We start from the raw sequence: 69,035 nt of genomic DNA, 5'->3' as shown, positions 1-69,035 counted from the left end.
ATCTAAATTCACTATTAAAAGACACCAAAAGGCATATGTAGATTAGGAAACAGTTGATTGTAAATGGTGTGTTTCGGGCTACTTAGGTCAACTTTAGGTTTATGCTCACGCTCGTTTGGGTTCTATGCATCCATTAGAAAACTTGATGCCTGGTCTTTTGAGTTTTGTTTATTTTCATAAAATACAATCTATCTGGCTGCCCAATACGTTACTCATCCAACATATGATTAAAGGATTAAGAACAAGGAATCCTACAATCCTTCCTTTCCAATAATTCGAGACGAATCTCAAATCTTACCACAATCATTGTTACAAGTTTCTGATACAACTTGTTTCCAACAAATAAGACCCACTAAGAGAATAAAATACTACGAAAATCGTAAAGGGTCACATGAAAGGATCATTATTAAAACGGAATTAACTCAACCATATTTTACTAACAACAAAGAAGCGAATGAGAAATTTAGTATTTGAAAAGAAGTTAAAATCCAAGAAAAAAAAAAAAATCAACTACTGGAAGAAAATATTGGTGCAAAACTCGAAGCTTGTGTATCCATAAGAAACACTAAACTCGTTTTAGGGAGGTATACATAAAAACACAACCTGCCAGTTGATGCCGTAGCATAGTAAATCTTCCTTGGAGGATTGTTGTTAGCCATATAAATTACTTGATGATGTTATACCTACAAGTATTGGGCAGTTTGGCAAATAGTCTCTCAATACTAACGTTATACCTACAACTCTTTTACAATTTATTAACACGTGTCAACATTTGATTAGAACCACCAACTTTCAATTAAATGCTGACACATGTTAGCAAGTTGTAAAAGTGTTATGGGCCTAGCATTTTTCCATTTAGGTTATACCAGCCAAAAAATGCCCCAAGTGTAAGTTCACCATTGATAACACAAAGATATTGACAAATACCAGAACCGTTCATCATTCTCTCTCTCTCTCTCTCTCTCTGTGAAATCAAGAGTTCAAATTTGTTCAAATTCAATGACTTAAATGGTGTTGATGTTGCCAATCAACCCTCTTCAACAAACAAACAAATATAATATTTCGGATGAATACCTCAGTTAAGCACATGGACTGCCCAATAGCAGTAGCATAAGCATAGCAAATAAGTTATTACAAGGACAACAAAAAATTGTAAAGGTAAACTACATTCACCATGAAATTGCTAAATATCAATGCGAAGGTGCTGAATACATTTGCAATTCTCAGCAACCTTCATTTTTTTATTATTATTTTTGTCATCTATCAAAATTCAATTGATTTTGCTAAGTTCTTTTCATATCAATAGAAATAAATTGATCTCTCGGTAAGATACCACGTGAATCAACCAATTGGTAGAACTTGGCTCATTTAAAAACCAGATTGTGGCAACTCTTGTCACAAGGGTAAGGACAGTCGACGACTTTAACGCTTGCTCGGTCAAAATACCAGTCTCCCACAGCAAGTGCAATCGCCTACATGTTGGCAATTATATAATTTCAGGCGCTTTTAAACTCTTGTTTATACAAAACCCATATAGAAGAGCAGAGGAATCAGTTTCGAAATGCAAGTATTCAGCATAGGTAAAAGAGGTAAAAGACCTCACTACCAGCAAAATAGTCAAATCAGCAGTGCCTATAAAAGACAATAAAGAATCCTCATCTGAGAGCTAAAAGGAAAACAGTTTAAGTCTTGTCTGATTTTTCTTTTGAATTTCTTTTGCCGAGGGAAGATATTTGTTACAGAAGAAGTAGCAGCATTTAAAAGGTCGTGAAAAGCACATGAGATGTCATCTGCTAGGTAGTTCTGCAGGTGATTTTGAGATAATACATATATATGTGTAATGTGTTGATACAGGAAATTTCAAACATATTCAGCCAACATTTGGTTTCTAAGTTGTGAGCAATCCTTCCCTGCCACGAATGTCAGATTTAAAAAAACTTGCACCTTTATTATTGAACCAGTCACTAAAAGTTATGATGCATCGTTTCCCTTTGCCTCCAGTTTTGATCAAGGGGAGTTTCCTAGCATATACATCGAGACATCTATGGAGTAAAGATGAGGTAAATGCAATATGGAGCCTAATTATTCATCAAACCCCGAGCAGTACAATGCTAGAAAAGTCTCATGGGATAAGATTCATCATGGAAATTTTGAAGTCAAGGTATTATCATATTATCTTTTGTAACTAAGAAACTCACAATCATGTATGTGTGTACCAATACATATGTACATACAAATTTAACTGTCACGACAAATATAATAACTCTGGTGCTTTATGGCTATGATGTGTCAAAGCAAAATATAATTAGTTGAGTCAGCCATACCTTCTTTCCTATAACTGGAGAATCATCAGCAAACCATGTATCCTGCCTCTCTGTTTGGCAGTGAGCAAAACAAGAATTTATAAACATCCCATTTTGTCTAGACAATGAGAAGTGTCTCAGTGCCTTCAGCATTTCATTCCTGAACCCTGTTCCATCAAACAAAGAAGTGCCTTATATAAGTAGATTAAATTTAGTCATTATGTTTTGAAGCCAATATGAAATCAGAAGCTCAAGCTAGTGATTTCACATTTATGAAATCACCTTGCAGAAATTGGATCTGTGCTGGAGTACATTTTTCATGATTTAATCTACAATAATGCCAATAGCCTGAGGGATCCGCTGATGGTGGAGCTAAACTGGATTGTACCTGATTTCAAGGAGAAAATTTATGACTTAATTCATCTAACTTGTTGCTTGAGGCCCTCCATTGCTACTCACAATGCAAGATAATCCATCCATTATAGACATTAAGATGAATCAAAAGTCCAATCTATGTAACAGAATAATTACCTGCCATGAATCATAGGCTGTATTGAGAATAAAAAGTGGTGTTTTAATGTCGCCAATTGAGTTTTGAGGGAAGAAGCACTGAGAAGGAAAAAAGGATAAAAAGTCAACAGAGCACAGAATGTTGTGTTTCATCTGATCCATTCAAGATGAGGTATATGCCTGAGAAAATCATAAGAGATTACCGAAGTTGGATCTAGGCGGTTAGTACAGAAATGTGGCAGATTATTCCGCACTGCCTGCAATAATTATACAAATCAAGCATCCATTACAATCATGACAAATGGTCCAAGCTTGTATAAGAAAGATCAAGGGAGTCAGAACTCCAAAAAATATCATTTTAGCAAGCTAGGTACAATGGCTCTGTTGACACATTCTCTCAGACACAGACAGTAATGCCATTAGAGCACTGACTTGGCATGTATGACATGAATTTAAGTCTAGGGCATAAGATCAGGTTTATGTGCTCATAGACAATTATCATGTTTGATACAAAACCTTGGCTACACCATAGTACATGGTGACTCCAGAAAGAGAAAATAAAAAGGATGGACAGTGAAAAGAAGCTCATTATCAAAAAATAAAAAAAGAAAGAAAGAAAGAAAGAAAATTTCCGCTTAAGAATTACTAGTCAATCTTATATTGTTGACTAAAGAAATTTCATGGCAGCCATCTTGATGGACCACAAGATGGACGTATGCCATTTGCATGGATTTTATAAATCATTTCTGAAAAACTCTCTCTAAAATATTTTTACCAGACAATGCAGGCCACCAATCTATCAATTTTTATTGAGATAATCAATAATGAGTGGTCACAACAGAGAAAATTAAAAATAAGATAGCATCTCCACCAAAAAAATAGTTAACAAAGATTCACCTCATTGTAATTGCTAGATTGGCAAGAAGTACAACAGTTTCATTCTTCTTAGATTATTGAGCGAGTATGATACATGCATGAATTCGATCTTGTTATATCACCAATTTTCCCAAAAGCCTAAGCTAATAAGAATAGTATCAGTTGATTGGTATTCTAACACTCTCCCTTATATATGGACCAGACTCTTATTCAATAAGTGTTGCTCAACACGTAAAATATTTAACTTGAATAAGAGAATTTGAATTTGAATTCAAAATATTTACTTTAATACCATATTAAATCACTAGTTGCCTAAAAAACTAAAGCTAATAAGAAAATATAAATTTAATTATTTAATTAATATTCTAATATATCTCATATTGATACAATCAACATCCAATGATAAAATCTATATCTAATAGTAGGCCCTCAAAAACTAGAGCTGATAAGAAAAATGTAAATTTAATTATTTAATTAATATTCTAATATATCTCATATTGTTACAATCAACATCCAACGATAAAATCTATATCTAATAGTAGGCTAATTTTGAATACAACAATAAGACATTTGTCATTTTGATTTCAAACTTCATTAACAAAGTACTTACAGTACCCACAGGTCAATTCAAAACAAAGTCCACAACCATGGAAATATGCAAAACATTCCAAGTTACAAAGTTTAAAATCAACATAGTACCTGCAAGCCTACTACACCACCAAACATGCTCCTGAGTGTACGCCCACCTGATACATCGGCCCTATAATTCCAAGGCAAGACAATTTTAATTATAACTATTAATAAATGAGAAAAGGAACAATTCTACATAGAAATATTGTGAAGTATAAGAGCATGAAGAGGTCGTATTTACGCATCAAGGAACATTCCAGCATCACTTAGGCACTTCACTTTAGTAGTTCTTGGTAATAAACCTCGGAACTCATCACAGTGTAAAATAGATGCCAGACCCCCAGCAGAGCACCCAGAAAGAAGAGCCTGAAGCAGGTATTCATACGTGAAAAAAGATCATAAAGTAAAAAGGGATGAAAAGAGAACAGATTAACGATGAATATTGAACCTGGTGAGCAAAGTGCATTCCCTTTGACAGTAAATCTTCCATTGCAGCCAACCATATACGCTGTCCCCTAAATTGCAGCCGTGCAGCCTAAGAAACAGAGTCTTATATGTTATTGAATGGCGAACACAAACAAATAAGAAAAATTGGGAATCAACAATGCACTTTTAGATGCCAATTAGATTTTCCAATCAAGTTATTAGATAGTCAATTGACTTGACCACTTTGATTGATGGATAAAGATAAGAATGAAGACCATTCTCTTTCTCCTGCTCTCTCTTATGAAAACATAACTTGTGTCATTGTGCAGCTATCACTAATATATGTTTTTAAGGCACAACATATAAACCATGGAAAAAAAGGTTAGGAAGGTTGATGGAGCTTGTTCATACAAATTGAGCACCAAGATACCAAAGCATTTTTTCCAGAAATATAATATTCATGACGGAGAATTAAAATCAATATTTCATGGAAACAGTAAATGGTAAAATATTCCTACAAACCTTATCTTCACCATCCCCAGTAAAGGAGGCACCATCACAGTAACGAAGTTTTACTCTATTCCAGTTGAAAAAATCTGCAACCCCGTATAGAGAATATAGTGGTCAAGAAAGTTCTGGCAATAAAAAAGCAGAAGCAGCAAAAGGCAGAATCAGTTCATTATATTGCCAAGTTCAAGAGTAAACCAGGATTTTGTTCAGCTTTATTGCTCAGTATTCCTGTAAATGCTATCTCCTTTTCCATGTATGTTGAGGATCCACGTCGAGTTTTTTTGCGGTAAACACAAGTTCTAATGTTATTACACCATCCGCCTCCCTGCCACAATATATTTGAATAACTTGAGTCCTCAAGTAAGTACACCACTACAGTATTAAGAGGGTAAGTTGAGACTTGTGTAGCCAGTGTACTAACCAAAAAGTGTCATAATCAACTAGTGATAATGATGATTCTGATGATAACAACAATAAGAATGATAACAGGAGCAACAACAGTAAGAATAATGTTAAAAAGAAAGTGCATCTTAGAGAGTCATAGAGCTGTAATCTCAAAAACTTCGATACAACATAACTCTGATACTGTGAAAAGCCTTGAACCATATTGGAGATATACCAAGCAAAAACACAGCTGAAACATTTACTATGTTGCATTTGACATTAAAGATCATATAACTGTTTTTCAATGAAGCAGTAATCTGTCTTGTGAGAATATCATATTTTCCTGAAACGACCGGATAGCCAGGAGTACACACAATAGCTGTTGAAGCACAAAATTATCAACAAGAAACCTTGAAACACCAATAGAACTTGCTACAATACCAGACAAATTCAGCTTGATGGTTGTACTTACATAAGCCAAATGCTTGCATTAGACAGATTTTAATTTATTCCAAATAGTAAAGATTCCACAGGAGAAACATATGCAAACATATAGTATATTAGGGAAGTATATATGCAAGTAATATAATGCAAGAACTATGCATTTTAAAGGATGCCATTTCAAGTCTATCTCACAAACCTCCAATTGAATGAGCCAACTATTTGCTCCTGACCCATATCCACGATGCCAATGATATCCGGGTAGCGTTCCATCCAAGCAGACTGCAACGGTGAAAACAGAATGTGGTTTATTAGATCAAAATGAGACAAATTTCATAATATAAAACACCAGATATTAGAAGTCATTATTTACAAAATGAATTTGAATTTAAGAGAATGACAATTACGAGAAGGATAGCCTCATAGGTAATTGAAAATGATCTGTCAATAGACGAGAGAGTGATGGAGCATTGGAGCGGTTGAATAAAATCACCAAATAGTCCAATTGAACAAGATAGATAAACTTAATTAACTTATCAAAACCAACACAAGCAACAATCGTAACCACATTATTGTAAATTATATTCAGCCAACAGAACAAATAAAGAGCAGTGAAATAACATCGAAAAAAATAATTGGATGAAAGAGAATAATAACGAAAACAGAAGGCTAAGTGCACATGGGACAGTATATTAATATAAATCTGCTACCCTGTTATTTGCATTAAACCCATATCTAACGCAGTAATGCCCATATCTAATTCGAGCGAACTACCGAAGTATTAATGTAAATAAAGAAAAATAGCAGGAAATCACAAAAGCAAAAAATTAAAAATAAAAGGAAGAAAGGAAGAAAGAAAGAAAGAAAATTTGCAATGATAATAGAAAAAGAATGTACCTGCTCCTTTTGCGCCAGCGCCTTGAATGAGGGTAAGTCCTACCATCAAAGCGTCAGGAACCATTGCAGGTTTGGAGACTCCATAAGCCTCCGCTTCGAAGAAATACATTGCTGTTTCATTGAGATGAAGCTCCTCAAACCCATCAACCCAGTTGCTAAAAACAAGTAGGATTATAATCCCCACCCACAGACGCTTCATCATGGCTACCTCCCTAGAGTTCAATCACTCTGCCACTCAAACCCTGTCAAAGAAATCGAAGAACACAAACAAGGCAAGCCAGAGATGGTTGCCTAAGGTTTGTATATATTTACCATTTATCTAACGGCCCGGCCAGAAGCTGAATTAGTATACTCTCTATACACAACAAGGAGAAAAGATTTATAACAATATCTTTTATTACGAAATATAGGAGCTAAATATAGGAGACAATCTCAAATCTTGTGTTTGGACAGTGTTTTTTTTTTTTTTTTTCTGTTGCAGTGAAGATTGTTTGCCGGGCTTTTTAAGGTTTTATGACCCTGGGAGCACGTTTGGAATCTTATTTATGCTTAAGTAAGAAGAGGAAAGCTAAAACGACGGTAATTAAATGCTCTATCTCACAAACGATTTAGGACCGCTGATAAGAATGATCAGACCAATATCTAAACGAGGACGCATCAACTGGGATCCGTGTGTGCAATGGTTGAAGCTCTAGACTAGAGACAGAAAACAGCGGTGAATGTGAATCTTGTCATGCGAAAATGAAATTGTGGTCGGGCTCAGTTAATGATGTTTTTAGCTTTTGCCTTTATTTACGACGACTATTCTGTGCGGTTGGCTTTTATGGGTCTCGGTGGAACCCGTGCGCTGAGTGGCTTACAGCTATCTTTACTTTTTCGTGAGCATGCACGTAATAAATAATCAGTAACCATTTTTATCCTAAATTTAACTAAATACTACTTTTTTCCGTAATTTACTGGCCGAATTCTTAATAAATAGAAAAGATTTAGGGCTCATTTGCCTAAATAGAGGCAGGATTGCTCGAAATCTGTTGATAATTAAGTAAACCTAATAAAAACTCTTTTCTTACCAAAACTAAAATAAAAAAATAAACTCTTCTATATTTATTGTCTTAATTAGATTACTCGAAATTGTTGATAAAAACTCTCTTAATTATATTTAGTGGTTGGATTGCTCGAAATCTATTGATATAAGTAAACTTAATAAAAGTTGTCTTATATTTTATGGCCGATTGAATTGTTAAGATGTTTATCCAATTTAACTTTCACCGATACAAGTATACAAAATAGAGCAGAGTAATTAACGCCATGGTCTCTTTTTATATGCCATCATTTTTGTCTTTTGTGTTTTGATCTTCTCATTGATTTCAAGGGAGAGGAGTTTATCCTCTTCAGGTGAAAAAGGTTTTTTTTTTTTTTTACTCTCAACCTAAAGAAAACCGACTCCGCTCCCATTAAAATCAAGTGGAAAGGATATGTTTGGTGGTCATATAGGTTAATTGGACATATTTCTCTTAAATGATAGAAAAGGAAAAATGGCTTTTAATGATTTGGTTGACTCTTTGCAAATTGTAAGTTTAAGGAAATTTGTTGTCTCCTTGAATACACTTTTGAATATCGACCATCAATAAAAAGATTTCTTTCCTTCCTTTTTTTAAAAAAAGTTTTTTCTGTTTTTTTTTAAAAAAAAATTATGGATAAAATTGTTTTTATAAGTTTTACAGAGACATTCCTATTGTTAGCCACTTGAGCTAAGAAACAAGAAAAACTTTAACCATAAAAGAAACTGGAAAGGTCAAATTGATTGAAGTATACGTACATAACATGATCCAGCCCAAGTAGTCATTATTGATTAGTTTGACAGGTTATTTGACCCCACAGCCACAAGTGATCCGGTGAGTCACGTTTCTTCATTTGTTTTTCACAGCATTAAAATAATAAAACCCAAATTTGATGGTGACTGTTAAAAGTCATCAATCTAGTTCGAGTTGGCCTTCTTCTTTTTGTGAGAACATGTAAAAAGAAAAAAAAAAAAATTTAAATTTTTGTAATATATGAAAATTTATGTTCACAATTAGCGCGGTAGATTTTATCCAACGTTTTAACAATATTATATAACATGACGCACTTATGAGTTATGATTAGATTTTTGCATCGGTGGTTGAAAAATAATTCTATTTACCACCGATGGCTTTATAAATAGAAAAACAAATAGATCTACTATCCCGCCGTCTATGTATATCTAATATTTATAACTTCCTAACAATATTGCAAATAAGCTTAATTAATCGAATTTTGCTTCTCTTTTTTTTTTTTTTTTTTCTTTTTTAAAAGAAACAATGTAAAATCTGAATTTTAAAATAATTATTAAAAAAAACTTTGTTGCAACCGAATTAGAAGTAAAAGAAGCAGGGACCGGAACGGGTATTTGGGTCGAACCATATATAGCCTGCCGACAAAATTAAAGAAAGCTTCAATGGAAGGGTGTAGAAGGAGTATCTTTCTCTCTTTTTTTTAATCACTTTCGGAATTCTGGAGCAATTGGGGTTCGGCTGTTCGAAACGAACAAAAACTTTCCCTTCCGTTACGCGTTATAGGTGGGGACTTGGGTCCATTTCAATGTCTCCCGACAACAACTAAAACAGTGAAGGTTATCCTTCTACTTAATTTGATCCCTCGACTACAAGTCGTCTACAACTACTCCACGGCGGCTCCGTTGCGTCTGCGTTCACGTTCGCGTTCACGCATGCAGTTTTCTTGTACGTTGTGCTGGATGATAAACACAAATTACATGCAAAACATAGATTCATATTTCATACGATAGATATTCATGGTCAATTCTTGGATGTTTTCTCCTATATATGCAAATAAGCAATATAGCATGTGTATGGGAGTGAGGAAATAATATTGAATACATATTAATTAATGAGAAGCTAATATATCACGCATTTCACAAGTGTGTCATAAATCATAATCATGCACGTGGGAGTACTGGAACACTAGTCACAAAAACAAGTGGTGAACCCCAGTGCATAAGTCATACTCAAAATAATAGATAAAAAAAAGAGGAGTGCATGTGCATGTGAGAGTGCTTAATTGGTCCCATAATCACATGCACCTCCAGGGCTTGTTGCTTGTTGCTTGTTGCTTCCCACTGCCCACCAACACCGACTGCATATGCTGTCGTCCACAAGCAACTCTGAGCGGCGAATCTGGGTCTGTACTATCTCCTGGTTTATGCATTATAAAGTCAAATTTCTTATTAATTAGCTTGGCTACCATGCATTCACAACTTGCATTATTGCCAAACGACATCATCCAATACAAACAATCAAAATATCATTTCAAATCAAACCCCAGTACCATACCTGACCGCTATTTTTCTTTTTTCTTTTTCTTTTTTGGACAATGTGCAGCTACCCAGCTTGTCGGACGTGTCACACTCCAGGCTTTTATTTCTTTCTTTAATTTGTCCAACTTAAAATATAAAGACAAAGAGGAGATCGAGGATGCGATCCTATATATTAAACGTAATCACATTGAACAAAGTTAATTTGATTTCTTGAATTTAATTTGGAGAATAAGCTGTATGTACGTGCATCTTCAAATTTGTAAACGCTATATATATATATATATTAACAAGTTATCTACTACCTAGATGAAAAAAAGAAAAAAAAGACAAAAAAGAAGCCTGTCCCAATAAGTTGTACCTCTCTTTCATGCAACAAGCTTAATTCAATGGCCTCTTTTTTTTTTCTTTTTCTTTTTCTTTTCTTTCCTTCCCTGAGCACAAGTTTCAATGGCTTGAGTCCGTCTGGAATTGGAATAACCAAGCCGAATTCAATATAAAAAAGTCGGGGCAAAAACTAAAAAGTAAAGCACAAACGGTGAGGGATTCTCAATGCACCGTCACCAGGTACCATGAGGATGATATCTCCAAGGGCCAAGGCCCAAGGGGCCAAGTCCCATTTCCCAACCAATAAAACACAGCTGAATTGAGAAAACGGAGCTATAGGGAACATGATGGTATCACTTACCAAATAAAAGGGAATACTTTTCATACATATCATTTTTGGACCTCCTTATGGCCGTACGTGGATAGACTATATATAGATTTATTTTGATTTTATGCTTTTTTTGTGATTTTTTCAGAGATAATTGATATTTCAGAAGCATTTTGTTAGAATAATTTTCACAGCATATACGGACAAAATGATTTCTTATATATATATATATTCAACTATATGAATCGATTTGATAAATAAAAAACAGAAGAATGATCTTTAATTTTGATAATGAATGAAATCTCATAAGTGGCGATTTTGATAGTTTTCTTTTCAAATCATTTTTTCCCTTCTCTTTTCACGAGCATATTATATATATATATATTATTCAAATGCAATTTATATATATTATTCATCCTTCGTACGGTATTCTTTTGTATGCATGTACCGAAAGACGGACTAGATTAAAGATGAGTTAGATTAAAGATGAGTTACAACTTCATTAAATTGGCTTGCTTAGAGTTAGGTCTTAAATAAGGTATGCTGTCTCACACACACACACACACACACACAAAAAAAAAAAAAAAAAAAAAATGCTTTTAATGTGCAAAAGCTAAGCATCATATATATATACTCTGAAATTAAGCCTGTTCCAAAGCCCATATGGATATAATACAAAACACACCTTAATTAACGGGATAATAGAAAATCAATCTCATTGTCTAGTCCCACCCAGCAGCCTCCCCTGGCCCGCAGGCAGCAGTGAGTTGTTTACGAGTACGTAGATGGGCTTCAGCAACATGCTTCCTTTTCTTTAGCATCCTCTGTTTTGTCAGAGGAGGATGCTAATTCATGATTGTTGGAGTGAGGAAGTTGTGATTTGTACTTGTACCAATAGGCCCAGAAGAGGTAGTTTAAGAAATTGAGGCAGCTAAGGATTGATAAGAAGCAGTAAAAGAGATTCAAATGGTTCTTGTTTAAGTCAAGCCCATATATCCATCCTTGTTCGCCGTTTCTTTTGGTGACGGCATTTATGACATCAACCAAGACAGTGCTCAAGAAGTAGCCCAAAGACAGCGATAACCATGTTAACGAAGTGGAAAGTGATCTCATTCCTGCAGGTGCTTCCTTGTAGAAAAATTCCAACAGTCCTACAAGAGTAAACATGTCAGCAATTCCAAAAATGCCATATTGGAAGGAGAGCCAAAAGAGACTTATGGGCTTGGTTGGGTCTCTGATGGCTTGTTTCTTTCTCTTAACTTCTACAAACCCAGCTACAGCCATTGAAATGGCAGAGAGAACCAAGCCAACTCCAACACGCTGAAGCTGCGTGATACCCGATGGATGGTGGGTGATCTTTCGTATCAAAGGAACAAAAACGAACTCATATATGGAGAGGAGAATGGACATGAAAACTAGCGGGATTACAGGAATTGACGGCGCAGGAATCTCTATAGAGCCAAGATGGCGGTTCGTGATAGAGCCTTGGATTACTGAGAATGTTTGGAGTTGTGCCAAACAGGTATTCATTATGATGGTGCTGCCTACAATGGGCAACATTCTTACTAGGATCTTCACTTCTTCGACTTGTGTCACCGTGCAAACACTCCATGCTGCAGTTCGCTTTGAGGCTTCACAAAGAATAGCCGCCTTGTCTAGCCACCTGCTCGCCCGCCGCCTCGATCAATAAGTTGATGATATTGAATAGATAATTTATTTATATGACATATATAATTAATCATCGAATTTTGTGTACCTGAATTGATTGGTATGTGCAATTTTTTCGTCAGTGGAAATTAATGTTTCTTTGTCATTGATCTCATACAACTCATCAGCGCTCCCTGGCAATGCCAATTTCCGGTTTTTGATTGCCACAACAATAACCTGCAGTAAAAACTCAAATTAATTAATTAAGATGTCCTCTCTCTCTCTCTCTCTCTCTCTATATATATATATATATATATATTAGTAGGCGGGCGGGCGCGCGTGTGAGAGAGAGAGATCTAGAGTCTAGAGAGAGAGAGAGACCTGAGCAATCCTTATGATTGGGCTGTCTCCAGGGGCTCTGAGACGGTAGAAAGGCTTTCCACTGGCAAGAAAAAGAAAGGCAACAAAGGCGGCCACAGTTGAGATGAAAAAACCCCAGTACCAATGTACATTCATGCTAACCCACACAATGAGTGTGACACCTACGGTTGCACCAAGCGTTGAACTGAGCATAAGCCAATTGAAAAAGCTTGCCAGAGCCTTTGCTTCCTTGGGATCCTTTTGATCGAACTGGTCACCACCGAGTGCAGTAAGAGATCCCTTAACTCCACCTGTACCCAATGCTAACATACACAATGATATGTAGAACATAAATGCTGTACCACCTTTCAGACAATTTGACTTCCCACAAGGATTTGGCTGCAAATGGTGTGAAGAAGCTTGAACTGTCACCAGAACCAAAGCCTACAATTAAGTGCAAATTCATTAATCCTGAGCTAGCTATATATTGTTAAATCAATACTTTTAACAATATTTATTTATCATGTTACATACGTTATTCGATCGAGTGCATATATGCCATGCATATATATATATATATGATTAAAATTGTACGTGTTTAGATGAAACTAATTAATTAATGATCTCGATCGATCTAGCTAGCTAATTAATTATAATAATTACCAGTACTTCAATTGTTCCGAAAAGCAAACATGTTGTAAGTCTGCTCAAGTATGTGTCCGATATAAAGCCGCCGACAAGAGAGAGCAAGAAAGTTGAACCCATCAAGTTTGTAAGAGTGTTGGCGGAGGTGGACAGATCAAAAAGCATCACTTGGCCAAAGTATATCACCATGCTCACCATGTTCGCCACGAAACCAATGTTCTCTAGTGATGTGAAGGCTGTATGTACCAAGGGAGGAAAGTGAAGCAACGACTCAGTTGGCTGGCCGGGATATATATATATATATATATAGCAACACCAACAGTAGAGGGTAGAGGAAACATTATTGTTAATGTATGCTTACCAAAAATGAACGCGGACGCAGTGAATCCACCTTTTCTTTTGCTGATCATCACTGGGCTGAGAGAATTGTAGCCTGTTTTGGCATCCTCCTCTCCCTGCATATGCATATGCATGCACAATATGTCAACAATAAATGAAAACTGCAGGAAGGATGCATGAGACGACGGCCACACTTACCATGTTGGAGACTTTGAAAGGTTCCAAGTAAAGGCTAGTTTAGTGAGAAATGGTGGCGTAGAGGGTGCCGTGAAAATATAGGCCTAGGGTCATATATACGCATATTATTATAGCGCACAAGAGGGTGGCCTTGTATACATATAGCGCAAAGAGGTCTAGCATATAACGTCCATGGCATTAGATTGATCGCCGTCTTGTTGTCCACTGTGCTAATTTTTTGTTGTCTCTCTCTCTCTATCTTAGCATCTTAATTAATTAATTTGTTCAATATGAGTAACCGCCTTCGGCTAAAGCCTTTCTTGGGCTAATTCTCAAGCCACTAAATGTTTGAAAACAACCAAATTTCTAATGAGTAGTAATTTGCTGGACACCCGCGTGCATGAACAGTGTGCACGTTGGTGTTATAATATTATTATTATTTTTTTATTGTTTAAATATTATTTTAATAATATTTTATAATATTATAACACCGGTGTGCACACTATTCATGCACGCCGGTGTCTAGTAAATCACTACTCATTTTTAATACTTAGGTTACGTTTCACACTATTCTATTAAAAATTATAATAGCTTTTATTAAAAATGAAAGAAAGTGGAATGGAATGGCCTGGCCTTAGAATAGTCATTTTCTTATGGGTCATGAGAATATATGTGTACTTTAATGCTTAGGCAATTTTATTCCACATTCTTCTATTCATAATAAAGACGTATTATTCATATATATATTATTCAATCCAAGCCACGTTACAAAGCTTATTTGTCTCGATTATCTTTGAACCGTGAACATATATGGTACATGGACCATTTGATTTAGCTAGCCCTAATTAACTCTTTTGTAATTAAATGCCATCACATCCGGCCTATATTTGACAAGCCTTGTACTGATATAAATTGCATGTTGATCTGAGATTATAATATACCATTAGGATCAATATTGCAATGATCGATGCAAATGAATTTCACTAAAGCACGTAGTACTGGTATAACTCATATATATAATTAAATTCTATATATTTGGTTATAAAAAAAAAAAAAAGAAAAAAGAAAAAAAAGAAAAGGGTTTCGTGAGTTTTAATTTCTGCAGCCATCTCAGGCAACATTATAAAACCGGGCATATCATGATTGCCTTATCTGCTGGTAGGCAAATGGCGCTGTGGTGTAACATGTTTTGGTCACCTTTACAGTTCTGCAAGATGGAGATGTCAACAATGTCAAGACAATCAAGTAAAGGAATTGCTAGCTAGGGTCAGTTCAGAAGGGTCCCCATGTATGGAGAATGAATAGGCGTTGTTTGATTTACAATATCCCAATAAAGGAAAAACACATCAACCCCTATTTGATTGTCCCAATTACTTTTCTTTCAGGCCTAGCTAGATAGCTAGCTAGTAATCTCATTGCAGTACTTTGCTTTTCTTAATTAAATTGCGAAACATGTGTGATTTCCCCATTCAAATGATCAGTAATATTATTCAAGGAGCATACTTTCAACTTAATTTGAAGACTAATTAGGATCGATCTTAGTGAGAAGAATGAAGTCGCTATGGCCGCCCTACAGAGTTAATTGGACCCATCAATTTGGGCATGCATGCATCGATGCATGTATCCTGAAGCCTTTTGGCAAAGCTCTAAATATTGGTTCTGTAACAAAGAACCAAAGACTTTCTTAAAGATTGTCAATGCTATTCCCTACCACAAACCCACCATGTATGGTCTATCAATATTAATATTCCCCCTCCCCCCCTTTTTTTAATCATAATGCATGACTTCCTCACTTTTCATTGTATTATTATTGTCCTTTTCTTTTTCTTTAAAGATTTATGATCTCATCTATTTTTCCCTCGTAAAAACTTAAAAGTTGTTGCTTGCTGCTTATACTTTTCCGACTCTCCCTTCTTGTATACAATTCTTTCACTCCCTTTACGATCGTTTAGGATCACTACTTTCAGCTGTAGCCATATATCCGTCCGCACTATTAATAGTGGTTCTTAATTTCTTCTATCAAGGGCGTGTAAGAGTGGAAAAGATCTTTCCTTACCACATTTTTTTTCCGCATTTAATTGAAAAAAAGGGCGTACTTTCAGAATTATTGTTAGAGCCATAACTAGAATAATTTAAAATCCAAATAGAATATTGTTCAAAACATCTAATGTAACTTTAGAGAGAGTTTTACAAGTTGTCTGAATTGCCGCATGCCAACCTCTTCATTCATGAGAGAGGGTTTTAATAAAGCTCACTTGTTTTTATATAAATGGACAATTTGAGATTTGCTTAGACACATCACAAATGATGAGTCCCGTTGAAACCCTTTCAATTAATTGTCCCATTTGATTGCAATTCTATCTAAAAAAATTGATTATTATAATTCAAACAGCCACTACCAAGTACTAAGGCACCTTTACCCTCGGCCCAGTCGAGTCCAGTAATACACGAGCCTACTTCTGCTAAGCCCTTTTTTCTTTTTTTTTTTGTTATTTAGGCCGAATACATTGTAGCGGGCCTTATCCTGATTGAATCTGGGCTTACATTTCGTATTTTTCCTATGTTTTATTTTACTTTTGAATAAAAATAAGAAGTGATAGATGATTAGATGTGATATAAAAATGATTTAAGAATTAAATTTTTTTTAAGAGAAAAGTAAAAAAAGTTATTTGGTAATAATTTTAAAAAGATGTATTTTTATTGTTATTTTTTATTTAGTGAAAGGAGGGAAAAGGGGAGGGGGATTTGCCAAACGTAAAGAGTGGGCGGGAAGATAAACCCTTTCCATTTTCTTCTCCTGCCGCTTTTGTGCTCTCTTTGATTCACCGATACGGCGACACAGAAACAAAGTAATGGGTATAAAGGTAATAGATTTTTGAAACCCATTCTTCATTCTTTGATTTCTACAGTTTTGGGTTTTTGTTTGGGAGTTATTTATTTATTTGTTTGATGTAAATTGATGATGGGTCTGCTAGGGTTTAACAAAGCTCTTAGCGGACAATGCCCCAAAGGCCATGAAGGAGCAGAAATTCGAGAGCTATTTTGGCCGCAAAATCGCTATCGACGCCAGCATGAGCATTTACCAGTTCCTCGTCCGTACTATTTCCATCTATCTCTCTCTATTGGTTGTTTTGTTTTTTTGTTTTTTTTTGTTTTTGTTTTTTTTTATTTATTTATTTATATTATGGATGAGTTAATCTGTAAACTAGACATGAACGGAGCCCTATATCAATGAGTATTTGTTAGGGCTTAGGATGTGGGTGTGCTTGAATGCTTGGTGCAGATTGTTGTGGGCAGGAGTGGGACTGAGATGCTGACCAATGAGGCTGGTGAAGTTACTAGGTACCCGTTGCAGAGTTCTCTTTTTTCAAGTGGGTTTCATTTCAACTCTTTTATTTTGTGGGAATTGATGTTGGGTTTTTCTTGGGTCCATTTGTAGTCATCTGCAAGGCATGTTTACGCGGACCATTAGGCTTCTGGAAGCTGGAATGAAGCCGGTGTAATTAGATTCTCTACCTTTTTCTTTTTTCTTTTTCGTACTTTGTTGAAGTTTAGCCATAGTCATCTGCATGTTATACTTGGTATTTGGTGAAGTATGTGCTTTTGCTAAAGAAGTCGAAGTTCTATTCAGCTATGTTTTTGATGGGAAGCCTCCAGATCTGAAAAAACAAGAGCTGGCAAAACGGTATTTTTGCTATCATAGTCTAGCTTCTTTACATGGCATGGTTATCATTTTACAAGCACAGGACTAATAATGGGTTTTATGTTAAACTCATGTTGCAGTTACTCGAAGAGGGCAGATGCTAGTGAGGATTTGGCAGAAGCTGTGGAGGCATGTGTGCATTTCTTTCTTTGTTAACTTCCCTCTTTTTCTTCCTTCATTTGGTTTCTATTTTCTTACTTCGGAACATCTGAAACGTAGTTGCCTTTTGTTGTCATTTCAGACTGGCAATAAGGAAGACATTGAGAAATTCAGTAAACGGACTGTGAAGGTGGGTTCTCTTCTCTCATCTCTTTATTCTCTGTTCTCATTCGTGGGTTGTGATTATTGTGGAATGTTAGCACTTAGAACCATATTCTTGAATGTGTGTTTTTTTTTAATGCAGTTTGTCAAGCAAGAAGTTGAAAAGTTTTAGGTATAGGGAAAGTGTGAATTTGTCAGAGCTTTTGATGCCAAGTACTCCTTACTTTTGCAGGTGACAAAGCAGCACAATGAGGATTGCAAAAGACTTCTGAGACTAATGGGAGTGCCTGTAATTGAGGTGACATAATGTTATTTGAAGTAATTTGCTGCCGGTGTGAGTTCAAGTGCTACACATTTATTCTTCTTGTAATGCACTGGCATGACTTGGGTTTCCACAGGCTCCTTCAGAAGCAGAGGCTCAATGTGCTGCACTTTGCAAATCAGGAAATGCAAGTATCTGTCTGCTTTTTGATATGTTGGTTATTTTGTATTTAGGACAGAAATTTTCTCCAAACCAGTCTGGAAGAAATTTCTTCTAACCCATTTAAAATAGTGCCAAGTGTCTATAAACATTTAAAACACACATTAAATTCTTAAGGTCGTTGATTGCAATTTCCTAACTTAGACTAACCTTTTAAATGTTTATAAACAATTGACACTATTTTAAATGGATCGGAGGATATTTCCTTTAGACTGGTTTGGAGGAAATTTCTGTTTTTGCATTTATGGGTACATGCGGTGGAAAATAGATGATCACCTTTTTTTTTTGTGGCATTTGAAACAAGTTTGCTTTGTTTTTCACTACATTTTTAAAGCGGTTTAATTTATTATTTATACATTGAATTGCTGATCCTATTTTCCATTATGGCTTGTTCTAAGGTTAATTGCAGGCCTTTCAATCTGCTGGAAATATTTGGAATATTTTATTTTCTGTCAGTTGTCCAAACATGTTCATTGTAAATGACGTGTTTAGAGTCTAATAAACTTTTATTGATGTCAGGCTTATGCTGTGGCTTCTGAAGACATGGATTCCCTAACATTTGGAGCTCCTAGGTTTCTTCGGCATTTGATGGATCCTAGCTCAAGAAAAGTCCCAGTTATGGAATTTGAAGTTGCAAAGGTACTACTATTAACTCTGATATGATTGCATCCTTTAATCATTCCTTGTCTTGATAATGATGTTGTTTCAGATTTTGGAGGAGCTAAATCTTACTATGGATCAATTCATTGATTTATGCATTCTTTCTGGATGTGATTACTGTGACAGCATTCGAGGTATTTTGGATTTTCATTTGCAGTATTCACCCTGCAATAAATATTATATTGATATTTTTTTTGATAAGTATAAATATTATATTGATGCGTGTATACTTGAATTTAGGGGTGTAAAAAAAAGGGTATAACCGGTTACCGGGAAACCAATTTTAAAACTAGTAACTGGGTACCTTGGTCCGGTTATTGGTTTTGGGAATTTTATATACCTGGTTATAACCGGGTATCCGGGTAACCGTGTATATATATATATATATATAATAATATTTATTTTTAATTTTTTTAGGGCATTTTTAAACATTGGATTTTATGGGCATTTTGAAACAATAAAATTTTAGGGCATTTTGAAACATTGAATTTTAACTTTTCAGGCCCAAAAAAGGCAAAAGTAGTGATTTTTCAGGAGTTTTTGGGCTTTTTAAGATTTTTTTTTTTTTTTGAACAATCACAACAAAGCCAAGCTTATTGGAACAAAAAGGCTAATTGTTTTTTTAAAAATGGGTCAAAAATAGTTAAATTAAGCCCAAAAATTAGGCCCAATAGCTAAAATAAGCCCAAAATGGCAAAATTTAAAAAAACCGGTTACCGGTTTTGGCCAATAACCGGGACCGGATTTTCACCCCTATTTGAATTGGATTTTTCTCCATCATCATTTTGTAAAATCTGTGTAATGATTGTAGGGATATATATATTAGGTATGGATGTACATCTTTTCAATAAAAAAATTTACAAAATAATTGGATTTTGAAGTAACCAAAGGATATTTTTATTTTGCCTTATGAATTTGAAACTTGCTAGAAGTGGATCCTTTCTATTCCTATATCGAAAATATACTTACAAAGGTTTTAGAAAATCCCAGTGTTTTGTGAAATTCTTTCATTGAGAAGATATACATGGGTTTTTTTTATGTAATCAAAGGTGATCTTTGTCTTTTAGTATCCTGTATGGATGGCTTGAATCTTAATTATGTACTTAGTATTTGGTGCATTATAAATTTATGCTACAGGAATTGGGGGGCAGACTGCTTTGAAGCTCATCCGTCAACATGGCTCTATAGAGAATATACTTGAGAACATAAACAAAGAGAGGTGTTTCTTGTTTTTCAGCTCGAAAGTTATCATACTATATGGTTTTCTTCTGTTTCATGTAACTAACATGTTGAAATGATTCATTCCTCCAAAGAAATAATAGCACTCCTGCCAGGGATGGGGGTCGGGGGGAGGACATTGTGAAATAATTGAAATGAACTGATTTGTTGGATTTAAAAAGATTAACAACTCTTGGTAGCCTGACAGATGGTGGAATTACTTTTTTAATTTGATTCTTTTACCTTATAAGTTTGAGTGAAATCATTTTTAAGTAGTAGTCCTTATATCATTGTTGTATTGATGCTTGTATCAGCGTTTATATTTCTGGACTGGTTTCTTATGGTCTCTCGCATGCTTGGTGACTTTATCTGATATGATTTTCTATAAAATTCTTCCCTTGTTGCCTTTGTTGGTATAAAGTGTCTATCATGTGACCATAGCAATCTCTAGTGTTCTTGGTAACCAGTATTTCATCAGCTCTGTAAATGTAATTCATTGGATCACTTGGGGGTTCTATCCTTGGTCACTTGGATGTTCGATCTGTAAAATATTAGTGCCATCCTTTGCTATGACCATCACATCATTACTCTCTACAGCCCCATGTTATTACCATGTGAAAGTTAATTTCATGTAATTATGCCATGGAGATTTTTTTGTACTTTTGATGATGGGCATGCTTCTCAACTCCTTTTTCTAATCGTACATTCTCTATAATCAGGTACCATATACCAGATGACTGGCCATATCAAGAGGCTCGGCAGCTTTTTAAAGAACCAGTAGTCCATACTGATGAAGAGCAACTTGAGATTAAGTGGACTGCTCCAGATGAAGAAGTAATTAATTTTTAGTTGAAAACTGAGTATATTATACTTTTTTAAAAAAAAATCTTGTGGCGTGTTTGAGAGATTGCATTCCCTTGTCATTTGTACAGGGGCTGATTACCTTTCTGGTCAATGAAAATGGGTTCAACAGTGACAGAGTGACAAAGGTGTGTGTGTTTTTTTTTAATTTTTTTATTATCTCTATAAAGTTCTTACATTGGCTTTCCATAAGTCTATTTTGTTATTTCTGAGTAATAAGGAAAGATATATACTGAATATATTGGTTTATTTATTTAGGCAGTAGAAAAAATTAAAGCTGCCAAGAACAAGTCATCACAGGGCCGGTAGGTGATGCATATAGGAGTGAGAATGAGTTCCTGAATTACTTTTTCCTTGGGCCAATGATGCTTACTATTATTACTATTTTTTTTCTTTTACAGATTAGAGTCTTTCTTTAAGCCAGTTGCCAATCCATCTGGGCCCATTAAACGGAAGGTATGTTTACACTTTGTGTTAATAAGACTCGGTCAGTTTTTCTCTCTGGATATTACCTTTGGGGTTCCCTGGAAGATAAAATTTTTCTATATCTTAGTCTGCATATTCTGCTGTAATCTTTTTACTTGGATTGCTCACACAACAGGAAACCTTTAATCATTATCAAGAAAGACTCCTGATTTAAGATTCTTCTCTACCTATGTTCCTTATCATATCTGAGGCTGCATTTTGTTGGTTGTTATAATTCACATGCATTAAAATTTACATCTTGATGTGTTTTCTTGGCCCTGTCAAAATTTTCTCCTGCAAATCATTACTATGAACTTGGAAGTAAGCTCTCATTTCCTAAACAAATTGCATCAGCTAAAACGTGGAAATGATACAGTCTAGAGTATGAGGTTTTCATACTATGTACTGAAGATATTGATTCCATTTGCTCATTTCATTCTCATATCTCAGATTTTAAAGTTTAATGTATAAAAGGTTTGGTGCTTGTGCTAGCCCTTACATGGCTATACCATGGAGTCTTTGCTCTCTCTCTCTCTCTCTCTCTCTCTACGTAAATAAATTTGCTAAAAACTAATTATTTTTCTTTGAACTGCAAGTTATTGTTTGCCCTGTTTTAAAAGTTTCCTGACAGCTTGTCTTGCCTGCTGCTAACTGATTTGAAGCTTTTAATATTCTTAGTTTTGTTCAAAATTTTTAAATATACAAAAAGTAAAGCACCGGGGGAAAGCCATCTTCCAACTGTGTTTATTTATTAGGAGGCAGTCTAGACCTGTTTGGCTACCTTAATTTCTCCCTAAACTGAATGACAGGAAAGCAAATGCATTCTTAGATCACCCAGATCAGCAATTGGGCATAAGATGTTTTCTCTTCAAGCTTGTAGGCCCACGCCCAAGGTCCTTGGCAGCCTGAGCTTGCCAATCCCAGATCTAGGTGTCAAGCACTCCACGTCATTGTGCATTGGTGTCTGCTTTGGCGCATGAAGCTCAAAACCCTGGTGAACCATCAGTGCCAATCTACACGTATTTCTATTCTGATTAAATCAGAGTCTCATCTACTGACTTTCCTTGGGAGAAACTTTCCCCAAAAAAGACTTGCGGGAAGGAAAGAATTGTTGCTGTTTCTTCTTCACCTTGCTATTAAACTAGTTGTCGGGTTTTCTCTTGGATATGATCGTAGAAAGGGGGAGTAGTGTATGAAACCTTAGTTTGTAGTTGAGATCCCAGATCTCTTATGTCTTGGAGCTCAAGGCATCAGACTTGGCGTAAGTGTTTGTCCGTAGAATCCTTCTACGTTAAAGTTTATCCCTGATTTGCCTTGGATGGTTTACCATAACAGGTGCACTTAATGCACCCCCTACAATAACTTTGGAAAGCTAAGGTGATGTAGGGGTTAAGGAAAAATAAGTTGAATCCTAGCGAGCTAGATTATCATTCAAATAACTCTCCTAAAATCCCTTTTTTTAAAATCTCCCGCACTATTCACTTCTAAACTCTGAAATTGGATGCTTGCTGATTGCATCACTCCCTATCATCAACAAGGTTCAATGTTTGCTCACCTTTGTGACAGGAAACACCAGGGAATGCTGCTAAAGATTCTACTGACAAAAAGTCAAAGGCTGGTGGTGGTAAGAAGAGAAAGTAGTTGAAATAGCATTTCAATCTCAAAATATACTGATGGAGCCAACTAAACTCTGATTAGGTTAGAAACTTGAAATGAATGATGTATCTTCTAGTTCAATTGTGTGCTTGTTTATTTGTTATTTTCTCCAATGCCATTATCCTTACAACTGATGTACATAGATTCCCGTGAATTTGGTATTTGAAATATTTTGATAATGTTGTCATGTTCTTTCTTTTCAACAAAATCTAGGCAAAGTGGTTGACATGATTGCATTGTCATGGTATGCGTAGTAGTATTCAATAATCTTTTACGTTTGATCCCTTATAAATTTCATAGGAATGGTCAATTGAAAATTTGATGTTTGATAAGTAGATTTTCAGAAATAGGTATGCATGGTTCCATTGTAGGGGTTCTGATTAGTTTAGTGGTGGTGTTTTCTTCTATCATGCCAGAAACAAATTAAAGAATAAAAAAATGCTGAGATCGTGATTGGTTTTAATTCTTGGAAATTGTTAGTTACCTACCTGTTGTGAGCACCATTTATGCAGTTTGGAGAACTAACATTATCCATAGAAGCAAGTAATCTTTTGGCGATGGAAAGTGATGGATGAACTTGGAGACGTAGCAACCAATTGGACTTGATTATATATATATATATTTGATGATGGAATAAACCTAATTTAAACAAAGAGAAGAAAACGATAAACTACAATACGAGAGGAGTTGGTTGGAGGATAAAGTACGTTTCTGCTTGTCTTCACTTGGCAAACATTCTACCAACAAACGGTTCCATGGAAGGCTTCTGTCACTTTTTTTTTTTTTTTTTCTTACACAGAAGAATAGAAGACATGTTAAAAGTTGAAATATAGGCATGGATTTGAAGCTACGGCAGTAATAATGTCAGGCTCAAGGTGGTTTCCTCTTCCAACCCAAAAGAATAATGAAACAAGTTGTTGAGGCTTAGGACAAACTGTGTGATGATGCATGCAATCAAACAATATACGGCTTATAACAAAAATGTTATAATAACCTTCTCTCAATTGCCCCTTGTCGTTTCCTGCATGATTTATTTTATTTTATTATTATTTTATTTTATTTTATTTGTGTGTGTGTTGTGTCCTTCATCCCACATTTTTCCACACTGAAGCATGCCCTATGCATGCTTGAGGTACAGGGCATGTGGATTGGTTGTAGACATAAATAGCCCGTATGCCACGAAAATAGTCAGGTGTTGTGGAATTGGTGTCAGAGATGATCCCGTGCTTCAACTACTGAGTGAACTCGAGTTAAATGGGCTTAGTAGTTCAATTATGTGGGCTTGCTGGCCTATAAACCAATTGCGTAATGGTTGACTGTCGAATTGTTTACTTCTAAAAGGACAAAAAAATCTTAAAAAGTCTCAGGATTGTCCTAGTGGGGTTTCGATGAGTTCTCGGCATAGCGGCATATGCTTGTGTGGTCTTTGCGGAGTCCTGACGGAGGCTCGTTTATGTCCTTGCAGGTTCTCTGTAGAGTCTTAGCGGGGTTGATAGGCTCCCGACAGAAGCTCGAAGGTGTTCTGGCATTGGTCCAGTTATTTGAGAATAAAAAGCTCAAACTCGAAAAATGATTTACAATTTTAAAAACTATTTTACAAAAATTAAGAAAGCTTTTTTCTGTCAAAAGAAAAATATTTTCCGTTGATTGTTATTTTCTATTGCACCAAACATTATATATATATATATATATATATATATATATATATCATTTTTTTTTAAAAAAAATCATTTTAAGTTGAAACAAACAGAGCCTAAGCGGCCATATTGAGTTTACTATCGTTGGAGATTGCAAAAAGACATCTAAACAATCCCTAAGAGGTAGCTCAATTAGCTGGGACCACGCTTAAATGAAGCGGAGGTCACTAGTTCGAATTACCTTCCTTCTCTTATATGGACATGTCACAAAAAGAAAAAAAGAAAAAAACATTTAAACAGATCCGTTAATTTCTTATAAGAAGGAAAGGCCACATTATTGTATCAGAAATTTAACTATTTCAATGCGTTGACACACTTCTTAATTTCGATAATAAAATGCGAATCATCTATTAAGTATAGCTAAATTTAAAAGATGGCATATAAAATAGATGTATAATTTTCGAATCCTATAAAGTATAAACCATAGTTAAGTGAAATCTCCGCAACTTGATCACATCGATTTTGCTGCCCTTCGAAGGATGCAAAAACTTATTTTATGGGGTTATCAGCTTCTTTGAAATAGTAAATTAAATATTTAATTAATATTCTAGTATGATTGACGAAAACCCAAAAGATTACAATTTTTATAAACATCCCAATGTTCGTAAATGAGATGATTCATCATAGTAATTAGTAATTAGTAAATACAATATGAATCTGCCTACGAATATATGTAAAAATTCCAGCTAAAGAAACGGGAAACAAATTTGACTCCAGGATGTTATTATTGGTCATTTGAAAGGGTGACATATTCTAATTTCTAAAGGAACCAAAAAGAAAATTCTAGCCATTTTAGGGGCAATGAATATCCAATAGTTCAATCAAATTGGATCGAGCTTCTATGCAGTAATGAAACGGCACAGTTTTGCATAATAGTCCATGCTAAAGTGTGCCGTTCTACAAAGAGTTCAAGTGCCTTATTTAATAAATAATAAAAAAATTCTTATTACTCACGCCGTTATACTTGCAAGATGGAAACTAAACAGCAAGTTTCAGAGGAAGAAGAAACCTGCAAAAAAAAAAAAAAAAAAAATGATTATGAAGATTCCTAAAAAAAAAAATAACAGCAGTAGAAATTCAGCAACTTTTTGCACACAGATGAAATTAAAAATCCCCAAAAAAGTTGAAGTTAAACGGCCTCTGGAATTGTGTGCGCTCTCCGTCATTACCCATGAGGCTTTACACACTGGTCTCGACTCTCAGCGACTATCACTGTCGTTCTCGGTGACTATCACCGTCGTCGTTTTGCCGGTGGACATCAACTTCTTCTCCGTCGTCGTTTACGGTTGCGGAATTGAAGTTTAATAACGCCGCCATATTCACTAGCGATTACTCTCTCCCTTTCACTGGCTCCATGGCCATAAGAAACGGCTGGGTTCTCCTTGTTTGCAACCATTCCTTCTTTCAGGTTCTTCATCATCACCATCATTCTCTTATACCCATTTTGCAAGTGTGCACTTTCAGTGGTGTTAATACTGTTTGGTTTACTTCACACCAACATAAAAGAAAAGAAAAAGAAGAAGTTCTGAAACTTTTTCGGGGATTTTTAATTTTATCTATATGCAAAAATTTGCTGAATTTCTACAGCTGTTATTTTTTTTTTTTAGGAATCTTTATAGTCGATTTTTTTTTTTTTTTGCAGGTTTCTTTCTCCTCTGAAACTTTCCTCTATGCTCCTCTGGAACTTGCTGTTTGGCCATCTTGCAAGTCTAACTGTGTGAATAATAAGAATTTTTTATTATTTATTAAATAAGGTAAAGAGTCTTATTTTTGAACGGCAAAATTTTACTACAGCATAGAAGCCGGATCTTATGAAATTGCTTCAACTACTCTTTCTTTTAGAAATGACATCTGTGGGAGCAACTTGAGTTGCCAGCTAATGAACCAAGGCTAGCTAGTAGCTACCAATTTTTTTTTTTTTTTTTTTCTTCTTCTTCTTTATGTTGTAGTACACGAAACAGCATAAAGAAAACAAAAACAAAACACCAAAGAAAGAAAAGAAAGAGAACCTTATCTAATTACTAATAGGGACCACAACGACAGGGGGCTGTCGGGCTGAGAATATTTGGAAATATTTTCACTTTGATCAGTAAAGATGGCCCATTAATTTGACAAGATTGTGCACACATTAATTAATTAGTAGTATGATGAACATTACAAAAGACCCAATTTGAGATGAAACTCAGATGCTTGCGAGCTTCAAATATGAACAGTTGTAATTGCCATTTAATCATATGGTGGTCCATATTATGGAAAGCCGAGACACTATTACTTGCGAGACAGTCTAGAAAATGATAAAACTAAGAGCTTCCACCAACATCTACAACCTAGCTATTTGATAGCAAGTAAAGTTGTACGTCATGACTTGATCACCTTTTGAAGGATTCTAGTGGAAATTAATTACCTCACTTGATTGTTCAACTAATTGTAAATTTGTTACAGTCCTATGATGATTACCTCTCGAATCAAGTATTTTAATTATAGTAAGAGTTGTATGTTTCTTTCAATAAATGTAGAGTATGTGTTGGGTTGTTTGAGTCAATACGAGGGAGGAGCATAGGGGTGTTTTGAGTTTTATTTTGCGGTAGGAGTAAACTGTTATAGTTGTAAGTCTGCTAGACAAAAATTGATTCCTAAATATATGTTTTTGTTTGAAGGAGGTCTGAAAACCCACCCTAATAAAGTATTACATGAAGGAGTTGATATTCAGGTTCACATGATCACAGCACAATTCTAATATTGTTTTTTTTTTTAATAAAAAAAAAATGTAGGCTTGTGGGTGAGATGTGGGCGACGAGCGAAGGACGCAACATATATAGGGTCAACTATAGACTGGCCCAAAAATAAAATAGAGGCAAACTCTGGGCCATTTCCCTTGGTGAGATGAGTGATGACTTTACTTTGGGTCTACGAAGGCATGTTTCGTGCTTTGCATTCACAGACAGCATTTCTTTTTTTTTTTTTTTTTTTTCGAAACACAGACAGCATTAACGTGTCTATGAGACTATGACGAACCTCTCCCCACTCCCTCCTCCTGGGCCCTCGCTATAAATACACCACCTACTGTTATCTCTTGTACATTATTCTTCTGTCAAACTTCTCCTTCTCCAGCACCCCTTTGATTGCTTATCTAATTACTTTTCCATACCACAAAAATCTCGGCCCAATGGCGGCACTTGTCCCTCTGTTTGTTACGACTTTTGCTTTACTCTTGGCGGCTGCTGCTGCAGATCCTGACTTGCTTCAAGATGTTTGTGTAGCCGATCTCAATTCCGGTTCGTACTACTCCTGTCCTTTAACATCTTCTCCCTTTTAATAGCTACTCTACTTTCATCTTCCAAGAAGAGTAGCTCAAAAGCAGCCCTGGTTTTCTTATTCTCCTTAATCATAGGAGTTTGATTCCTCTTTTTCTTTTTCTTTTTTGAGAATTTACTACATACAATATTTTGTATTTGTGAACCCACTTGATCTTTAATTGATGATTTTAAGGAGATGAGATCAATATTCTTATTTTTGGTTTTATTTTGCCTTTTCTTACTAACTTCAGTGCTAATTATAATTAAAAATTGAAAATTTTAGCAACTTTGATGTGAATCTTTTAAGTAATTATTGGAAGCCAAAAGGGAATATGCCAATCATGTAGGCCTACTACTGTATTCTTGGTTGATATGATTACATTTTTCTTGTATCTTTGCTGTCCATGCCTCTACAGGATACTTTTTATTTTTTTTATTTTTTTGGGTTTCTTATTAAGTCTTCTTAATCATGACTTGTGATTGAAAATGAAGTAGACAGGAGAAACTAAAAAAAATAATATTGGGGTGATTAAGACAAATTAAGCCACTGATATCTAAGGAAAAAATTATTACTGTGAAGTGAAGGTGAGAATTTATGACAACTTGGGTTACTTTTGAAACGTAGAAAATTGCTGGCAATTTGAATTCATGAGCTGTGATGAACAGGTATCAAAGTCAATGGGTTCACGTGTAAGAGCGTGGCAAACATATCTGCAGAAGACTTCTCCTTTGACGGCTTGGCCAAACCAGGCCTCACCAACAACACTTTTGGTTCTCTGGTCACTGCAGCCAATGTTCAAAAAATACCAGGCCTTAACACCCTGGGTGTCTCTCTCTCCCGCATTGACTATGCCCCCGGTGGTCTTAACCCGCCCCACACGCACCCACGCGCCACTGAGATAGCGTTTGTGCTCGAGGGTGAATTGGACGTAGGCTTCATAACCACAGCAAATGTGCTCATATCCAAATCTATCAAGAAGGGTGAGATATTTGTGTTTCCAAGGGGGCTGGTGCATTTTCAGAAGAACAATGGAAAGGTGCCTGCCGCTGCGATTGTAGCGTTTAACAGCCAGTTGCCAGGCACACAGACTATTGCTACCACACTGTTTGCAGCTACACCACCGGTGCCTGACAATGTTTTGACCAAGGCATTCCAGGTGGGTACGAAGGAGGTGGAGAAAATCAAGTCTCGGTTTGCTCCCAAGAAGTAGGCTTCTCAACTCTCATGTATGTAATGGGGCTTGCTTCTTAATTGTTATTACTTCATTAAGACATTGTTGGAATTTGTTCTTGTGATTCATAATGCATTGTGGGTGGGCTTTTGCGTTTTGATTATAAGAAAAAAAACACGTTTCAGTGTTCCTTTTTGTTCTTAAACACTCATCAAACACCTAAGAAACTATTAGATAATGCCTTGGTTTGGAGCTTTTCCATGTTCCAACAAAGTTCTTAAATAGAGTTTTGCGTTTTGGATTTTGAGTTTTTAAAAAGCGAAAATTAAGAATTGTTTTTTGTAGATGTAATATTTGAAAAAATTACTGTTTGTAGGGTCTATAAATAAAAATTGAGAGCCCCTACACTCCGGATGCGCTGCAAAACAGGCTGTTTACAGCATCCAATAGGGGTGCGCCACATCAGCAAAATGCAAAACATAAAATAGATAGGAAAACACCATAAAACAACCCAATCTTTTAATATTAAAAAACAAAATCCCCAACTCACCCTCATCTCTTGCGCTCTTGCCCACAGCAACAAGCCTACAACGCACCCATTCTTCCATTGACGATTCAGTTGAAGTTGAAGATCGTGTCCGTCAATATCTCCGTTTTCGTAGAGCCACGCCACTACTCTCTGCAAGAATGGTTTCCGATTTAGTCAAGAATGGTCAATTTTTTCGTGTTCGTTGATGTACAGCTTTCTACAATTTCCGATTTTGCAAAAGAATCATCAACTTTGTGCAATTTTTTCGTGTTCGTTGATTCGTGTTCGTGTTCACGTGATGGCTGGAATTGGCGATGAATTTTCATATGGGTTGTTATTGTTGTGATTAATTATAGAAAACCCATAAATATTTGTTTGTAAAACTTTTTGGATGGATTTGATTTGTTGCTCAGATTCTATTATTTGTGATGTTAGAATTTTGAAGTTTTATTTGGATTTCATTTTCGGTTGAAGGAGAAAGTTGGGATTTTGTATATCTTGTAATGTTTGCTTGAGGGGAATGTTTGCCTGAGGGGTTGCTTCAGGCAGCTGTTGTTGGATTGAACCAACCCAGGAAACCCACCCCCACTGGAACCCAACCAAATTCCTGCATTCGTCGCCCTTTGCTTCCTCCCCATCATCGCTGGCCTCTACCTCTCCCGCATCCACCGGCACGGGCATCGACACTTCAGAATCCACACCCTCCACATCTCCTCTGTCTGATTCCATCTCCAAAACCCAATCAGCCATTCAATGCCGCCTTCAATGCAACAACCAATACAATATCCTAATTTTAATGCCCCTATACCCACTGGAGCTTCAAACTTACCTGAAGTTACATCTCCTATGGCTCCTGCCAGATCAAGAGAATGAAGGAAGAGAGAGAGAGAGAGAGCTGGGAGAGGGACGGAGAGAGAGAGAGAGAGAGAGAGAGGCGCGTAGAAGCAGAAAAGAAAATGACCCACGTATGGCCACGGCGGCGCCCTCCGGCTAGTTCACGCCGGACCCAAGCTGGGTCACTGGGTCTGGCCAGTCTCTTTCCTCTTTGTGCAATTTTTCGGGTGTATTTGTTTTAGGGAAACCTCGTTAAGTACCCCCAAACTTCCTCTCGTTTTGAAATGCTCTATTTGAACTTCAAAATCTCTTAATTTAGTCCTATAAATTTTCAATTGCTCTCAATTTAAACCCTTCCGTTAATTTTAGCAGTTAAATTTTTTTTTTAAAAAAGACCAAAATGTCTTTGATTTTTTTTTTTTTTTTTTTTTTAAATAAAAAAAATTTTAGAAGTTAGAATTTTATACAAAAGTCAGAGGTATAAACTTCATGTGACGTTTAAAATCTGACGGAGGGGTCTAAATTGAAAGCAATTGAAAGTTTATGGGACTAAATTGAGAGATTTTGAAATTTTAGGGAGGTATTTCAAAACGGGTGGAAGTTTAAGGGTCCTTAGTGAAGTTTCCCCTTTGTTTTATAGTGTTTTGTGCAATTGTTTTGCTTTATTTGAGGTGACAGCATATCATTGGATGCTGTAAAATAGTCTTTTTGCGCCTCATTCGGACCAAAGTTAAACTTATAAACATTCAAGACCGTTGAACTTACTATATTGAGTGAAAGCCCCTACTATACAATTAGTGCATAAAAAGGGTGTTTTGCAGCATCCACTCATATGATGACACATCAACAATTACATTTTAACAAAATAAGATCCAAAACACTAGATAATAGCCAACCCAAAAAACCAGACCCGGCGCTAGCAAAACCAACAATCAAACCACCGGCGTGACCCACAGCTGGGTCACGGCAGACCCAGCCAGACCCATAGCTAGGTCACCATAGCCGTGGGTCACCATCTCCGGCCAATCTCCGGCAGAAAACACCCATCTCTGGCCCATTTTTCTGCGAAACTCAGCCTCAAAATCAGATTTTAATGCCTCAAAACTCGATTATAATGCCTAAAAACTTACTTTTGGATTCAAAACTAAATCTTTGAGGGGAAGGTTAACTCTTTAAGGATTTTATCATCCTAAAGGAACTCACTGAAGATGGAAGCTGCCTACTGTGACCTAGACATGGGTCACGGTGGTGTTTTAGCAGACCCAGCCACCCAGCCAGCCGTGACCCACGGCTGGGTCATGGTTGCATTTCTATGGCTGAGTCTTTCTTTCTCTCTCTCTCACAGCATCTCTCTTTTCTCTATCTTTCTCTGTTAAATGAAGAAGAAATGGAGGATAAGGAAGAAAAAAGGGGACTTGTCGGCAGATGAGTAAGGAAAAGGAAGAAGATGAAACCCTTAAAAAAATCTAGTGTTTTAGGTTGTAGGTTAGTTTTGTGAATTTTTTGTGCTTTTGGTGAGGTGTCAACCTCCTATTGGGGGCTGCAAAAGTGGTGTTTTGCAGCCCATCTGCATAGGAGGTTTATTGACGTTTAATTCTTAGAATTGATGACTTAATCTAATACAAACTTAGCATCGGATAATTACATACCAAGGTATAATTATATTAATTACTAGTTTTCCTAATAAAGCTGTCTGATGTTTTTTTTTTTTTTTTTTTTTTTTTTAAAAAAAATATATCTGCAACAAAGATTAGTAGAGAGCGAGCAATTAAATATTAGTTCAAGTTACCTAATAGATTCTTTCTCATCTCGTCAGGCATGGGCCTATAGATATTTTTTAGTAGTTATTATCGTTATATTATGATTGCGATTAAAAGAAAATCCCTAATGCTATAATTTCTTATTAATTCTCTCCATAATTCGCGTGGGTGAAACATTTAAACCACAAGAGCTTTTCTCCCAATTCTTAATGGAATGCTGAAAGTGACACGTCCATTCGTAGTCCCCAAGTCAAAATGATAAACACAATGATAACTATTAACTAACAAAACAAACACGAATTGAGACACCTTGGAGTCCTTAATAGTTATCGTGATTGCAGCATTGGTTGGTATATTGTTTCTTATCTTCCTATATGCTCACCCATGAATGTAATTCTCTAGCTACCTAGTAAGAACAATATTTGTAGAAATCCAAATCCATGAGGGCAAGGCACCCATTTGCCCCTGGAAAGTCCCACGAAAGGGTCCCATATGCCCAGGGGCCAGAACATGTTCATCCCACAGCCTCCCTCTCTCTCTCTCTCTCTCTCTCTCTCTCTACCAGATTGCCCGAGTTGCAAGCCATCAAGATATTCTAAGTACATGGGATCCTAGTTCAACTAAATAGGTACTTTTCCATGAACATAAAAGAACCAAGTACGGGTAGAGACTAGAAACAACAATTATTTCAGTGGAGTAGGAACATCTAAAAAGCATAAAAAGACTCAAAATAATCCAAAATTAACCTGATCTATTGGCTTCATGACATGCAAGTCTTTAAAAAAAAATGCCGGAAAGTGATTTCTTTACTGTTAGAAGGGCCTAAGTGGACAAACACATCCATGCGCCTTCCAATAGCCACTTGATTGACAGCTTCTAGGTTAAGATAAACGACTGCCGCAAGTTCAGAATTGGGTTTCATGAGATGCAGAAGCACCAAATTGGATCAGACAACACTGACACTTCCAAAAACATCATTGTCTAAGCTTTCAGGGTTGCCTTAGAACACTTTCACCTTTTACTATTACCCTTTTATCTAATGAATTTTTTGGTCACCTAATCGAAACAAATTATAGCTGTCAAAACTTGTAAAGACAGGGATATGCAAACAACGCAGTATTACTACAAAATCTTTACTCTTTGGGAAACGTCATCAGCGGCAAGAGATTGAAGAAAGATAGACATTTAAGTTCAACAAAAATAGCAAAAAGAAGATACAGAGACATAAATCTTGTAAAGACAGGATGGGATATGCAAACAATGCAGAACCACTACAAAATCTTTACTCTTGAGAAACGTCATCAGCGCCAAGAGATTCAAGAAAGACATTTAAGTTCTACAAAAAGGGGATACAGAGACAGAAATACTGCACCAGAGAGAGAGAGAGAGAGAGCAGTACAAAGTTAATTCCTGAACTCTTTGGAGCACCGCTCAATCTCCTAGACCCACATTGAACAGGCTGTATAAAGGAATAATCAGAAGCAATTCCAAGCAGCACCAGCAGCCTCAGACCCACCTAGGGAGAAGAAACCTTATATCGACTATGGCAGAACTAGTAATCTTGCTTATTTGGGCAGTCCGATGCCCTGTGCCCAGACCGTCCACAATTAAAACAGGAACCTCCAAAGGAACCTCCAAAGCTTCTGTAATGCACATACATATAGTAGTGAGTTTTATTCGAACAACCACTATCTTGTATGACCTTCAACTTAAAACAGACAAACTTGATAATAAAAACACAACCGAAAAATAAACTCTTTAGAGGTCTTACTGGGTCTTAGCGGGGAAATAAAATAATCAATGGCCAACTCCACCCTTGTAGACAATGTCACCTCATAGTCAATGGAGCTTTGATTTATGAAGCAAAATACTAATTTGAATTCTCTTCTTGCTAATTAAATAACCAGCCACTTTAAAATATTTGAAGGTGATTGAGTTCTTAACAAATGAATTAAAAGAAAGGCAAGGAGAATTTTGAGAAAGGGTTCCATCATAGAAAACGAAATTCAAACTGGCAAACAGTAGACAAAATTGCAGGGACTAGTGCTGCTGGCTTGGTAACATAGAGAAGGTGAGCATGCAAGAGCATCTTTGCATACTCAATCTCTAAAGAAGAACATGAGATCTTCTGCCTCCTTTTCCCTCTTTAAACTATAGAGTTGTTAAGCTAAATATGTTACAATCTCAAATGTCCCATATGAAGCAAGTGCAATCTTAACCATGTATGTATATAAACTTTTGGGCACCTTTCCTTTACAAACTGGTGTTCAAGCATAAGTTCTACCTAAGGTTTGCATCATTTGCTATTGGACACAGCTTGACGACTGTAGGATTGAATGGGTTGTAGCTTTGTGGTCAAATCAGACAAGGGGAAACCTATAGGCTGGATTAAAATGCATTGGTACTATGTATGGGCATAGTTTTAAATTATTGAATACTGATAAGTGAGTGGAGCTGCCAAAAGAGAAAGAGCTATTATTGGGTCAGTGTCGATAGAGTGGCGTGGACGTTGGCTGCAAAGTATGGTGGTATGTTACGACACCAAGTGTTTTACATAAGTTAAGTGCAATCTTAACCATGTGAATATAAGCTCTTGGGCACCCTCCCTTTACAAGTCGGTTTTGAGTTCTACCTAAAGTTTGTCACGTTTTTGTGATTTTGCACCCTTTTCTTTGTTAGTTGTTCCTGCCCAGTATCACTTAAGCGAGTTGCTAATAAGTTCCTTTATATCACTTTCAAAGCTAGTTAACTTATGAGTTTCAAAAAGAGAGAAATTTTTAAGAGATATATACCTGTCCCGTGTTCTTGACTGTCTACCTCCAATTAGCCAATCATCCCCACTGCTTTTTGAAAACCGCGACCTGTTGTTGTCAGCTCTATAACTCCGACCACCACTCCTAAATAGACCATCATCACTAGCAGAATCTCGACCACCATCCCAACCTCGTGAGCTTCTAAAACCTTTCCGATCCCCAGATCCTCGTCTGTTATTCCGATCCCTGCCAGAAAATTTGCCATAGTAATCACTCGGAGGCCCATCATCTTGCAAAGCAGGCAACTGTCATTAAAAAAGAAAGGAGAAAGATTTATGTCTGTGTTAGTAGTTAATCCAGGGACAACCTAGAGAGAGAGAGGGTAAAGTACAAAAATACATGGGAAAACTTCAAATGGATCAAATCATAGCCAGTACAAACAACATATGGCATCATGCAGAAACAAGTTAAACTATAATGAGAAAGGGACCAAATCTATAATCAACCTTGGTGATCTTGGAAATAGTATTTCCAGGTGGCAGTTGCCTATTCAGCAATTCTTTTGCAGCCTCCTCTGGAAGATCGAAAACTGCTCCTTGAACCTGATATAAGCAAAGTCAACTACGTATACTAGAAAAAAAACAATGCATCAACAAAGAGATACTAGAGCAGAATAATCAACGCATATTGTAGATACAGACCTGTTCATCGGCAATTAAATGTATTTTTCCAACTTCATCAGCAGCTGCAGGATAAATATCTGAAAGAAAACCAGTGACAGATCTAGCAGACAGGTATCTACTAGAAGAAGCTGGATCTCGAGTCAACTGCAGTGTAACCCATCCCTGCAATACAAGTATCCAGTACAATGAATTATCAGACCCCAGTAGAAGGCACTAAATAACACTATTAAATTTGAAGGTTAATAAAAAAAAATTAATAATACACCTGACTGAAAAATCCTTTCAGAACAAATATTTTTTTTATAAGTCCTTTTAGCACAATACATATCTTTGCCTATAAAATTTCAAGGGGAACTTTACTTAACCCTTCCCAACTTTCATCATTTTTGCAATTTTCCTCATAAAGTTCAAAAACGCTCAATTTAGTATTTTTGAACTTTTAAAAATTAGTTATTTCACCCCTCCCATTAGGGTTTGTGGTTAAATTAGACAGTCAAAGAGTAAGATGACCATTACACCCTTGTAAACTTTATCAAATTACAAAATTACCCTTAAATTACAATTAATTTTTTTAAAAAAAATACAGAGGTATTTTGGAAAATTTTCGGGGGGGAAGGGGGAGATTTGTAAAAGCGATGAAGTTCAGAGGGATTAAATGAAGTTTTTCATAAAATTTATATATTGACAAATTCACCATAGCTGAATTATGAAACTTCTAATATTGCAGGCAATGGCCCAAGGTCTTGGCACTCGAGGATTCAGCTGATTCCACTACTCAAGTAGGCACAAATTCTTTCACAAACATTTGGTTAAATTAATCATTATTTGAAGACAAAAATGAACCAACTACATTTCAACACTCAAGTACTATCTATTTCCCGGAGGACAAAATGCTGACAAAAAATTTTGAGGACTTGTAAGCTTTGAACTGAAAACATAACGCTCATCATTTAACTGCTATTATTGATGAGAGATCATTGATAACTTGTTAACTTCAAACCGAAAATAGAAGGCTTATCATTTACCTGCTCATGATTGATGAGAGACCGGGAGGAAGGAGGTCGGGAGAATCCACTCAATTGTGCTAGTGCAGCAGCAAGAGCACTTATTCCCTGTTCTTCAATCAATTTTTGAGCAGTTGGGGTGAAAAACGATACAGACTCCGCATGAACTCCACTAAGAGTAGCAACCACATGCTCAGCAGATGATTCCAAAACCTCTTCAATAGCTGGTGGGCTAACAAACTCGAACTTGCATCCCACATCACGCTCAAGGGATCTCACTGTTCTCCTCTGGCTACTTGTAAACATAAGAATGGCATTACCTTCTTTTCCTGCACGTCCAGTTCGACCAGAGCGGTGCACAAAAGTCTCCGGATCATTGGGAAGCTCATAGTGAATAATCTGGAGAAAGGGATAAATAGTGAAAAAGAGACTTTCAATACGCCAAAAGAATTACCTGGACTGTAATATTAAAGAGAAGTGTAACGGGTTGCAAAGAACTTTCACTAGAAGCAAAATCTTAAAACTTGTAGGTGCAACAATGAATTATAAGGAGGGAAGATTTCCTATATGAAGCATGGCTCATGAATCAATAGAGTGAAATCTTTTGTTTTTTTTATAGGTAAATCAATGGACTGAAATCTCATGTTAGATTAATCTGAATTGTAATTTCAACCTCAGATGCAACTGAAGGAATGTAATTTGCAATTAATTTCCAATGGAAAATATCATTACTACATGAATTTAATTGTGGATCATAAAGCAATTCCACAAACTTACTAGATCAACATTGGGAATATCAAGCCCACGAGATGCAACATCAGTGGCTACAAGCACTGTGAATTTCCCTTGTCGAAAACCATTTAATGTTCTCTCCCTTTGATGCTGAGATATATCTCCATGCAATGCCTCAGAAGCAATGCTATTTGTTAATGCCATTGAGACTTCATCAGCATCACGTTTTGTCTGTGTGAAAACAATGGTCTTCCCACCCTTTGCATAAACCTGAAATTTATCAAAGTACAGAGCCGATTTTATAAGTTGAGAAGTTTACACAAGGGTAACATGAGTATTCTAAGTATCAGTACACCAAATACGAATAAAAGAAATATAGATACAACTTCACAGTTCACACACAAGTATGAGTGTATAGCCATGTCTCTTTAAGCATTCCTTAACATTACTGAACACATGCTAAAATAAGACTAGTATATGGCCCCCAACTCTTACCGTTATAAGGTCACTAAGAATGGTCCGCTTTGAAGTTGCAGTGGCTGATATAGCATAGAGCTTGATCCCTTCTGCGAGCTTTTCTTCTTGGTCGCCAACCTATGAAGCAGAAGAGAAAGGAATAAAAACAAGATTTGGAACTTATTCTATTCTAGCTTTAACATTGACATTAAACATGGATTGCGCCTTTGTACTTTTTGAATTCACGATTACTTATAAAGAAAAATGGATAGTCTTTTTTTAGTTCTTTTTTTTTTTTAATATCGCAAAGAATCATCAGAAGTATGTCATACTAAACTACTTAATACCAGATGAAGAACCTTTGTGCTAGACATAAAGCCCAACAGGAAAAGGTCTCACATGCCATAAGTGAAATCTTTCACCTGGCTGCTAACTTTAACCGTAAAAAGAATCTTTTAGTGGAAGTTGAAAAAAGTGACAATGCAACTTGAAGCTTGCATCAAGCAGCCATGGCACAAGCTTAATGGACCTGACCCAAAAGTTCAGTCCAAATCAAGCTGAGTAGCATATCTCATACCTTCAACCAAACTGTGAAGCAGTGGGTAGGGTTTGAAACGTTTACCCCAAAAGAAAGAGTTAAGCTAATTCCGTAAAAAGAGAGAGGGAGAGAAAGAGAATAATGGCACACATGAACCAAATCATATTCCATATGCATGAGAGTGGTCATGTGAACTTTTATTTATTTATTTTTTTATCACTAAACATCTGGAATATGATTTTTTTTTTTTTTTTTAGTTGACAAATATTTTGATAAGAGACCATACTGATTTTTTTTTTTTTTTTCTTATCAAAATATTTGTCAAGGCTCTCATCCATTACGGTATTTGAAAAAGAATGGCATGAACTACAAAATAGGTAAACCTCACACATATGTAAACAACATTGATTGAACACCCCTCAAAGGGTGCATTATAAGGAGATACTTATACGCCTAATCCCATGCGATTCTCTAATCAGGCAACTTGTGGAAACATGAAGGTTATGAAATTTATTCGGGAAATAAAAAAGAAAAGAGAAAAAGCCCAAGGAAATCAGTTTTACCAAATCAATGGTCAGTGGATTATTCAAATATTTTCGTGCCAGTTTCTTCACCCAACCAGGCATAGTTGCAGAGAAAAGCATACTCTGGCGCGCAGATGGAAGCTTCTGTAAAATTACTTCCACGTCGTCCTCAAAGCCAACAGCAAGCATCTGATCAGCTTCATCAAGGACCAAATATTGAACTTCCCCCAGTTTGAGGCTGTTACCATTTATCAGGTCAATTATTCGACCAGGAGTTCCAACAACCACATCCACTCCACGGGAAAGGGCACTCTGCTGCGTAACATAAGAAACCCCTCCGTAAACACAAACAGTATTTAAATAAGGTGCAGACTCTTTAATCTCTTTCTCCACTTGCTTTGCTAGCTCTCGTGTAGGTGCAAGAACCAAAAATCTAGGAAGACGACCAGGCCGCCTGCAAACATGACATACACCAAATGAACAAACAAATTTCAAAATGGTAGCTTGTAAAATATGTGATATAGCAAATACCTCTGAGAACCCCTTTGTTCGTCATCTTCGGTAAGGCGTTTGATAATTGGAATCCCAAAGGCTAATGTCTTCCCAGTCCCAGTCTTTGCACGAGCAATGAGATCTCGACCTTCTAGGGCGGGGACTAAAACAGCTCTCTGAATAATTTAAGGAGAAAATGAGTAAATCATAGGCACAACACACACACAGATAGAATTATTATGGAAAATTTAGAATCTAGGAAATGAAATAAGAAGAGGAAGTTTTATATGCGAAGCACACTATAGTAGACACAAATATCATACGACCAGCAAAAAGAATAGAGAGGGTATTCATCAGTTGATAGTCGTTGAGGATTATATGTGCTCTGTAAAGAACGGTAGCATGACATGAAAGCAACATTTTGCAGCAACTAACTTAACTCGGTTAGATAATCAAGGACGGTGCTCAACGGGTTGGAAAAAAAAAAAAACTAAATTAACAAATTGCATACCAGAATATGACAAAGCGATAAGCAATTGCCCTAGCAGTACCGGGTCGCTAATAATCCAGAGAAGATGGGCCACTTGATTATATGTACACTCAGAAGATTTACCATTCCAACTAAAGTGGAGACCACTTGCAGTACTTATTCTAATATCTAATATACATAAATTGTGTCATTATTGAAGTAATAGAAACCTTATTAGCAGCCAAACTCATTGTAATTCAGGCAACACAAGGATAAGAATGAACTGCTTGAGTTTTCCAATCGCCAATGAATCATCCAGACCTAAAACACTAGAGAGAGAGAGAGAGAGAGAGAGAGAGAGAGAGAAAGAGAGAGAGAGGGTAAAGTACTTGTATGGGGAAGAGGTGAGTAATCCCACGCTTCTCGAGGGTATCGACAAGGCGGTGAGGCATGCCCAGTTTGGAAAGGGCGAGTTCGTCCTGGTCCGCAGAGGCAGCAGAAGATGGCTCGGCCTCAGAGTCATAATAGTCATCCAGAGAGTCTTCTGCGAAACCACCACCAAGGCCTTTGAATGCCTCTTCGCTGAGGACCGAAGAATTGGGGGTAGCAATTGCGGAGGGAAGGAAACCAAGGCTCTGCTGCTTGGAGCCACTCCTAAGAGTACCAGTGGAATGAAAAGAGAAGGTCTTTTGGCTGGTGTTATAGGCTTTCAGAACCTTATTGAAGTGAGACTTGTCGCATAGGGGTAAGGAGAGCAAAGGCGTGGTTGTTGCTGCTGTCCTTCTATAGAGATCGAGTGTTGGAGTTTGGTAAATGGAAGAAACGCCTATGAAAGAGGCCATTTTTAAAGCAGAAGAAGATGAGCAGAAAATGCTTGCTCAAAGTACTAAAAGAAGAGAAACATAAAAATATGTTGGAGTCGAGGAGATACTGAGAAAATGAGTAGAGGCGGCGTGCAGATTTCTTTTACAGGGGTAGGGGATAGGGTGAGGAGCACAGAGAAAGAGAGAGGGAGATAAGGCCACACCCTTCTTCAAAATGTATGGCCTTTCAAACCTCCACCTCGGTTGCTACTTGGGGAGCTATGGCCTTTTCCCTTTTCTCTGAAAGAAAGACAAAAGATATTTCTTCTCGGGTGGACCCGAAAACCCGGAGTATGACGTCCAGTGGCAGCCAGGCCCGTCAAACTTCTAAGGGATTGAAAGGGGCCAACATTTAGGCCCATGAGGCCGGCTTGGAAACTTGAGGTAATTTCTTTTCTTTTTATTTATTAACTTTTTCGTATTTTACAGATCAAAATATGAATGAAATCGTGTTCTCCTTGTTTGTATCATTTCCTAGTTATGGATTATTTGTTTAAGCATTTTCCAACTGTATTCCATTCCGTTTACACCGAGACTATAACAGCCGCCATTATTGGCTGCCACTGAAGCCTCTCTGTCCTCGTTCTTGACTGTTCTCACCGTACAATTTCACACGCCGTTCAGATCCGCCGTCTTCGTTTTCTGGCCTCTTTCTACCTTGTTCCTATTTGAATTCCCGATCTCCAACCAGGTAAAGTTCGTTCTATTCCCAAATAAGTGGTTCCACGCCAATCATGTTACAATATGTTGCATTAACCGGAGATTGCGTCAATTCCTTTGATTTATTATCTTATAGTTCAAGAATCAAACTTATTGCTCCATTAGCGAAGACTTTTACTTTTTTATTTTTCATTTTCGGGGACGGCGGGGAATTATGGCCCGGAAGGATTAGGGATTTTACAATTTCGGCAAAGCCACTCCTTCACTTTGATTCGGTTATTCAAATACAATTATTCTAACACTAAAGAAGAAGCATTGTATCTTGTAGCCTATAGATACGGACCGAGGCTTTATCATAAATTCTCTTTTTCTCTCTGTGTCTGTATATATAATTTCGGAAAACAGCTCCTTTGACCCTTTTTTTTTTTTTTTTCTCGTGTTATTGCGGGAATGAACTGACTTTTGTTGGAAAATTTGTTCAGACATGGTGGAAATGGTGGCAATCTATTTTAGCATTGTTGCGTTTATTTGCACGGTCGGAGCCATTTCTCTGGCTATTATGCACATCTACAGGCACCTTTTGAATTACACTGAACCTACTTATCAGCGATTTATTGTCCGCATCATCTTCATGGTTCCGGTGAGTGCATTGACGTGGTATTCTCGGAATTTTTATTAGCATTATGCATTTATATGTTGCTTCGAATTAAGGGTCTCTTGTAAACTCCCTGTACATAGGTTGTGCCCCTCTGCCCGTTGTTTGAATATACATTATTTATCAAAAAAAAAAAATGGATGCATTATTTGCTAGAGCTGCGATTTTGTTCTTCCCTGTCCTGAAAGCTTGCCTTGAAACTTTATACACTCATCAGATAGTGGTGTTAGAAGTGCCAAGTTGTTAACATGATTTGAGCTTCCCACGCTGGGTACTTTGACATGGTGTTAGGGTCATTCATCTGTTCTTTTGCTATCATGTGGCTTGAGAGTATCTGATTGTGTGGGACTGCATGCTTTCTTTTCAATGCTTTCAATGATTAACAGAAGACACCTAGGGGTAAGAAAATACTCGACTTTCTAAAGTCAAGATCAAAATGGAAAAAAAAAAAATCCCAAACTCATTTGGTTAAAAGGCTTGCTTTCTTTGTAGGCAATACATTTAACTCCATTTTCATTTGAGTGAAAATTTGGAATTCTGGAAATCTGGTTTTTATTATTATTAAACTTGGAAGTTTTTTCTTATTGGTTGAGCATATCTACTCATTTACAGCTATCTTGACTAACTTAGAAGGAACACATCATTGGCTTCTTCATCTCATTCATTATCTCCTCTGTAATGCATCTCACTTATGATATTTTCCATTTTGGTCTTTATTCATCTTTTCTTTTTCTCTCGCATTTTCCCATCCATTTCCCTTGATACTTGATGAAGACTACACTTTAAAGATGCTAATCTATATTGCATTTTTATGTTTTTGCAGTATTCACTAACATCTTAATTTTGTTTTTCTGGACAGGTTTATGCATTAATGTCTTTCTTGTCCCTAGTTTTGCCCAAGGGCTCAATCTATTTTAATTCCATTCGGGAAGTGTAAGTTTGTCTGCATATGTATATAATTTTCATCTCTGCTAGTTTTACTGAAAACAATATGGTTCACGCCAATCTCTGGTTTATTATATATTTATGCTTTTGTCTACCCTTGTTTGGTTTGACTTTAGAAAATTAATGACTGTATTTCAAATGTCAACAATTTCATCCAGATAACGCACATACATAAGATGTACATAGATAATTTTTTGACAAGTAAAGATAAAAATTATGGTATTAAAGAATGTAATATGACATTTTGATAGTAGACAAAACAACAAGCATAGCTAGATACGTATAAGTGCCTTGGTGGCCTTTAAACTATTTAAATTGCAGCATTGAAATCTCTACTTGTGTTCCAATTTTCTGTTGAACTCAAATTCCTGCTGGGTCTTCTGGTTGTCTACATGCGTTCTTGAAATGCTTGTGAAGACATTTTACTGGGTCTTCTGGTTGTATAGATCAACAACATTTTCTTTAGTAATTACTAAAGCAAAGTTTCTTGTGACAAGAAGTTCAACAAAATCTTTTATGAAGGAATGTGGTCAGTATAGTGGCAGAGGTGCTGGTGATTGTAGGGGTTATGGTGATGGTGACAGTTGCAGCAGTTGTTGTGCTACAGCAGTGGTGCCACTGCCATTGATGGAAATACAACCATGTGAGGGTTGATAAAATGACACCACGTTTGGTGCTATTTATTAGGAATTTGAACCCTCCGAAATTCCCTCCTCTACTGCCCTTTGGGATTTTGAAGATTCCTTACCTTATCGAACTTTACATGAGAACCCTTAATTTATAAATCTTAAGTCCCTTGCCACCCATATAATATCTCTTCCAATTCTTTTAAGTGCGCCCTGCAAACAGCTCATGTGAAGTTCATCATATTGTTATTTGTGGGGGATTCACTACACTAGATGTAAATTTCTGCCAGTTCTGCTTTGTAGATTGTACTTTATCCAGTGATTTAATTAAAGCTTGTTTTTAAGTACACCAGTGTTGCTTTGCGACAAGAATAGAAACCAGGCAAAAAATTGTTTTCCCCTGAGTCTTCTTCTTCTTTTTTATAAGTAGTAATTGTTCTTTTTTCTTTTCCATTGTCTGGTTTTCTCTGTTTACAGGAGTGAATCAAAGTTGCTTTACTACAATAGAAAAAGGAACTTTTTGTATATCAGTGCCCGATTTTTTAATAGTTTATTTTTTTTTTATTTATTTTTTTTTTTTTTGAGAAAAAATAGGGGATTATAAGGAGTTATCTATGTTCTGAAATAATCTTCATATGGTGAAATTCTATAATAATATAATGTTTTATTGTTTCAGCTATGAAGCATGGGTCATCTATAATTTCCTGTCATTGTGCCTGGGGTGGGTTGGTGGCCCAGGAGCTGTTGTGCTAAGTTTAAGTGGCAGGGTTCTGAAGCCATCATGGTATCTGATGACATGTTGCTTCCCTCCCGTACCACTGGATGGGTGAGTTTCTTTACACAACTCTCCACTTTCAATCATCCCATTGCGCGATACTTAATTACATACATGATTTTAGCTTCTCTACACTATATGAAAAGCCAGAGTATAACTCAACAGTTGCTGTGAATTTATAAGCAATTCTTTTACGGTCTTGTGAAGACAGTTGTTTATCTAAAGATTACATCCTTAGACATGTTTGATTAGCTCTCATTTCTGAAATTGTTAATGCAGGCGTTTTATACGTAGGTGCAAGCAGGGGTGTTTGCAGTTTGTGATTTTGAAGCCCGTTTTAGTTGCTGTTACTCTCATACTTTATGCAAAAGGAAAGTATGAAGATGGAAATTTCAGTCCAAACCAATCATACCTATATCTCACTATCATCTATACAATCTCATACACGGTGGCTCTTTATGCTTTGGCATTGTTTTATTTGGCATGCAAAGATCTGCTTCAGCCATTCAATCCAGTTCCAAAGTTTATTTTAATTAAATCGGTTGTTTTCCTGACTTATTGGCAGGTACAGCTAGATACTTCCTTTGTTATTTTATGCATGTGTCCTAAAGCAACTTGGGAAAGGAGAATTCTGTAAACACTTAAATGATTTTAGTAGCATTTTTAGGACAGTTTCCCTTTGCATTTCTTTTGTTAATTAATTGCAGCATGGACATTTGGGACTATTTTGTGTTTCTTGTGAAAAGGAATGCTCGAATTGTCCAGCGTATGGTGTTATGCTGTAATGACTTCTCAGATTTTCCCCCCTTTTCTTATTTAAGGTGAAATTGTGGAAAATACTAATTTAAGCTTTTGTAAGTACTTTATTTAGGATTTCAGACATCACCACTTACGACGTATCTCATAAAGCAACTATTACTCTCTCTCTCTTTCTCTCTCTCTCTCTCACACACACACGCTCAAAGACAGGTTTTACAAAATGGAATTGCATGACACTATATATTTGGGAAAATTAATTAGAACTGTGGGCTTTTCCACCATCTTTCTGAATTTCTTGTTTGCATTTTAGGGTGTTTTGGTTTTCCTTGCTGCAAAGTCTGGATTCATCAAGGATGCAGAGGAAGCTGCCCAATTTCAAAATTTCATTATATGTGTTGAGATGCTTATTGCTGCTGTAGGCCACCTCTATGCATTTCCATACAAAGAGTATGCTGGTGCCAATATTGGTGTCTCCCGTGGTCTGACAGGAAGCCTTGCACATGCCTTAAAGTTAAATGACTTTTACCATGACACAGTCCACCAGGTAAGCTGTATTCTATTATTTCTGCCAATAGTGAAGGGCTTGGTATTCTACCTCTTATGGTGGGGGGAATTAATGTGAAGGTGGTTAGGTCTATACATTTCATTCTCTCTCTCTCTTCTTTTAAATGTGTTCCACATGCTTTGCCATAAGGTTTGTCCAAAAGCGTGCGTCAATAATGCTAATAAAATCTACATTGCTCATTGCCTGCCTCTCTTGGACAAGCATGCCTCTTTCTTTTTCTTCTTCTCTTTTTATTTTTATTTTTTAAAGGCTTTACTCTATCCATTCTGATGATCGTATTACCATTTTGTAGTTTGCTCCAACTTACCATGATTACGTTCTTTACAACCACAATGAGGGTGATGAGGGAACCAGGAAGTATCGGTCACGCACCTTTGTGCCAACTGGTCCCGAGATGGAGTCTGTAAGAAGAAACAAACATATTTTTGGAAACAAGTTGGATGATATACAGCTCTCCAGTCTCTCATCTTCTAGTACAAGCACTCCTAAAAATCCTGACTCTGTAACTGATTCTTCACAACCTGATGCGATGAGATCTTCCCTGCTTGTGGATGCCACAAATTCTTTTTCTGTACCGTATGATATGTCACTTATTGATTTGGATATGTCCGGTTACCCTTCAAAGGTTCCTGCCGCAACTGAAACTGGGACTAGGTGACAGCATGAAGAAAGTGCGAGAGGCAGGTAAGAAATGTCTTCTTAAAGGAAAGAAGGGGTTGAGAGAAATGTCAAATGCTGTTTATGATTTGAGAAAGCCTGAATGGCTTAATTGTGTGCTGATATTGGTGTCAATGTACCTCAAGAGTTTTGAAGCTTGCAGTTCGCCTCTCTCCCTGTCACAAACATTAGGCTTCCCACTAAATCGTCTTGAGTGGCCTGTTTGTCCATTGTGCATTGTAGATACAGAAGTTAAACATGAAATTAAACATTCAAGATTACTGTTCCCATCGGATTCCATACGGCTTAGCACTGGCGTTCTAAGTTGAGGCTTCGTTCGTCATTATTTTCTTTAGGGGTTTGCTGGTTTGGGTTTGGGTTTACAACCGATCGTATTGCCAATTATATTTCGCCATGTTGTAAAGCTCTCTCTCTCTCTGGCCTTCCTACTTGAAATCTACCACGTGTATTGTGCAGTCTTTTTGCGAATGGCTTGGCTAACATCAGCTTATTTTCACTTTTACATTGAGTTTTAAAATTATTATTGGATCAAAATTTAATTTTAATTCATTTTACATTGAATTATAAATTAAAAGCCGGTCAGGGAGTGGTGAGACTTGATGTGAGTAGCATTATTTGAACAAGAAAACCACTTTTTATGCATCTTAACACTATTTATGGTGGATAATCCCTAGTAATGTTACACTGTTTAAGTTTCTCTGCTATTGTTTGCATTTTCAAAACATATAAAATTAGTTATTTTTTGTTAATGTTTTTTTTTTTTTTTTATTCGAAAAAAATGTTTCGATAATAGTCATTGAGGTAAAGATAAAAATAGTTTGGAGTGTTTTGTATTTTGGGTTTGTTAAAGTTTTTGTTTTAAAAAGAGAAAATAAGAGGGAAAAAGAAAAAAGTTTTATCAAATAAAACCATATTTTTTAGGAAGGGGGGGGGAGGGAAATTTCATTCTTTAATATTAGAAAACATGGAATATTCAAGTACACGGAAAATCTGAAAGCAATATAAGTGGGGTCTTTTGCAATCATCCGAGGTTAAATCCATACGATCGATCATAACAAGGTACAATCCAAAATACTCTTATTCTCGAATTTGTTAAGATGATGGTATGAAGAAGTTTCTCAAATGGCCTGCACCAAAAATTCCTCCCAGCAACTTGGGAGGGGTAAAGTACCTATGTGTTGAGTTAGCTCAAAATTTTTTATTATTTTTTTCTGAAAACAGTTGATTAGCTAGAGAAGAAATCCTGGCTCCGAAATAATAAGGTAGTTCCTCTGTGACTCTTGGTGTAGAAAATCATGGAAAGCCTTATAAATGCGTTATTGACTCATGGAAAATCTCGTTTTTGAGGTCTTTATTTGAAATTTCTGGTTTTGACAACAATATATATGTTAAAGCTTCACAAAAATATAAATAAAATAAAAAAGTAAGGTGATTTCAATGCCGTAAAGAAAAAAGCGGCATGAACCGCGTAGAAATAGTTAAACTCGTAAGGTTGAACATCTATGCATAGTCTGATCTCATTCCCCCACGGCCCCCACCTACACCAATTGCAAAATATAGCACGCATGGTTTCTTCTCAGCCGAGAGGACCATGCATCTTGTGGGCCTAGAAACGGCCCATATGTAAGTGACCGTGGAGCCTACTAGATGACATCATATTGTCTAATCTAACCATGGGCCACAGATGAAGAAGATATAAAAAGAGACAAGAAGATAAGGGAATCACAAAAGGCACGTGACCAGATTATACCAAAATCCCACTAACCATATGTTATAAGAAAGTAGACCAATAAAGTTCTTAAGGTAGACACTTTATGAGGTAGAAGTTACTAATTCGAATATGATATGCAAAAAAATATACCAATAAATAAAAAAGAAAGACAAAAAAAAGAAAAAGAAAAAAAAGGTAGACCAATAAGATGAAGAGAAAAAAAAAGAAAAGAAAAAGAAAAGGGAAAAGTCCACATAACCCCCTCAAACTACTACTCAATTGCCAATGTCTCCCCCAAATTTTCAATTGTGACAATGTCCCCCCCAAACTACCAAAAATTGTCAATGTTTTCCCCAATAACAAAATTACCCTTAGTAAAATATAAACAAAAATACTAAAACTTCTAGAAAAAACCTAAAACTAACCAAAAAAATAAAAAAAATCCAAACTTGGCCAATTTTTTCTTTTTTAAAATCAATTTTATAAGAAAAAAATTAAAAAAATTTCGATTTTTCTTTTTTATATAAAAATTGAAAATTTTCGTTATTTTATTTTATTCTTGTTTTATAATTTTATTTCAATAAAAATTTACGTTTTAAAAAATAAAATTTTCACTTAATAAAATGAAATTTTTTGTTTTTTAAAACTAAAAAAATAAAAATAGTTTTTTTTTAAAAAAAAAAATTTCCGTTTTTAAAATTAAAATAAATTTTTTGTTTAAAAAAATATTATTTTTAAATTAAAATTTTTAGTTTTTTAAAAAAAATCATTTTTTTTTTTTAAAATTTATAGGGATATTTTTGTTTTATTGAAAAATTTATAGGGGTATTTTTGTCTTATTGCTAGCATTGGGAGGACATTGACAATATTTTGGTAGTTTGGAGGGGACATTGTCACAATTGAAAGTTTAGAGAAGACATTGTCAATTAGGTGGTAGTTTGAAGAGGGTACGGACCTTACCAAAAGAAAAAGAAAGGTCCTGACTCATGACTCATGAGTTTGGCTTCCTACTGCGGCGGCGCACACTTCTCGCTTGCAATACAAAGTAAAGCAAACACAATTAATTAAGCAAGGCAACGGAAAAGACAGGTGGGAAGAATTTCTACAGTTCAGACTTTCAGACCCCCAAATCCAGCCCCTCGATCTGCTTATATTTCTTCTTTTTTCACGAAACCGTTCCTTTTCTATTTATTACTGTTGCTCTCTCTCTCTCTGCCTTTGGCGGCCATTTTCAAGGGCATCATGAATCAGACTCATGTTGTGGGTCTAAACCCAATATTCAGGAACGAATCATTTGGGTACTACACAGCGGAGCAGAACTACATGATGATGGAGAAGAGACAACTGTTCCTTAGAAGCTATCAGTTCTGCAGAAAAAGGAGTCTCTCGGAGAGAATCAAGAGGTCCTTGGTCCGGGTGAAGAGGGTCATATGCCTGAGGCTACGATCCGCTTGTAGAATCAGGAAGTTGGTCTGTTCCAGGCTCAGATACGGTTTCTACTACCGAAGAAGAAGATTCCTGCGACTCCTTAACAACCAGAACAAAAAAAATAACTCCACATGCCTCTGGTAGACTTTTGTTTCATATTTATTTTTTCCCTTCTTCGTTGTCTTAAATTTGTTTTTCCTAGCTATGGTGAAGATTTGGGATTAATACCAAGTGCTTTACATGTTAGAATGTCTTGTCAGATTCGCCCCAGAATTTTTATAGTATTAACAAGTTGTTCTATATATATGATGATGATTCCCTGTTGTTAATTAGTGTATGCCTTATCAGACATAAACATGCGTAATTGACCATGTATACATGCATAATACCACCCAAAAAAAAAGAAAAGAAAAACAAGTGAACCAGCTACATGTATACATAGTACATGTAATTTCAGTGAGAATTCCGAAATATAATCAAACGGTTCTCTCTATTTTGGGTTTAGGTTCAGTTTTATGGTTTACTGGATTTGCACTTTGCACAGACAGCGAGGATTTTAACCTCTTGGGAGGGGGGGACTTTCGCTGTGAAGAGGGAAATTGGAATGGAAATTCATTCACTTGTTTGTTCCAAGTTTGAACGGTCAAGGGAGGGGAAGCCCGAAAAGTCAAGCATTTCAAACATCCAAGTCTGAATATATAATAGGCAAGTTTTAGAAAGTCACTGGGGATTCGTGACTATTTTTAACTTTGCCTGCTTGTTGAATTTGGATACGCACTATTCTTTTGACCAGGCTACTTTTTTTCTTCTTCTAGATTTGGGTGCTGGGCTCTTTCTTTCTTTCGGATTTGTCCTCACAGTACTTGGTTCTATGCATTTCTAACTCGCGAGCATTTCCAGTTTAGTGGTTGCCTTATACCTCGTATATATTGTATCCTATATATTTGCATGGGTGATGGGAAAAGCAAGGATACATTAAAATGCGTAAGGTAAGACCCACCTTAGATACCATCCAATCGTCGCCCTCTTTTCAAATTTTCTAGCAGACTACATGTCTGCTAAAAGAAAAAATAAAAAATAAAGAGGCAGACTACATGTCTGTAAAGAACAAGAGCTAGCTGCACCTACTTTCAAATGTTTGCTCAAGTTTCTTGACGGCCTCTTATAGATAGGTGTTCGTTCTCCACATATGCATATGTATCAATTTACGACCATGATAAGGTAATATGGTAACTCCACTAATTTGGAAACTACTTGTCCAAATAGAGGTTAGGTAATCTAAAATTTATTTAGACAAGTGTATTTTATATGGGCTCTTCAAACTCCAGCCACCTATCTGCACTAGATGATTCCATACAAGCTCAAGCTCTCTCACATTGAGCAACAAATTAATATGGTGTAAACATCAGAAGGATTATATATATATATATATATCCATTACTCAGTTTCTATAACCACAAAAGGAGCATATAGATTCCACTATCCAGTGTTTCTATAACCATCCTAGTTAAAACTTTTTTTGATGAGCAATAATTTTACATTACAACCATCAAATAAAGTTGTTTTTTTTTTCCCCCATTTGTGGGTCTTACCGTGGAGTCGCTTCATTCACGTTTACATCGCATGAAGTAATCGGAAATGGATCGTCATCAGGTACAGATCAGATTGAATGTAAGCTGAGTCAGCTTGATTGAATAATGAATATATTAGTATCTTAAGTTACATTTAGTAAACTGTATGGCTTAATTAAGGGTGTATCTTCCGTGTTAGATGCTGACAGATCATCTATGTAGAAACTCAAATGAATCATATTTTCCTTCCATACACAAGTCATCAACATGCATGGTATTGGGGTTGACCTTCGTCATGATGTCAAGAGTTCGTGGAAGTAACGCATCCAGAGGACGCTGCACGTACGTGCCCACACATGCCACCTAAAAGGTACGATTTTCGTTAAGCTCACGTTTGAATTTTGAGTGACAACTGCACAGTCTGCACTTGATAGTAACGACCGAGTCAGACGATGGATGTTTTGAATTGCCCATACTCAAAAGGGAAGACCTCCAAGAATTTAGAGCAAAAGTTCTTCTTCAGCAAAGGGTTTATCAACCAGAACAAGTTGATAGGCAATTGTGCTAACGCTTTGAAGATACTTCTGAGAATCTGTGCCTTCTTGATGAACAGAAACACTTTTCGTAGTTGAACAACACGAGCATGGGAGTAGGCAACATAGGATACATCAAGAATTTTTCCAGACTCCATGAGAAGTGGAGAGATCAATGATTTTTTTAGAGACTGAGCTTAATAACCAGCCAAGAATAAGCTGACCCTGACGTTGCCAAATGCCAATGGATGTAGTCAGGATTTTCTATAGAATCGGAGCCTCGAGAAATGATTTTGGGAGGACTGGGAATGGACCCATCGCAATAAACCGAGCACGCCATGACCACGAAGGTGAGGACTAATTTCGTTCAATTTGATGCTGAGAACAGCGGAGTGGGAGGCAGATGAGGGAATACGGGGGTGGTGAGCGTGTTATGGTGTTTTCGATTGTAGCAGAAGAGGAACTCATCTTTGAAGAGAATGGCAAGAAATCAGTGAAATATAACGCTGGATAGATGTTCGAAGAAATGCCAGGGAGACAGGTATGTTTTCTTTTTTTGGCTATATTATTTTTTTGGGTAGGTTGGCAAAGTGTTCGATAAAATGCTTCAAAAAATAGTTCTGAAACCATTAAAAAAAACTTGAGCGAGAAAAATGTTTTTTCTATATATTTTATTGATGAACTCGTGATACACCATTTATACTTAGTTGAATGATTAATAAAAGAACAAGTTAATTGAGATTTACGAAGTTCATCTTTATCGAGGATCTGAGAGCCCTGTCTTTGAGGATTAGTTGACGAGGGCTGTTAGACATCTCAAAACTTTTTTTTCAAATTTCCTTTTCTAAATGTCTTTCTTAAACGATCTGAACCCCACATTCATTTAAGAAAAAAAAAAACACAACATAAATCTATTTATTTATTGAATGGACTAGATCATTTGGGAAAATGAATTTAGAAAAATGTGTTGTGATGTCTAGTATTATCCTTAGTTGACATGTATAAGAGGTTTTGAAGGGCTAATCTTTATCTCTAACAAAAGACATCTCTATTGGTGCTTATTGCAATTTTAAGCTTAGGTCAGGTTTGGAACCTAGCAATAGACCCAAAAATGAAATAACTATTCCATAGTTTGGTTGTGCCGCCATTGCTGGAAATAACTATTTCCATAGAATAGATTTTCTACTAGAATGAGGGGTAAGGAATAGCTATTCTCAAGGAATATAATAACCCTAAAAATAATTTTCTCAAAATACTACTTTTTTGTGGGCACAAAACAAACCATTCGTATTTGTCGTCTCTCCATCGCCTGACCTTACCCACCCAGCCACCACCTGACATCACCAATCACCAACCACCATCCACTACAATCCATTGTCGACCATCGTTCGACCTAGACTACCATCGGTAACCATATTCAACGATCCTTCGCCTTCACCAACTACCATCCGTAGTCATCTTCAGCAGCCCTCTGCCATCACCGACCATCGTCCACCGCTAGAGATGAGATAAAAGATCTTATTTTTAAAGAGATTTAATGGTTTCATTTGGCACCTTTATAGAAGATGGATAGATTCCTTAGATGTCAGAATTAGGTTCTTTAACAATTGTTCTACCTCACGATATGTATTTGATGCCCCTTTATCCATATATAGCGACTATGGTACCCAATTGAAAGACTCTTTGCATCACTGACCATTGTATGACACCGTCTTCGGTGCCCCTCCGTCGTTATTGGCCACCGTTCGCATTCATCTTCGATAGCCCTCAGTTGTTACCGACTATCGTTCACCGCTATCTCTAGCGGCACTCCATTGCCGCCCTCCTCCACCCATGGGGACATGCCAAATATGATTTTTTTTTTTTTTTTTGTGCTAAAAACAAGTAATGGTTTTTTGAGATAAGTATTTTTATAAGTAAGCGCATTTTTGGAAAAGACAAAAATTTCCTCTAAATTAGTTTGGAAAAAATTCCTTCAACATAGTTTAATAAGTGCCAAATGTCATCTCTCACATGTTTTCTTTAATATTTTAACAATTAGTTATTGTCATTCCACTAATTTAGGAACCCAAATATTAATTTTATAGAAACAAAAAAATGTTAAATGATACTTGTCACTTATTAAGTAGGTTGAAGGAAATTTTCTCTAAACCAGTTTGGAGGAAATTTGTGTCCGAAAAGAAAATATGTAAGATATGACACTTGACACTTATTAGATTAGGTTGAAGGAAATTTTTGTTCATTAATGTTTGGGTTCTTAAATTAGTGAAATGACAATAAATGATTGTTAAAATATTAAAGAAAGGGAAATGCTAGAATGCAACATATTTCCCACAATTGGCCCATATGATTCCTATGTGGCAATGAGCTCATGGCCCATTTGGATTAGTTTATTATTTATTTTTTTTAAAAAAATCAAAATCAAAATAAATAAATAAAAGTAATAAAAACATTCAAGGGGTGGCCAGCCACCCCACTTTAGCATACGGGTGGCCCAAGGGCAAAATGAAAATTTGGTTGAAATCTTATTGGGGAAAGTTCACATACATTCTTCAAACTACCACCTAATTGACAATGTCTTTCCCAAAATTTTAATTGTGACAATGTCCTTTCTCATTCTACAAAAAAATGTCAATATTCACCCCAATGACGAAATTACCCTAAGTAAAATAAAAACAAAAATATTAAAACTTCTAAAAAAAAAACCTAAAACTAACAAAAAATATATCCAAGCGGTGGCCAATTTTTTTTTTTTTTTTTTTTTAAATCATTTTTATAAGAAAAAATTAAAAAAATTCATTTATATATATATAAATAAAAATTTCCGTTTAAAGAAAATAAAAATTTTCCTCTCGGTTTTTAAAACAAAATTTAAAAAAAAAAATACTTTTTTTTTTAAATAAAAATTTCCGTTTAAAAAAAAAAAAAATTGTTTAAAAAAATTTTCATTTTTTCATTTTTTTGAATTTATAGGGGTATTTTTGTCTTATTGAGAAATATATAGGGACATTTTTTTTCTTATTGCAAGTCTTGGGGGGACATTGACAATGTCTTGGTAGTTTGGAAGGAATATTGTTACAATTGAAAGTTTGGAGGGACACTGTCAATTAGGTGGTAGTTTGAGAGGGGTATATGGACTTTACTCAATCTTATTCTACTCTAGGTAAAAAATTTGGTCATTAGAGCATCTCCAGCAGTGTTTCTAAACTAGCTTTTTAGTTAAATTTAGTTATTTTGTTAACTTTTCTTGCTCCAACAGATACTGTAAAATAGAAGGTTTTCTTACTATTGCTACTGTGAATTTTCATATTTACAAGTTACTGTACCAACTTGTAAGTAATATTTTATTATATTTTCTCTTTCTTTCTATTTTTTTAATCTTTTCTCTCTCATTCTCTTTTTATAGGAAAGATAAGGAAATGATAAAAAACTAATAAAATAATATTGAAAAATAATATTTAATTAGAGTAGATAGTTAAAATAAATGTTCTTGTTGGAGTGTGTAGTAAAAACCTAGTAGCTAAAATAAAAAAAATTGTATTTTGAGTAATAAAATAAAAACTCTTGCTGAAGATGCTGTGTTGTCAACAAAGGAATAAATAGGAATGATCATTCAATTCTGGCTTATTGTATTAATTCTAATACTTATTCCCATTATTAGGTAATTATCATTTTAACGTACCAAAAGTAATTAATTTTTCTGTGAAAAGCCCCAACGTTCTGCAACGTCTTGCTATTGAGAACCCAACCAACATGGTTCTTGGACTGTCCTTTACAACTAACATTGTTGTTGGAGTCCTTCGTAATAGACACGGCCGGTCTTGTGAACCATGGATGTTGAAAAAGAGCATGGCCCATCTAATGATGTTCACCATATATGAACCTCAGCAAGTGTTCGACTAGTCAACACACAGAGATAGACCCCTAGCCTGAATTAAACAAATATGAGCCGCTGTGTGGGACAAATTAGACCAACAGTCCATACGCCTGACTTGATTACGGGACTAATCTCTGTCATATAAATAAAGAAACAAATAGATCTTTTTTTTTTTTTTGTGAATTGTGAAACAAATAGATCTGCTTTTGTGTAAAGGTCACAACCTCATACATTTGTTTTTTTAGCAAATGATTGGCCTTGATTTGTATTCTAGTATGGACTTCAATCATTGCACATGCCTCCTATATTCCTTTTATGATTTACTAACTACACTGTTACATTTAAGGAAATAAGTGAGCGAGAGAGAGAGAGAGAGAGAGAGAAGCAATCACTGAAGTGGTTATGCTCAGTGATGTTGGCCATGTGTTAAAAAGTAGAAATTGGGGGCATCTCCATCTCTGTCTTCCTCTATGCTGAGTATATTGGGTTAAAATATAATGTCGGCCATGTGTTATAATGCATCCAAATGTAGGCGATCTCCATCTCTTCTGTTACTAGCTAGTTTGTGCCTGAAGGAGCATTAAAACCAAATTCTCCTATATAGTATGCACATCCATTATCTCCTGTTCTCAACTAGCTCTTCCTCTTTATATATACACATAGATTTGCGTATGGTATGCATAGCCACGCAGAAAGTCCTTGGAACTAACTCAATTTTCTTCTCTTACCTCCAATTGGTCCTCACTTCCGCAGATGGGTTTCCAAGACTTACTTAGTAGACGCTTGAGATATTGTCGTTACAAGAAGCTAAACAATGCTGATGAAAAGGTGGCGAGGCCTAGAAGTTGTTGGGTGCAGAAAAGAAATGGACGGCTAAAGGGTCTTCGCTTATCACGGTCAAGGAAGATCATCTTGAAGGCGTTTTCTGTGATGGTATTGCCTATCAGGATTGCTAGGATCTACGCTGATATTGTCAACCGAGTGAACGACGGTGTATGTCCTGCGATCATCTTTCCCACTCAGTGGGGGCTTCCAGTTGTATCTCATCTCTCTGTACGTACGTAGGAAGACTGTCATTTCTTTTAATAAGAATTTGACCTACATTCGGTGACAACCTTCTGTTATAACCGAAACATTAATAATTTTCTCATCTATTGTCTATCTTTTCTACAGCACTACTTTTGAACAAAATAATATGAACACTGTATTCTCCACTACTCCAGGCTTGATTCCAAATTAAGACAGCGGTAACTAAGTCGAGACTTCGAATATGTTTAGGGAACTACAGCACCAAACAGGTTTCTATTTACCGAAAAGAAAGAGTGTGCCGTATCATGTGGTCCTGGTTGCTATATCATCTCTCTCTCTCTCTCTCTCTCTCTCTCTTAGAAACATGCAAGTAATTGCTTGTCTTATTTTACCGCCGGGATAAACGTTCACAACCTAAATAAGAAAACAAGCTTAATAGTTTGCCAAACCTCCATCTATTCGGTGAGTAATATTTGCATTGAAGTTGAACCTGTGCATAAGCCAATTGATCCTGACTAGCATCTCTAAAACATGCCAGTGGAACTTCTTAGAAATTGGATTCTTTAAGTATTTCCCGCTGGTTTCCTCAATTCTTCTCTCAAACTTCCAACTTGGGTAGCCAGTTATTCGTTTGAGAACAAAACTAACAGTTCAACAAGCCTCAACTCTTCTCCAAGTTTCAATAATCAAAGCGTAAATATATAGGGCCTCTAAACTGTGCATTCAGCGCACTGCATTTAAGAAATTGCAGGTCAGTTTGGCTAGGATCCTGGGCTTTATTTCATTGCTGATAACTCTTACTTTTTTACTGTAGTCTATAATAATCTGAGGGGAAAAAAAATAATAAAAGCTCCCCCTCCCCATGTCACCGGCAAAGTAAGATACAACCCGTCCATTTTACTTATTTCTATCTGTCTCTCATTTTCCAGGTCTTCACTTGCTTTCTAGTGTCACGTAGAATTATCTTCCTTAAATTTGTCTCACTTTCCTCAATTCTTGTGTATAGGGTCTTCTGATACCTAGTTTTGTCACTCATTCTTCTCACCTCTCCTAGAGCATTACTTCTATCATTTCTGACACATTAACTTATATTCCTCCGTTAGAGGGCAGAAGCTAATGCATGAAAACTGAGAGAGCATAGTTCAATTGTATCAATTACATGCCAATACATGCTTTGGTGGTAGATGTCCAGGTTGTCCACTCTATAATTAGCAGCAATCATTAGGGAATGTGAAATAGGAGCCAATATAACAAACATTACACGTGCAAGGCCCAGTGAAATATGATGCTTGCAGGAATACAGGCTAATACGGTATGTTTAACAGATTACAGGAGACTAAATCATGTATACCCGGCCGCTATTGGCCCATCATGCATTCCCTTTATTGTAGTCCTAATAAACACATCTGTGGGTGTCGCTTTTTAGACAGGCTAATGCATAAGCTTAAGAAGGTCAATATTGAAGAAGCCCACCAAAGCTCCCTTAGAGGCAAACCCTGTCATGAATAGGGCACAAGAATCTTTGAGGCTGAACTGGGGCATGAAAAGGCGTCCCATCTTATACTTGACTCGGATCTTGTTTCCCTTCTTAGCCATGTGATGATGCCTTAATTGGTGGTGTTTAAGTTCTGCTCACACATCTCTGGCTCTTCCATGATCGTTGCAAGCTTGGTCTTGAGTATTTCCTTTATATCCTTCAGGCAGTCAGTTTGCAAACTTTTCCTGCTCGTGCAAGGCACCACCCACCACATTCTCCGATATGCGCTCCTCATTTTGTTGGAAAACTCTGGCCCTTATAATGAACCTGGTCTTCAATTCAAGTCACTAACTATATCTTTGTGCAATACATCTCTTTTGGGTCATTGGCAATGATTGTGTCTAGCATAATTAGCTAGGATGATTTCTAATGGCCTTCCCCTTATAAATATGCAGAGGGAAGAGGGATATAGGTATATAGGTTTGTATTAGTTGGAAAAGTAGTAGCTGGAGCCGGGGCCAGAGAGGCGGTGACTGACTTCAGAAAGCTAGTGCATTCCCCACTTTACAGCGACTGTTCAATTATAATGAGCCAACAAACCTGTATTCATTGGAAGACATCATGAATAAGGTGTTACAGAAGTTCATTAGGAAGCGTTCTCTGATTTGCTTTCCGCATATAATGAATGAGCTTTAAAAAAATGCCTGCTACAGATTTCATGGTTGCCACCCTGTTACATGAAAGGCTATGATATCATTGATATTGATTTGAAAGGAAATGTTTCATAGAGAATGTGAAGTATATATATATATATATAAGCTTACAAAAGTATTAATCATTAAAACTTGAGGTCATGACTCATGCATATCATGGGGTAGAAAACAAGTAGGTTAGGAAATTGAAATCAGGTGCGCTCTTTACGTTTCTGGGTTCTACTTGTTGAAGTTCCAAGATATAGTTTGTTTGGACCAGGGCTAAGACCGAGTTCTGAGAAAAACTTGCACAAAATGACTGACCTGACCAAAGGTGTTCGCAGGTTGCAAGGCTTCTCATTGCTCTCCCAGATGGTGGCTTTTCACGAAGCTACTGCAAGACTTTCGCTTTATTCTCATGATTCTTTTACTACTAACCAACTCTAAGTTGATGATCATCAAATTACAATTCCACCAACCACTATTTTGATTGAGAAGGAAAGCAAGGAAAAAAGTTATCATTCTCTGTAGTATAGAAAATATAATTTGCTTTAAATACTTTCTTACAGTTTCCTTAAAGAATTATATAGTTGAAGAACTCCATGATATTGGTATGTTTGGTTAAGGCAACAATGAACTTCTTGTTAAATCACCACTTATCCAAAAAATTTAAGCTGATAAGAAAATGTAAATTTAATTACTTAATCAACACTTCAACACTTTTCCTCACGTGTGGGCTCAAACTCCCTTTTAATAGGTGATACTCAACGCGTGAAATATTTAATTTAAATGGGGGTAATTTGACGGAGTCAAGGTTCTATTCCAAAACTTTTGGTTCTGATACCATATTAAATTATCAGTTATCCTAAAAGCTTAAGTTGATAGGAAGAGTTAAATTTAATTACTTAATCAACACTTTAACACTTCTTCCTAGTCAATTCCAAGATTGGTGATTAGATGGATGTTAATGTCATGACTTCTTTATCTCTCAGTCACTCTTATGGCATGCATCCTGTAGTCTTCAAACGATGCTCCAAGAAAAGAATGGCAAAACTGAGTATGAAAGTTCCATTCTCTTAAACCGGTCCACATGCCTAATGGCTAACGCTAGAAGATCGGCTGTCTGCCTAATCGTTCATGATGTTATTATTATTATTCATTTTTTAAAAAAATAAAGAAGCAATAATACATGATATTCAGGCTTAGTTTCTTTCGGCATAAAATGGTTTGATTTCCGCATTTTACCGTATTTAGTGCGACGTAAAATAATAGTTAACGGAAAATATTTTTCCTTTAACCGAAAATTCTTCTTTAATTTTCGGAAAATGACTTTGAACATCTCATTCTCAAATCAATGTACCTTGCCAAGACTCGCCCAGGACCCCGTCGGAACTTGATCGAGACCCGCCTGGGACATGCCCGGGACTTGATCAGAACTCGCCCAGGACTTACACGGGACCTGCCAAGGACTTGATTGGACTTGCCTAGGATCCGACTAGACCTGCCTGGGACCCCGTCGGGACTTGATTGAGTCCGATTGGGACTCGTCAGGGACTTGACTGGAACTCACCCGAGACTCGCTCGAGACTCGCTGGGACTTGATTTGGACTTGACTAGGACTCGCACGAGACTTGCCTAGGACCCGCATGGGACCTGCCCAAGACCCGCCTGGGACTTGATCGGGACTTGACCATAAATTTAGAGTTTAATGTGATTTTATATATATATATATATATATATATATATAAAATTGTGATTTTCCATACGTGCTATACACCGTAAAATATTTTTCAGGAAATCATTTTTAAGGAAAATATTTTCTGACAGAAACCATTTTACGTCGAAAGAAACGGAACCTCAATCTCAAAAAGATGCCTCGTGCATATCCGGATCGGGTTCATGGTGTTGCAAGCCATGCAATAACTTTAATTTAAACCATCTATTGTAAATGAACGATTCAGATTACTACGACAATATATAAGAGAGGGGGAAGAGAGTAAAGCTAGAGGGGGCAGTGCAGGCTGTGCAGTCACTTTTATGGCTAAATGAATGGTTCAACCACACCTAAAGATTACCTTTGGCTTTGAGGGTAGTTGAACTAGCATGTGGTCAAAAGAAATGTTTGAATTATGTGTGTGGCTTGCTCTTGTGCAAATTATCTTTTTCCCCTTTCTCTTATCAACTGTTGCAATCTAGGTTATTCATTTAAAATAAACAACTCTATTTAAGTTTATGTATTTCATGTATAAGGATGTAAATGAACAAAGCTTTTCATAAATAGCTTGAGCATGACTCGTATAAATTTATTTGAGCATAACTTTATTTTTATTAGTTTTATAGTATTATTTAACTTTGTAATATCATCATCTTAAATATTTAAAAAGATAAAAAGATATTTAAAAAGATAAAAGGACTTCACTTCCTAATATATATATATATATATATATATATATATATATAACTCGAATTATTGTAATTGTGAATGTTAAGATAGATAACTTTGTGTTTATGTGTAAATGGGTGTATTTATGTGTGTAATAAATTTAAATACATAGTATAAAATATATATATAGACTCGGTATTGAATTGTTTAAGATTTGAGTTAATTTATCTAATTGACTTAAATGATAAAATCTTAACAATAATTAATTAGCTAATTATTAGTATGAATTTTTTTTTAAAAAAATATTAATTGAGCAACTCGTTTGAATAAATAAATATATTGAAATTGAACATATTATTTAACTCGAGAGTAAATTGGGCGAGAGTCGACTCAAGTACAGGCTCACAGCCATAAAAGACCGTACATGATAGAATCTCAATCCAAAAGGTGCCCTTGGCCCACTACTTTAGTAGGACGGGAAGGGGAAAGAATAAATTAAAATACCCAATACATCAACTGACCAAAGGCCCGACTCCAAAACTAACACGTATGTCAAACACGTATCTGATTTCTGTGATCTATTAATTTTTTTTTTTTTTTTTAAATAACTTCTTCTATTAATTCATCAAAAAATAAACTGTGATCTATTAATTATAAAATAGAGATTTGCATATGAGTAAAATTTTTTGAATGAATAATTTAATTACGTTACAGTTGCCGCTGCGAGAGGGTTAGAGAGTTTTCCTGTGATCTCTTAAACTGTTCCCCGGACCCGGAGAAACTTCAAACCCAACCCCTATTTCCAATCATTTTCAACTGGGTTTTCTTCTAATTCTTGTCTAATCCCATCTTCTTGATCAAATATTTTACAAATAATATATTATTTCTTATATTATCAGCGTGGGAGTTTTGCTGCAAGAACGTAAATCTGGACAACTAAAAATTGATGTCTGTATCTGATAAGGAGATCTTCAATGTTGGTGCCAGTGGTGGTGGGATCCATGTCAGAGAAGACGACGGAACGCAGCAGAGAGAGGATAGATATGTAAGTGGTGGTGGATGTACAAGGGATTTCGCAAAGGCAAAGCAGCTGATCTTACATGCCCTCACAAAAGCCGAGAAGCAACTCCTCAGAAGAAGGAATAAAAAGATCTCCTCTTCTTCTGCTTCTGCAAATGCCGGGACTTCAGGTAAGAGGTTTGGTTGTGTTGGTCGTCGTGGTAAAGGTTGTTACTTTTGTTTCACGCAACCCCAGACTTTGGAGTCACCAACTCACGCAAGCGACCCAAATGACCCAAACTTCACCTATGAGATGCTGAAAGCTTTCATAGAGAAGAATGATTTCTATTCCAAAGAAAGCAATACCCACTTAGATTTTGACCTCACCTCACATGGTGCAGAGTGAAGAAGTCGTGTTTAATAAATTCCTCCGTTATTGTTTTGTGCTTGTTGGGCGGTAGTGATTATTCAGAATATTATTAGTAGCTTTGAAGAAGTTTCAGGACATACAGATTATGAAAGACTTTTTTTTTTTGGGGGGGGGGGGGAAGGGGGGCACTTTTCGCTGTCAAATGTTCACTGTTACAATGAGGAAGTGTCTCCTTGGTGTTTCAGCCATGTTCCATGTTTGCTGCAAGATTATACGACTACAAACTGGGGATGCGCCGTGCTCAAATGGTGGAGAACCGAGCTTGATTCATCCAATTGTTATTTTGGTTAAGAATTTCGGATGCAAGTTTTCGTTTCTTCTATGACTCATTTGGCAGTCCACATTATTGTTCTCTGAGGAAATTCAATCTTGTAATTGAACGTGGTAGTCAGTTTGTTACCTTGAGTACGAAGTATAGGTGCAGGTGCTTTATTTTGAAAGAGTGCATTGATCCATTACGGAAGTGGAACAGGTTTTCAAAACCATTGGATTCTTTCAATTTGTATAGCCTTTTTGTTTAATTGATTTATTTTCATAATGTATACTTTTCTTAAAATTATATAAATTTATCTTCTCATTTTCTGTACACTATATAAATCAAATTTGTATATCTTCTATGTTTTGTTCCTTGCTTCATGCCTCTTTCCTGCTAAATTAATGAGGCAGTACTCTGGAAATCCATGGCCAATGTCTCTTTGGTGGAGGACTAAATCCCTTGAACTGATTTTTAAGAGGTGTTTGAGTCTGAGTATATTATATTTTGTATGATAAAAGGGAGATGAGTCCTAACCCCCCCTCCCTCTTCCCAAGTTGGTCCCTTTGCTAAGTTCACAAGGGTCATTGTTGTTCAATATTTCGGTGATGTATAATAAAAATACCACTCACACTTTAGGTAGGACGCAACTGGACAAGCTGAACATAGACTCTAGGGAATAGGACCTTAAAGGTCTTAGGATCACACGGAGGAAAATTTTATTTGTTTTATGGTGAAGTATTTTTTTTAATGAAGTAGATTTATGTGGAAAAGTTGTTTAGAAAATGATTTGCCAATTACTTCTGAGAGATACTGAAGGCAAACTTGCGTTTGGTTGAACTAATAGTGTATTCTGGCAATGTATTATCTGCATCTAGGGAAGGTAGTCTTGCTCACATCTGTACAGAGATAACATCTGTGGTGTCTTTGATCTTTCCTTCCATTATTTATTGATATGTACCATTGTTTCCCATAATTGGAGGTATCTGTTGTCTTAAAATATATTTTGTAGCATTTTGGGTCAGATAATGCGACTCTTATTAGTGTACCTTGAGCGTTCCATTGTGTAGTGAATGGCAGATGTTAGGATGTGCCGTTTATTGTTGGCAGCCCATGCCACTCCACATGATATTGGAGAAATGCTAATCAATTACAATCTGCGGCATATTAGACAGCTTGTCTTGCGAATCTTTCCTAAACTTCCATTGATCTTGTTGTAAGCAGTAACTTTTAGAATGTCTTGCTAGTTTCATGGAATGTCCAATTCTTCTGATTTGTCAATCTTGATGGTTTTCGGCTACATGAGTTTTTAATATTTTACCCGGCTTCTGAGCCAATTTGCCATTATATTACTATAATACTTTGGTGAAGAAACCATATAATTTTCCCTGTTATCTATTCCTTGAGCATAAGTTTTGATATCGAAACAGTGAAAATTTACTTATTCTTCTTGGTTCTAGTGGTACTATTTGTAGTTGGTGGCAATTACATTTTTATGCCAAGTAACGGAAGAAACATCAAAGTTTCTATACAATTGACACTTTTCTCTCGTTTCTTATTCTTTCTTGATATGTAAATTGTATGTGGAAAGAATTAAGCCTATAACCTCTTTAATGGTAGCAAACCTAATTTCTGTTAAGAGACGCTAAGATTCATTCAAAGTTTCTGCAATAATCTAGTTTAGAACATGAGACGACTTCCATTGCTCAAATTCCTAGAAAAGCCTGATGAGAAATGAAATATTTTGTTTCTTCTGTTTCTTTCTCTAGCTAGTTCCTTGTAGTTGTTGCACATTCTGATAACTGGCTTATCTGAACACCTCAGTGGTTTCACTGCACATGTTAATTGCCAAGCAATGGCTGAGCCATTTTACTAACTGGACTACCATGATTATCAATATGATGTTGGAAACCTTATTTTCTGTCCTGAGAATTATATTCCTAGTATGTGGCAGCATCGCTTGACATTTGAATAAGATGGAGAATATTTCCTATGCTAGCACTTTGTTAAGGCATGGGATAACTTGATCAGCAGAAATCTCTAAAAGCCCCATGAGAAATGAAGATTCTAAAGTCTACCCATAGTAGTTCTATTCTTTGCTCATCTTTTTAAAGATCATGTACAGCATGTATGCAATTATATGCCAGAAACATTTTTCAATAATGCTCCTGTCTGTGTTTAAGATTCCCTTTACAAACCATACCTTCTGTTAATTCTGACAGCCCCAATGTGCCAATTTAGTTTGCATGACGATATTTTTGGTTTAGAAACTTGAGCAGGTTCGATTCTTTACTACCAAAGTTTTAAGACAAGTTGGAGGCTTCTAAAAGAACTGACGGTGGCATGTGGTTAGGAAAATTCAGTTTAAGCCAATTATTTATGCATACCATAGCTGATCAAGAGAAGAAATCACATCATTCCTGATCTGAAAAGGTTCTTTTGACTGGTAGAAACTTTTGGAGGACAGTATTTTTGTTGATGGGGATGTGGAGACGAATTCAATTTCTGGAGCTAATTAACAAATTGTTTCTCAAGTAGAAGTGTGTTATGAGTTATGATTGAAAAATGGATTGAAGGATCCTAAAATTTCGTTTTTATGAGAGCTTAAAGACTCTGACTTGTATCTTTGATTTCTGTTTTAGAGGAATAATTCTTGTACAACTTAGCATGTTGGTTCTAATATATCATATAAGATTATATTTTTATATTTTATTCTCTTGGAAACGTTTGCCAGATGCTTTATCTTAAACCCATCTACCGCAAAGAAGAAAGAAACCACAGAGACTGGGGATGCCCTCAAGCGAAAAAGCAGCTTAGACTGCTCAGCACAGGATTTCTTTTTGATGTTTACTTGTTATTTAATATTTCTTTGTCCATGACTTTAAAACGATCATGAGATGCTTAGGGAAGTACTGTGAGGATAAAAAAAACTGTGTGGAATACTTTAAAGCATATGAAAAAGATATATTTATGCTCAAGAGACTACAGGCGAAAGGTAGGAGCTATGTAGAAATCATGTAACATCTAAAGCACAATATACAAAGGTAAAGTAGTAGTTTCTTGTAGAAAGGAGAAAGATCTGATTGGATGTCTACGTTTCTTGTAGAAAAATGCATAGAGTTGTGGAAATCCTTAATTGGCTGATTGTTAATCCCAAAGCAATTAGCTTAGTTAAAAAAAAAAAAAAATGTTATATACTATGTTTTTATCGCACAATTATTCTATGATGTTAATATGACAATTATAATAAACTATTAGATTATTATTATTTTTTAACAATGATTAATCTAAAGTTAATAAATACTATTATATTAACATTGTAAGATAAAAATTTAATTTTTAGCATTGCTCAACGAAAAATTGTGCGTATAAGCTAATATGCCACTCACTTGTGTACTTTCTCCTACAGTTTTCCAAGGTGGTGAGAAGGTGACACCAAAACACAGGATCTGAATGCTATAGGCGCAACAAATGCCATAGAGACCATTAGCAGCCTGATTTTAATGTTGGAATCCAAGATGCATGTTGATGAGCTTCAATCTCTTCAGAAAATTGAACGCACAGGAAGCAGGCTTCCTCATGAATTCTAGGCTCTCAGAATTTATCCTACTTGCTTTAATTTCAGAAATGAAACGATATACCAGAAACATATTGTTGATTATGAGCCAAAGGAACCCCCACCCCCCCTTTTTTTTTCCTGAGCAAACCAAAGGATTGCGAACCATTATCTTCAAGCAGGTCGACCTAATTTAAATTAAAGGTTGTTAAATTAAGCCTTAAAAAACATAAAAACAAAAAAAAACAAAAAAACGAAAAAGAAAAAGAGATTTACTCACAATGGATCAAGCGAAAACATAAAAGTAATTGCTACGCCTATACTCATCGGTACGGGCACCAAATCTGGTGTCTGCGTCACATTCCCCCTTGATCCGGAAACTGACCCACCGCCACCTACACTAAAAGCACACATCGTCATTGCAAATACCCATTATCTTGTTCATTCAGTCTGACACACGATTGAGGCCAACACGTGACTCCCATAACTCACTCTCTTGTTGTTTACTTGGCATAATGTGTCCAAAAGCATGGGCCATCCCGCTACTGTACGCTCATCCTCACCCCCAAACAAACCCAACTGTCTCCTTCCTTTCATCTATCATCATGGGTGTGATCCCACTTCTAACTTTTTTCTGTTCATATGCATATATTTTAGTTGGACTCTTTTTTTTTTTTCATTTCTTTTTTTTTAATGGGAACCGACTAAGCTAAAATAGAAAGTGATCTCAGTACTGTTAGAGCCAGGTACCAGTAGAAATTCGAGATCGTGCTATTTTATTTATGGATGCGATGAACGACCTCCATTATCCTTCTTTGGAAACGGAACCGCCCCCATAAAAATATGGTTTTCTTTTTCCCTTTCATGGTTTGTGACTCCCTTCTTCTCTTTGATCCATGTCTTGGAGAATGTTACATAAATAATTGTGAACCCATCAAGGAAGTTGTCTGTGAGTGTGTATATCTTTAAGAAACACTAATAATACTAGTCCTGGTGGTCCCTGCTAAGTGCAAAGTGCGAAGTGCTGGGATTAAAGGGAGGGCAGAGACAGTGGAGGCGGTGATCGAGATGTTGTGGGGTTTTCCATGAATGGGTCGGGGTTTCCTGGACACACTTTGGATTCCTTAAAACTTTCTCCAAGCTGTTTTCATATCAGTTTGGCCAGACTAGTTCTCACAGAATTGGCTATTGCTTCCTGCTGCTCAACCGATAACAAGGTTAGAATGTTTTCCATTTCTATGCTCTTTCTTGCTTTCTTTTTTTCTTTGTCTTTGTTATTTTGGGTGACAAATAATTCTTCCTCGGATGAACATCAACTTGGGATTTTTTTTTTCCAGAAAGTTTCGTTCTTAGAATGTCTTTGTAGGTCTCTAAATTTGGAAATTGTTGTTAGCCATAGCCCCTGTATGAGTTATTTTCATCTATCAATTTACCAGCTGTAGTACCGCTTCTCTTTTTTGACTTTTGTTTTAGCTGAACTAGAACTATCCTTAGCATATGATTCAAATGCTTACTTTATTAAAGTGTCATATAGTTGGCTTCATAATTCATCAATAAAGTGGTGTCTTTTAAGCGATATGCAATTCTGTTGTTATTTGTTGATACTGTTTACTAGGTTGCTGTCACTAATGCATATATACTTCAAAGAATGAAGAATCAGCGTGGGGCATCTTTGTTTTTGTACTGTTTGCTAGGTAATGGAAATATACTTCATGCAGATCATCAAAGAGCATCTTTGCTTTACTACTAATGGAAAAGACGTACTACTATTGCTTAAGCTATGAAAAGACTTTCCCTTTATCTGTCATTGAGTTTCCTTATCTTGGATGCTTCATGTACAATTTTAACAATTGTGACTTTTGGGGCATCATGAAAGTATACTCATAAAAGTTCGCATGCTCTATTACTACTGGACGATGACCATGTGAACATGATTACAATAACAATGATCGCAACCATAACTATGTAATTATTTACCAGCATTAACATTCTGGTAATCCTTTTGATAGGTTTTATGGGGTGTGAGATTATTTTATTTCTTTTGTTTTATTTTTTCAGTTTGCGTAAATGTCTTCTTCAAGGCCCAGCCACTCGTCCAGCAATTCAGGGCGCTCGAGACACAGTGCTAGGATCATTGCGCAGACCACTGTCGATGCAAAGCTCCATGCAGATTTTGA

At 36.2% G+C, this 69,035-nt stretch overlaps 9 protein-coding genes across 11 annotated transcripts in view; 6 read left to right on the top strand and 3 right to left on the bottom strand.

Annotated features, from left to right (window-relative positions):
• Positions 1-1,036: 1,036 nt before the first annotated feature.
• Positions 1,037-7,699, bottom strand: LOC132187242 (pectin acetylesterase 12-like). The gene is made up of 12 exons (XM_059601488.1): positions 6,978-7,699; positions 6,280-6,362; positions 5,451-5,580; positions 5,268-5,341; positions 4,768-4,854; positions 4,561-4,685; positions 4,389-4,449; positions 3,017-3,070; positions 2,835-2,912; positions 2,586-2,691; positions 2,325-2,470; positions 1,037-1,472 (listed from the first exon to the last, which is right to left on the bottom strand). Exons 1-12 carry the CDS (start codon positions 7,177-7,179, stop codon positions 1,365-1,367), a joined length of 1,254 nt encoding a protein of 417 aa, XP_059457471.1. The 5' UTR covers positions 7,180-7,699; the 3' UTR covers positions 1,037-1,364.
• Positions 7,700-11,773: 4,074 nt separating this feature from the next.
• LOC132186447 (protein NRT1/ PTR FAMILY 4.5-like) lies at positions 11,774-14,173 on the bottom strand. The gene is made up of 6 exons (XM_059600424.1): positions 14,135-14,173; positions 13,995-14,088; positions 13,652-13,869; positions 13,010-13,432; positions 12,738-12,865; positions 11,774-12,644 (listed from the first exon to the last, which is right to left on the bottom strand). Exons 1-6 carry the CDS (start codon positions 14,171-14,173, stop codon positions 11,774-11,776), a joined length of 1,773 nt encoding a protein of 590 aa, XP_059456407.1.
• Positions 14,174-16,882: 2,709 nt separating this feature from the next.
• Positions 16,883-23,644, top strand: LOC132187694 (flap endonuclease 1). 2 transcript variants are annotated; one of them, XM_059602088.1, is made up of 18 exons: positions 16,883-17,013; positions 17,125-17,241; positions 17,433-17,491; positions 17,589-17,648; positions 17,781-17,834; positions 17,933-17,981; positions 18,094-18,141; positions 18,346-18,411; positions 18,512-18,562; positions 19,114-19,233; positions 19,304-19,388; positions 20,392-20,473; positions 21,192-21,306; positions 21,405-21,461; positions 21,592-21,638; positions 21,735-21,789; positions 22,608-22,792; positions 23,365-23,644. In XM_059602088.1, the coding sequence occupies exons 1-17, from the start codon at positions 17,002-17,004 to the stop codon at positions 22,776-22,778; spliced, it is 1,248 nt and encodes a 415-aa protein (XP_059458071.1). In that variant the 5' UTR covers positions 16,883-17,001; the 3' UTR covers positions 22,779-22,792; positions 23,365-23,644. The 2 variants fall into 2 exon arrangements, with proteins under 2 accessions (XP_059458071.1, XP_059458072.1); XM_059602089.1 differs by lacking the exon at positions 22,608-22,792.
• A 4,571-nt stretch (positions 23,645-28,215) lies between these two features.
• Positions 28,216-29,809, top strand: LOC132187126 (germin-like protein subfamily 2 member 4). Its single transcript, XM_059601317.1, has 2 exons — positions 28,216-28,426; positions 29,114-29,809. The coding sequence occupies exons 1-2, from the start codon at positions 28,318-28,320 to the stop codon at positions 29,656-29,658; spliced, it is 654 nt and encodes a 217-aa protein (XP_059457300.1). The 5' UTR covers positions 28,216-28,317; the 3' UTR covers positions 29,659-29,809.
• A 4,100-nt stretch (positions 29,810-33,909) lies between these two features.
• On the bottom strand, positions 33,910-41,466 carry LOC132186314 (DEAD-box ATP-dependent RNA helicase 3, chloroplastic). The gene is made up of 10 exons (XM_059600220.1): positions 40,783-41,466; positions 39,964-40,100; positions 39,472-39,886; positions 38,410-38,508; positions 37,960-38,184; positions 37,204-37,581; positions 36,197-36,340; positions 36,002-36,097; positions 35,535-35,800; positions 33,910-34,385 (listed from the first exon to the last, which is right to left on the bottom strand). Exons 1-10 carry the CDS (start codon positions 41,233-41,235, stop codon positions 34,295-34,297), a joined length of 2,304 nt encoding a protein of 767 aa, XP_059456203.1. The 5' UTR covers positions 41,236-41,466; the 3' UTR covers positions 33,910-34,294.
• A 239-nt stretch (positions 41,467-41,705) lies between these two features.
• LOC132187342 (uncharacterized) lies at positions 41,706-47,186 on the top strand. The gene is made up of 7 exons (XM_059601630.1): positions 41,706-41,947; positions 42,399-42,556; positions 43,431-43,504; positions 44,819-44,968; positions 45,197-45,482; positions 45,987-46,220; positions 46,534-47,186. The coding sequence occupies exons 2-7, from the start codon at positions 42,401-42,403 to the stop codon at positions 46,897-46,899; spliced, it is 1,266 nt and encodes a 421-aa protein (XP_059457613.1). The 5' UTR covers positions 41,706-41,947; positions 42,399-42,400; the 3' UTR covers positions 46,900-47,186.
• Positions 47,187-51,714: 4,528 nt separating this feature from the next.
• On the top strand, positions 51,715-57,321 carry LOC132188493 (uncharacterized). Its single transcript, XM_059602970.1, has 3 exons — positions 51,715-52,703; positions 56,793-57,092; positions 57,213-57,321. Exons 1-3 carry the CDS (start codon positions 52,677-52,679, stop codon positions 57,222-57,224), a joined length of 339 nt encoding a protein of 112 aa, XP_059458953.1. The 5' UTR covers positions 51,715-52,676; the 3' UTR covers positions 57,225-57,321.
• A 4,981-nt stretch (positions 57,322-62,302) lies between these two features.
• Positions 62,303-63,574, top strand: LOC132188255 (uncharacterized). 2 transcript variants are annotated; one of them, XM_059602673.1, is made up of 2 exons: positions 62,303-62,810; positions 63,235-63,574. In XM_059602673.1, the coding sequence occupies exons 1-2, from the start codon at positions 62,567-62,569 to the stop codon at positions 63,372-63,374; spliced, it is 384 nt and encodes a 127-aa protein (XP_059458656.1). In that variant the 5' UTR covers positions 62,303-62,566; the 3' UTR covers positions 63,375-63,574. The 2 variants fall into 2 exon arrangements, with proteins under 2 accessions (XP_059458656.1, XP_059458655.1); XM_059602672.1 differs by having other exon boundaries at positions 63,171-63,574.
• A 3,825-nt stretch (positions 63,575-67,399) lies between these two features.
• The window catches only part of LOC132186283 (phytochrome A-2), an 8,691-nt gene continuing 7,055 nt past the window's right edge, over positions 67,400-69,035 (top strand). The window contains exons 1-2 of the mRNA XM_059600176.1: positions 67,400-68,075; positions 68,917-69,035. The exon at positions 68,917-69,035 is cut by the window's right edge and continues 1,946 nt beyond it. Coding sequence (XP_059456159.1) covers positions 68,926-69,035 — 110 coding nt within the window. The 5' untranslated portion in view covers positions 67,400-68,075; positions 68,917-68,925. The remainder of the gene's footprint in view (positions 68,076-68,916) is intronic.

This window comes from Corylus avellana, chromosome ca7 (genome assembly GCF_901000735.1).
Source record: "Corylus avellana chromosome ca7, CavTom2PMs-1.0".
Classification (NCBI taxonomy): domain Eukaryota; kingdom Viridiplantae; phylum Streptophyta; class Magnoliopsida; order Fagales; family Betulaceae; genus Corylus; species Corylus avellana.
The sequence above is the reverse complement of the archived record's forward strand: the minus strand, read 5'-3'. Positions and strand labels throughout refer to the sequence as shown.

What these genes read in the sequence shown, in the direction of transcription:
- LOC132187242 (XM_059601488.1), bottom strand. Translation starts at nt 7,179, where the DNA reads ATGATGAAGCGTCTGTGGGTGGGGATTATAATCCTACTTGTTTTTAGC. An exon ending in GAATGCACTTTGCTCACCAG is followed by an intron (nt 4,686 to 4,767) that starts GTTCAATATTCA and finishes TACCTGCTTCAG; the next exon opens with GCTCTTCTTTCTGGGTGCTC. An exon ending in ACAGATCCAATTTCTGCAAG is followed by an intron (nt 2,471 to 2,585) that starts GTGATTTCATAA and finishes TTGATGGAACAG; the next exon opens with GGTTCAGGAATGAAATGCTG.
- LOC132186447 (XM_059600424.1), bottom strand. Translation starts at nt 14,173, where the DNA reads ATGGTAAGTGTGGCCGTCGTCTCATGCATCCTTCCTGCA. An exon ending in TGCGTCCGCGTTCATTTTTG is followed by an intron (nt 13,870 to 13,994) that starts GTAAGCATACAT and finishes TGGTACATACAG; the next exon opens with CCTTCACATCACTAGAGAAC. An exon ending in GCACATACCAATCAATTCAG is followed by an intron (nt 12,645 to 12,737) that starts GTACACAAAATT and finishes GCGGGCGAGCAG; the next exon opens with GTGGCTAGACAAGGCGGCTA.
- LOC132187694 (XM_059602088.1), top strand. An exon ending in ATTTGGCAGAAGCTGTGGAG is followed by an intron (nt 17,982 to 18,093) that starts GCATGTGTGCAT and finishes TTGTCATTTCAG; the next exon opens with ACTGGCAATAAGGAAGACAT. An exon ending in ACAGTGACAGAGTGACAAAG is followed by an intron (nt 21,462 to 21,591) that starts GTGTGTGTGTTT and finishes TTATTTATTTAG; the next exon opens with GCAGTAGAAAAAATTAAAGC.
- LOC132187126 (XM_059601317.1), top strand. Translation starts at nt 28,318, where the DNA reads ATGGCGGCACTTGTCCCTCTGTTTGTTACGACTTTTGCTTTACTCTTG. An exon ending in TGTAGCCGATCTCAATTCCG is followed by an intron (nt 28,427 to 29,113) that starts GTTCGTACTACT and finishes TGTGATGAACAG; the next exon opens with GTATCAAAGTCAATGGGTTC.
- LOC132186314 (XM_059600220.1), bottom strand. Translation starts at nt 41,235, where the DNA reads ATGGCCTCTTTCATAGGCGTTTCTTCCATTTACCAAACTCCAACACTC. An exon ending in ATCCACTGACCATTGATTTG is followed by an intron (nt 38,509 to 39,471) that starts GTAAAACTGATT and finishes TCTGCTTCATAG; the next exon opens with GTTGGCGACCAAGAAGAAAA. An exon ending in CAGTCAAGAACACGGGACAG is followed by an intron (nt 34,386 to 35,534) that starts GTATATATCTCT and finishes TGTGCATTACAG; the next exon opens with AAGCTTTGGAGGTTCCTTTG.
- LOC132187342 (XM_059601630.1), top strand. Translation starts at nt 42,401, where the DNA reads ATGGTGGAAATGGTGGCAATCTATTTTAGCATTGTTGCGTTTATTTGC. An exon ending in TTTAATTCCATTCGGGAAGT is followed by an intron (nt 43,505 to 44,818) that starts GTAAGTTTGTCT and finishes TTATTGTTTCAG; the next exon opens with CTATGAAGCATGGGTCATCT. An exon ending in TTTTCCTGACTTATTGGCAG is followed by an intron (nt 45,483 to 45,986) that starts GTACAGCTAGAT and finishes TTTGCATTTTAG; the next exon opens with GGTGTTTTGGTTTTCCTTGC.
- LOC132188493 (XM_059602970.1), top strand. Translation starts at nt 52,677, where the DNA reads ATGTTCGAAGAAATGCCAGGGAGACAG. An exon ending in AAGAAATGCCAGGGAGACAG is followed by an intron (nt 52,704 to 56,792) that starts GTATGTTTTCTT and finishes TCACTTCCGCAG; the next exon opens with ATGGGTTTCCAAGACTTACT.
- LOC132188255 (XM_059602672.1), top strand. Translation starts at nt 62,567, where the DNA reads ATGTCTGTATCTGATAAGGAGATCTTCAATGTTGGTGCCAGTGGTGGT. An exon ending in TGCAAATGCCGGGACTTCAG is followed by an intron (nt 62,811 to 63,170) that starts GTAAGAGGTTTG and finishes GGGGGGGGGAAG; the next exon opens with GGGGGCACTTTTCGCTGTCA.